The sequence below is a fragment of the Phyllobates terribilis genome, unplaced genomic scaffold (genome assembly GCF_046119375.1).
Source record: "Phyllobates terribilis strain yellow unplaced genomic scaffold, ASM4611937v1 Scaffold_4__5_contigs__length_816908805, whole genome shotgun sequence".
Classification (NCBI taxonomy): domain Eukaryota; kingdom Metazoa; phylum Chordata; class Amphibia; order Anura; family Dendrobatidae; genus Phyllobates; species Phyllobates terribilis.
The window spans coordinates 547,502,592-547,574,680 of NW_027362764.1; positions in this window are offsets into that span (position 1 = coordinate 547,502,592).

Sequence of the window (72,089 nt, forward strand, 5' to 3'; positions counted from 1 at the left end):
AGTTGAAAACTGTTTGATTTCAGTTTCTAATAACCTGCTAATGCTTATAATTTCAAAAATTACCATTTTTTTGTTCTTTATTAAAATGAAAAGGTTGAGTGAAGAGTGTGGGGGATCTAAGAGTGTGGCAACCCAGTAGTCAGGATTATTTCGAATTCTGACAATCTGAGGGTCATGTTGCAGGTAGTGCAGCAAGAAGGCACTCATGTGTCTTGCGCATCTAGGAGCCCCAAAATTATTTTCCGGGCTAGATGCAGCTAAAAATAATTATTAATTTGAAAGCAGGTGGAGCTTAGTATAGACGGCCTAATAGAATCAGTACTGCAAACTGCTACAAGGCCCAAATTATTTTCCAGCCAAGATACAGATAAACATGATTAGTAATTTTAAATCTGGTGGAGTTTAGTATAGATAGCCTAATAGAATCAGTACTGCACACTGCTACAAGGCCTAAATTATTTTCCAGCCAAGATACAGATAAACATGATTAGTAATTTGAAAGATTAAAACAGTTGGTGAGGTGATTTTAACAAATCATCAAGCTTTTACTCTCCCCAGGATGACACAGGGGTAGAAAAGTCGTTTCAGATCCATGATTTGTTCATCTTTATGAAAGTGAGTCTGTCTACATAATCAGTGGAGAGCCGCGTGCGCTTATCTGTCAGCACACCACGAGCAGAGCTGAACACACGTTCAGACAGAACGCTGGCTGCGGGGCATGACAAGATCTCCAAGGCGTAAGTGGCGAGCTCCGGCCATTTATCCTGATTGGAAGCCCAAAAAGAGCAAGGGTCCAGTGACACAGTCATGGCTTCAATGTTTACTTGGAGACACTCCTGTACCATCGTCTCTAGGCGTTGACTATGTGTCAGACTTCTTGTCTCCTGTGGCCTTGCAAAGGATGGGCTAAAAAAGTGGTGAAATGATTCCACAAAATTGATGTTACAAGCAGATACTGTGTTTCTGTTACGTTTTGATTGCTGAACACTCGACGTTCCCACGGTTGGCAAGTTGGAACTGTGAGATTCACTACGTGCACCACAAGAGTTTTGTGGAAAAGCACATGTAAGATTCTGCAACAGTCTCTGCTGATACTCCTGCATGCATGCATCTCTTTCTATGGCAGGAATAATTTCTGCAAATTTACTTTTGTACCGGGGATCTAAGAGTGTGGCAACCCAGTAGTCAGGATTATTTCTAATTCTCACAATTCGAGGGTCATGTTGCAGGTAGTGCAGCAAGAAGGCACTCATGTGTCTTGCGCATCCAGGAGCACCAAGTCCCTGTTGTGTTGGTGGCGAGGTAACAATCATGCTTCCTTCCTCTGCCCTCTCCCCCCAACCTGTAAAACAGAAATGTGATCAAGGTCTCCCTCATCTGATGAGTCTTCCATCAGTTCGTCCTCCACTTCTTCCTGGGCTCCTGCACCTTCCTCACTAGTTTGGCTGCTACCATGCGCCCTGGTAAAACCATCTCCCCCACCCTCACATGCCTGCCGCCTTGGTGCTGCCAACCGTCTGGACCTTGCAGATGTTAGCCCTTCCGCATACAGCTCCTCCTCCTCCTCTACTTCCTCCACCTCCACTTGTGCCACCACCTGACTCCGAATTTTGTTTAACATGTGCTCCAGCATGTAAATCACCGGAATAGTCATGCTGATAATGGCATCATCAGCACTAAATATCTTCGTCGCCATTTCAAAACTGTGCAGAAGGGTGCATAGGTCCCTGATCTGAGACCACTCCTCCAGCGTGATTTGCCCCACCTCTGGATCTTGTTGGCCCAGGCTATACGTCAGAACGTATTGCACCAGGGCTTGTCGGTGCTGTCACAGTCGCTGCAACATGTGCAGAGTTGAATTCCACTGGGTAGGCACATCGCATTTTAGCCGGTGAAGTGGCAGGCCCAACGACTTCTGTAGAGATGTAAGTCGCTGAGCTGCGGGATGCGAACGTCGGAAGTGAGCACACAGCGACCGGTCCCTCTGCAGAAGGCCATCTAGTCCGGGATAGTGGGCTAAAAATTGCTGGACAACCAGGTTCAACACGTGAGCCATAAAAGGCACGTATGTGACATTGCCCCGGTGAAGGGCCGCACCCAGGTTTGCAGCATTGTCGCACACGGCCTTCCCTGGTTTCAGGTCCAGTGGAGACAACCATTCATGAAACTGGTTCTCCAGAGCTGACCACAACTCCTCAGCTGTGTGACTCACATTTCTCAGACATTTATAAGTAAAAACCGCCTGATGACGTTGAGCCCTGCTGCCTGCATAGTAAGGAGGTGTGCAGGATGCCTTCTGCGCAGTTAGAAAGCTTGTGGCATGACCAGACAGGCTTTGGGTGCAGGTGGAGGACCGACAGGAGGTGGAGGAGGCAGAAGCAGTGGAGGAACTGACCGGCTTGTGATTGCTTTACGGCAGGAAGCTGCAAGCGGAGGGACCGGTGCGAACGCTGGCTTGTCATCGCTTCACTGAAGATGCTGGCAGCGGTGGGACCGGACGCCTCTCCCATCCATTCGATCGGTGAGTATCCATAGTTTTTTCTTTTAAAGCAGTGTATGTACTGCAGCCAAAAGCTGTCAGTACATACACTGCTAGGGGGACACACACACACACGACACATAGACACAGACAGTACACACAGACACAGACATTACTTTACATTACATACATACACATACATTACATTACATACAGGTGTCCATCCTCACACTTCATTTCTCCTGCACCTCCGTTAAAAAAACGCAGGAAAAAATGCAGTGTGTGAATGGAGGTGCTTTTTTTACCTGCGTAAAAAAACGCAGGTAAAAAAAGCAGGAAATACGCATGCGTAAAAATACACAGGATAAAAAGCAATGTGTGATGGCAGTGTAAGAGCAGCAAAAGCAGTAGAGGAATGGCGAAAATGGGCGCTAATACAGTGCACCTTCTCAAGTAGGTACGGCAAGTCATGGTAAGTTTTCAGAAATTTCTGAATAACTAGGTTCAGCACGTGAACCATGCATGGCACGTGTACCAGCTTGCTGACCTTTAAAGCCGCCACCAGGTTACGCCCATTATCGCAGACGACCAGACCGGGTTGAAGGTGCAGCGGGGATAGCCACTGATTGGTCTGTTGTTTTAAAGCTTGCCACAGCTCTACTGCATTGTGTTTTTTTACATAAACAGAACAGCTTTAGCAGAGCATGTTGCCGCTTTGCCGATGCGCTGCTGCACAGGTCCCAGCTTAGCAGTGATGAGGAGCAGGAGGAGGGGAGAGAGGAAGTGAAATATGAAGAGGCGGAAACCCTGACAGAAGTTGGGCCCGCTATTCTTAGCGGGTAGGATGTGTGATGTTACAGTTTGCGCCTTTGTCCCACCCTCCACCAGGTTCACCCAGTGTGCCATGACAGAAATGTATCGTCCCTGACCACATCAACTTGTCCAGGTGTTTGTTGTTAGGTGGGCCTTCCCGGTTACAGCGTTGGTGAGAGCACGGTTCAGATTGTTTAACACGTGCTTGTGTAACGCAGGGATGGCACACCGGGCAAAATAGTGGCGGCTGGGAACACTGTATCGTGGGGCAGCCACAGCGAAGAGATCATGGATGACGGTGTTCCCACAAGCCTAAACGGACACATCTCCACAGCTATAAATTTGGCAATGTACGAGTTTAGCATTTCTGCCTGTGGGTTTGTGGCTGGGTAATTACGCTTTCTTTCCAAGCTCTCGGACATGGACAACTAGACACTTTGCTGGGACAAAGAAGTGGATGTGGTTGATGTTTGTTGTGTGTAAGCAACCGCAGTTTGTGTGCAGGAGGTATGAGCGCCTGCTTCCTGAACAGCAGATTCTGAAGGACATAGCCCAGGTGACATGGCATTGGTTTGACCCTCAGACGCAGATTTGGTACCTTGGTGTTCCGCCCACCTACTGGGGTGCTTGGCTGCCATGTGGTTTCGCATACTGGTGGTGCTCAGGTTGCCTTTGCGATGGCCTCTGTTCAACTTGGTATGGCAGATGCCACAGACTACAATGTTTTTCTCTGAAGGACTTTCAGAAAAAAAATTCCACACAGCAGCTGAATGCCCCCTTGCCCTGACTTGGACCATAGCGGGGGTGCTCTTGGGTACAGTTAACCCAGTTCTCACTCTGGGCAAACCACGACCCCTTGGTGCCTGTGTTGGTGCTACACATTCATCTTCCTCTGTGTTGCTGTCATGGCTATGCATGCCAATGGTCCAGGTCAGATCAGTGGACTCATCATCGACCACCTCGTCTTCCATCTCATCCTCCTTCCCAGTTGACATTGTAGACTGACCTGATTGCAACTGTGTCTCATCATCATCAGCTTTCACCTCTGGAGACAGTAAATGACATTCCTCCAAGTGGCTTCCACACACGTTTACGTTCCAGACCGGAAATTTTTCCAGGAACATAGTGGATGCCTCAAGCTTCTTCTGACCTGACACAGAATGAGTGCCTTCTCGTGCTCAACTGATAACACCACATCCACGTCAACGTCCCTTAACAACAGGTTTTAATGGCATTTAGGGTTTTGTTGACAGATTTTCAGTTGTTAATGGCACAAGCCAAGCTAGCTGTCACAGCCAAAATAGTGGGGAAAATGGGCTGGTGCGTGCTTGGTAGCAGGCAGTAGGAAATGTTTGGTTTACTGCTTTGTGTAGGGCACTAAACGCTTTTTTAAGTGGACTAATGTGGACAGAAGGCAGGCTGTCACCCCAAAAACAGCGGGGAAAATGGGCTGGTGCGTGCTTTGTAGCAGGCAGTAGGAAATGTTTGGACTACTGCTTTGTGTAGCGCACTAAAGGTTTTTTTAAGTAGACTATTGTGGACAGAAGGCAGGCTGTCACCCCGAAAACAGCGGGAAAAGTGGCCTTGTGTGTGCTTTGTAGCAGGCAGTAGGAAATGTTTGGACTACTGCTTTGTGTAGCGCACTAAACGCTTTTTTAAGTGGACTAATGTGGACAGAAGGCAGGCTTTCACCCCAAAAACAGCAGGGAAAACGGCCTGGTGTGTGCTTTGTAGCAGGCAGTAGGAAATGTTTGGACTACTGCTTTGTGTAGCGCACTAAACACTTTTTAAGTGGACTAATGTGCACAGTAGGCAGGCTGTCATCCCAAAAACAGCAGGGAAAATGGTCTGGTGCGTGCTTGGTAGCAGGCAGTAGGAAATGTTTGGACTACTGTTTTGTTTAGGGCACTAAACGCTTTTTTAAGTGGACTAATGTGGACAGAAGGCAGGCTGTCACCCCAAAAACAGTTGGGAAAATGGCCTGGTGCGTGCTTGGTAGCAGGCAGTAGGAAATGTTAGGACTACTGCTTTGTGTAGCGTGCTAAATGCTTTTTTAAATGGACTAATTTGGACAGAGAGCAGGCTGTCACCTCAAAAACAGCGGGTAAAATGGCCTGGTGCGTGCTTGGTAGCAGGCAGTAGGAAATGTTTGGACTACTGCTTTATGAAGGGCACTAAACGCCTTTTCAAGTGGACTAATGTGGGCAGAAGGAAAGCTGTCACCCCAAAAACAGCAGAAAAAATGGCCTGGTGCGTGCTTGGTAGCAGGCAGTAGGAAATGTTTGGACTACTGCTTTGCGTTGGGCACTAGCGTCTTTTTATGTGGTCTAATGTGGACAGCAGAAACCAGGCTCTGACCCCTAAAACAGCGGTGAAAATAGACCAGTGCTTTTAAAAAAAAGGCATCACAAAATGCTACTACTCTGTGTGCTGGAAAAATATTGCTTTGCATCTGACAAGAGCTGTTTTAAGATGAACACTGGAAGAATGCTTTAACCTCTCCCTACCTAATACACAATCTCTCCCTCCCTGTACTCTGACTTTATTGTGTTTCTTCAGCTCTGAAAAGAGCTATTTTTTTTGTCCCTGTCCTGGTATACATGGTACCCCATCCCTCACTTATCAAGCTGCACATAAAAAAAAAAATAAACACTTATACACACCTTTCTTCCCTGTGCTCCAGCACTGTGTCCCTTTCAGCCGGAGGCCGGGGGAGGAGTGTGGTGCCGGAGTACTCGCGTACCAACAATGCGTTGTCCGGCGCCATTTTGCTGAAGACACACTGCAAATGTGTCTTCAGTAAAATGGTGCCAGATAGCGCTATGTGCATGTGCCGATTCCGATGCCGCACTCCTCCCCCGGCCTCGAGACCAAACAGAGGCGGCAGCACTCCTTCCGGTCATGTAAGTTTGTAAGTATGGCACCGGAGATCGCGGTATGCGCTCAGTGTCTATGCATACCGCGATCTCCGGCGCTATACACTCCTCTTACCTGTAACAGCTCGATGCGTTCTTCTGTCTGGAGCCAGACTGCGCAGACTGCGCAGGCGTGTCGCGCTTGCGCAGTTTATAGAGGCTTCAGACAGAGGGATGCATCTCTGGTTATATTATACTAGATATTGAGTTCGTTCTATGCCTGGGTGGTGAGCATTTTTATTGGTATATGGTCTCCCATCCTGGTATTTGTGCTGCCCCCATCCTGGTATTTGTGCTGCCCCAATCCTGGTATTTGTGCTGCCCCCATCCTGGTATGTGTGCTGCCACCATCCTGGTATTTGTGCTCCTCAATCCTGTTCCCCCATCCTTATGTGCTGCCCTCATCTCTATCCTGGTAAGCATGACACGCCTCACCCTCAATCCTGGTACGCATGGCACCCCTCACCCTCAATCCTGGTACGCATGACACCCCTCACCCTCAATCCTGGTACGTATGGCACCACTCACCCTCAATCCTGGTACGCATGGCACCCCTCACCCCCAATCCTGGTACGCATGGCACCCCTCACCCTCAATCCTGGTATACATGGTACCCCTCATCCCTATCCTGGTATGCATAGCCCCCTCAGATCCCTATCCTGGTATGCATGGTACCCCTCATCCCCCAATCCTGGTATGCATGGTACCCCTCATCCTCAAATCCTGATATGCATGGTACCCCTCACCCCTGGTATTCATGGTACCCCTCACCCCTCAATCCTGGTATGCATGGCACCCCTCACCCCCAATTCTGGTAGGCATGGCACCCCACCAACCCCAATCCTGGTATTCATGGCACCCCCCCATCCCCAATCCTGGTATGCATAGCACCCCCCATCCCCAATCCTGGCATGAATGGCACCTCTCATTTCAAATCTGCATGGTCTTCTCACCCCCCAATCCTGGTATGCATGGTCCCCTCACCCCCCCCATCTTTGTACGTTTGGCACCCCTAATCCCCCAATCCTGGTATGTGTGGCCCCCTCATTCCCCAATCCTGGTATGTGTAGCCCCTCATCCCCCAATCCTTGTATGCATGGACCCCTCATTCCTCAATCCTGGTATGTATGGTACCCCTCATCCCCCAATTCTGGTGTGTGTGGCCCCCTCATCCCCCAATCCTGGTATGTATGGCACCCCTCATCCCTTTCACGCTGCACACATATAAAAAAAATAAACACTTATACTCACCGTTCTTCCCTGTGCTCCAGCGCTAATGTTTCCTGTTCTGCCGGAGGCCGGGAAAGGAGTGCGGCACCAGAGCACCACGCTGTCTGACGCCATTTTGCTGAAGACACACTGTAAATGTGTCTCCAGTAAAACGGCGCCGGATAGCGCTATGCGCATGCACCGATTCCGACACCTTTAATTCCCCCCCTGTCTCTGGGAAGAAGAGAGGTGCCACAGCAACGCTCCTCCCAGTCAGGTACGTATGTAAGCATGACGCCAGAGATCGCGGTATGCGTTCAATGTCTACGCATACCGCGATCTCCGTCTCCAAACAATCCTTTTCCCTGAGGCTTCAGACAGAGGGATGCTTGGCCGGTTATATTATTTATATATATATTGTAATGCAGCGGCTTGTGGCATTACGGTAATGGTCCAGGATGTGTTTTGGCTGACCATGTACCTCCCCCTCAGGTGACTGGTCACATGACTGTGACATAGCACAGGTCCTGTGCACACAGAATGTCTGTCTGATCACATGACTGTAACATCAGCACAGGTCCTGTGTGCGTTGGAAGATATATAAACCCTGGTAGTTTTGAGACGGGGTGTGTTAGGCGTGAGGCCTGTTCCCGTGTGGGATACTGCTAGAGTGTAAGGCGTGAGGCCTGTTCCTGTGTGGGATACCATTAGCCTGGAGAGGCTTAGTGAGGCCAAGAGAGGCCTGGTGAAGCCTGAAAGGCAGAGGCTGGATGTTGGCTGTGTAAACATACCAGTAGCCTTGGATGGTACGAGGGCTGGAGACCCCCATCTGGGAAGCCGTAAAGGCCACTGCGGTGGCAGAGTAAACCTGAAGCAGCCAAAACCCGGCAAAGGTAAAAGACTGCTTGATGTGGACATTTTTATAAGTGACTTTGCTGGGGGCTGCTACTGGAGCCAAATGGGCCTGTCTGCCACTTGAAAGGTTCCTGGACATTATATGTAATATGTCGGTGAGCCACTGTGTTGGACTCGGTTATAGCAGTTTTGTTGTATAATAAACTGCTGGAGTGTGAAAACTGGAAAAATGTGGCTGGTGTGCTTTAATTGACCTGGTGCAGGGAGTATCCCCCAGTATGATGACTAGCGCTGCCTTACAATATATATATATATATATATATATATGTATATATATATATATATATATATATATATATATATATATATATATATATATATATATATATATATATATATATATACAGTAGAGACCAAAAGTTTGGACACACCGTCTCATTTAAAGATTTTTCTGTATTTTCATGACTTTGAAAATTGTACACTCACACTGAAGGCATCAAAACTATGTATTAACAAATGTGGAATTGTATACTTAACAAAAAAGTGTGAAATAACTGAAAATATGTCTTATATTCTAGGTTCTTCAAAGTAGCCACCTTTTGCTTGGATGACTGCTTTGCACACTCTTGGCATTCTCTTGATGAGCTTCAAGAGGTAGTCACCGGAAATGGTTTTCACTTCACAGGTGTGCCCTGTCAGGGTTAATAAGTGGGATTTCTTGCCTTATAAATGGGGTTGGGACTATCAGTTGTGTCGTGCAGAAGTCTAGTGGATACACAGCTAATACTCCTACTGAATAGACTGTTAGAATTTGTATTATGACAAGAAAAAAGCAGCTAAGTAAAGAAAAACGAGTGGTCATCATTACTTTAAGAAATGATGGTCAGTCAGTCCGAAAAATTGGGCAACCTTTGAAAGTGTCCCCAAGTGCAGTAGCAAAAATCATCAAGCGCTGCAAAGAAACTTGCTCACATGAGGACCGCCCCAGGAAAGGAAGACCAAGAGTCACCTCTGCTTCTGAAGATAAGTTTATCCGAGTCACCAGCCTCAGAAAGAGCAGCTCAGATTTGAGACCAGGTCAATGCCACACAGAGTTCTAGCAGCAAACACATCTCTACAACAACTGTTAAGAGGAGACTTTGTGCAGCAGGCCATCATGGTAAAATAGCTTCTAGGAAATCACTGCTAAGAACAGGCAACAAGCAGAAGAGACTTGTTTGGGCTAAAGAACACAAGGAATGGACATTAGACCAGTGGAAATCTGTGATTTGGACTGATGAGTCCAAATTTGAGAACTTTGGTTCCAACCACCATCTCTTTGTGCGACGCAGAAAAGGTGAACAGATGGACTCTACATGCCTGGTTCCCACCGTGAAGCATGGAGGAGGAAGTGTGATGGTGTGGGGGTGCTTTGCTGGTGACACTGTAGGGGATTTATTCAAAATTGAAGGCATACTGAACCAGCATGGCTACCACAGCATCTTGCAGTGGCATGCTATTCCATCCGGCTTGGGTTTAGTTGGACCATCAATTATTTTTCAACAGGACAATGACCCTAGACACACCTCCAGGCTGTGTAAGGGCTATTTGACCAAGAAGGAGAGTGATGGGATGCTACGCCAGATGACTTGGCCTCCACAGTCACCAGACCTGAACCCAATCGAGATGGTCTGGGGTGAGCTGGACCGCAGAGTGAAGGCAAAAGGGCCAACAAGTGCGAAGCATCTCTGGGAACTCATTCAAGATTGTTGGAAGACCATCAAGAGAATGCCAAGAGTGTGCAAAGCAGTCATCAAAGCAAAAGGTGGCTACTTTGAAGAAGCTAGAATATGACATATTTTCAGTTATTTCACACTTTTTTGTTAACTATACATAATTCCACATGCGTTAATTCATAGTTTTGATGCCTTCAGTGTGAATATACAATTTTCATAGTCATGAAAATACAGAAAAATCTTTAAATGAGAAGGTGTGTCCAAACTTTTGGTCTGTACTGTACACAAAACCAATGTATTATCCTTGAAGGGGTTTGTGGACCAGGGCAAATATACATCAGGCACTGTATCTTACTGTATTGCTATCAGATACACCATATTGGGATTCAGCTCTTTTTGCTGGTTTGAACCGTCATCACGTGATCTCTCATGTGCAATTTGCATTCTGTTCGTCACGTGCTGAGGAGCTAATCTTCCTGATTCTGTGAATGCTAATGTTAAAGCTTTGAGAGAAGCAGGGAGAGAAGTTAGTCTGCACATCACCAAAAGAATGCAAATCCCATATGAACGATCACGTGATGAGTGATCAAGCCGACAAGCAGAGCTAAATCCCATCAGTAAGTATGCTACACACTGCTAGGAATTGGCATGTTACAGTGCCTTGCTTAAACCCTTTTAATGACAATGCAAAATGACAAATTGGAGAGGGTGTGAGAAGGTGTGTCCAAACTTTTGGTCTGTACTGTATATAGAGAGAGAGAGAGAGAGAGAGAGAGAGAGAGAGAGAGAGAGAGAGAGAAATTTCTTTCAATGTTTGATTACTTCATTATGACTATGCACAGAATTATATAGAAAAGAAAGAAAACATAATATCTGCTTCAACCTCTTTGGGAATCATATACTAAAAAAACCTTTATGTTCAATGCATGTTGTAAAGTAATAGATAACTTGTGAAACATATCAGAAGCACAATGAAATATTCTGATAAAATATTACATAGAAACTGTATTAACTGGAAAATCAAGAGCCTGTCAGTGTAGTGCATATACATGACATTGAGATAATGCAAAAAAATTATCCTCAAACAGTAACAGAGATGACTGATTGTTCATTGTTATGCCTCTAGCTGAATTTAAAAAGCAATTATCTGCAGAGGTCTTCTGGGATTTGTAGGTAAAGGCCAGATAGCTAACATTTATTGGATAAAATGTAATTGGTAAAGTTTCTGTAACCAGTTTGTATAAGAGAAACATATTGTAATTAAGTGTATTCCCCCTAGAACTGAGACATACTTCTGAGTAAATTTGGGAAAAAAAGTTCCTTTTTTTCATTTAAAGAAATAAAAGAATGCATATAAAAACAAACATAACCTTATGTAATTTTTATTGCATTACCAGAAATTAAAATCCAGATTATTATTGTTATTTTGATTATTATTCTAAGGCATGCTATTCAAATGAACAAAATATTCCTAGTTGCATTCAACTTTATAGCGTCTACAGAAGTCAAAGGAAGCCTGTCAGATCCTATCTTATCCTTTTTCGGCCCATTAAACTAATAAAGAAATGGATCATTGATTTTAAATAAATGTGAAAATATATTTTGTGGGCATTGAGAGAAGTCAACTTGGTAAAAAGAAAATAAAATTGCATGAAAAATTGTTGCAAGTTCTCAGTGGGAGGTCCTTAGTCCGACAAGTGCTCAGGTCTCTGTTTCCACATTCACCTTGATTGATGGCTTTCATTGGTGCAGAAAAGAATGACAGGAGTGATGGCAGACAAAACCTAAGCCATTAATGGAGTTAAGGGAGATATTAAGGGGCAGGACTTACTGAGGAGAGTCTGAGCACTCACCATTGGGCACTTGCAACCTCATTTGCATATGTGATAAAAGTTCATTTTGTCTCATTGAAATCTTTCTTAATAGCCATGAAAATATAAGAAAGGAAATCTGTCCCCAGGTTTTGGTATCATGCATGATGTAGGAGCAGAGAGCCTGATTCCTGTGATTTATCACGGGTCTACTTGGTGCAGTTTTGATAAAATCACAGTTTTCTCTGCTGCAGATATAGCAGTGCACTGAATGTTGAGCCCTGTTTAACCCCGTCCACACCTTTGATTGGCAGCTTTCTGTGCATGCTGTACATTGACAGAAAAGCTGCTAATCAGTGGTGGGGACGGGGTACATAAAGCAGTTGACTAGGTGGCATGAGACACCTAGTCCGGTAGTGAAAATGTCCTGCTGATAAAACACTGATTTTATTGAAACAACAACACAGCCCAGTAAGCTATAAATCACTTGAAACAGGGCAAAACTCCCTTCAGTATGCTGCTTTCAAATTACATAGCAGATATCAGCGCACATATTCCCTTTAAAATATATTTTTCAGTTTACAACCTGATGCTGTTGTTGATTTAATGGGCACAAAAAATTTACAGACTTCCTTATGTTAAAAACTAAGTGGATCTTAGATCTTAAAAAGAAAACTATTGAATCGAAAACCAAATATTTTATTTTTCCAGTATATTATTCAACACAAGAATTTACAGTTATTAGGCCACACTGAGCTAGAGAAGAGAAAACTGTGATCTTTATCGATATTAGCCAACATTCAATCAGTTCAGACAATCTCTAATGTGTAGGGACAAACTCCGTAGACAAAGATGATGGTAATGCCTAGTATTTATGTTTTCCTGTAATTTGTATTCCCAGGAAGAATAACAGAGGAATTATATTCTACTTTCTGGAGATAAATATGCAATAAAAAGAAAACAAGATATATTCAGTGTTTACTCATGAGTACTGTATAGACAGCAAGATATGAAAAACATCGGCCAAGTCATCGTCTCATTTTGTACTTTAATGTGAATTTAATAAAATAAACATTTTATGAGCTGATCTAAGGCTCAGCTGTTTTTCGGCAACAAATATATAATGAGCTTTTTGAGCTGTAAAAGAAAGAAATGGCATATACAGTTTTTCTATTGTACAGCTAGACAGTACAGGGAAGGAGAGGGATATTCTACTATGTAATCTCACTTTTTATGTCAGATAAGGTGTGAAATGAAATAGTAACTATGAATTCATTTATTTATTTATTTTTGTTATAAATTAACCGTACCAGTTATAATGAAAATCTTTGCAATGTATATCATTAGACAAATGCCTCTTCCCACTTATCAATAATTTTTTGTTTCCTGCACTGAGCAATCCCTCAATAACTGCTCAAATCTGTCTGCAAATCCATCTGCAAAGTTCTTCCATCTGCTTATAACAGAGGAGGCGATAGGGAGGAAAGAGCTGGAGGGAAACGAAAGCAGAAAAGCACAAGGAGAAACTTCTGAGGCTTCTAGTGCAAAGGGAATAACTACAAAATTTTCATAATGTAAATCTTTTAATGACCAGTGCTATATTTCATGTATAGATGGAAGTAGGGATTAGTGTTGAGCCACCCCCGTAGTGTTCGAGTTCGGTTCGGTTCGTCGAACACCCGTGTGTTCGCCGAACTGTTCGTCGAACTGTTCGTCGAACACCTTCGAACACCGTTAAAACCAATGGCAGGCAAACAAAAACACATAGAAACACATAGAAAACACCTTCAAAGGTGTCCAAAAGCTGACAAACTGCTCAGAAGACATAACTAACACATGGAAAAGTGACAAGTACATATAGTCATGTGAAAATAAAAGAGGTGAAGGAGTAAAAGGAGGGGGAGACACAGATATAGGCATGTCATGCCCTTCTAAAATCCAAAAAGTGAGAAGCCGACACGGCCAGTCCGCTCCTGCCCGTGCCACCTCCGTGTCGCCGGGTTTGTGCCAGAGCCGCGGTGAACCCTGACGGCCAGCCCCCCTCTCCCAATACTGATGCCTGTCCGCTGGTGGGTCGAGCGAGCCCCCCTGTGGTGGAAGCAGCTCTAAGCTTTTTAATTTAAATTGTCTCTCTAATTTGAATGAATACACTTTAAAACCATTTACAAGGATCTATTGGAGGGCAAGTCTCATGCCAGCAGCCGCGGTAATTCCAGCTCCAGTAGCGTCCACTAAAGCTGCTGCAGTTAAAAAGCTTTTATAAGGATCGAGCTCGGCTGTCCACCGCAAGGCATCCTACTGCCAGTCCCAGCCAATATGCCTTGGGGTGCCTCCTGATGCTCTTCACTAAGTATCCCATGGTCCCGAAGCATTTCCTTTGAAAAAATTAAGTGTCTAAACTACAGGTGGTGTAGCTTGCTTAACAGCCGGGATAATCCGCTGACTAGCAGACACTGCTACTAGGCACAAAGTATTTCCTGGGCTAGATGCAGTTAAAAATTTGTAATTAGATACTCTCGTTGGATGCTGAGAAAGCATTCCATAGAGTCTCCTGGCACGCCATATATGATTCTCTTAAAAAGCTTGGGGTAGGGGTCTAGGGGACCCTTTTATAGCCAAAATCACGGCCCTGTATCGCAATACGTCACCTAGGCTGAAGATAAATGGAACTGTAGCACCCTGAGGGCTCGGTTGCTACAGACGTATTGCACCTCACCCAGAGGTGTGATATCTCACTCTCAGGTAAGGATGGAGTGTGGATCAGGACCCGACACCTGCATGCATTACACCACATTGCCGTGGGGCAGGGCGACCAATATGCCCCTGAGATGGGCACGACAGTCACTGTCCCTGGCTGGAGTGGGGGGAGGGAACACTGAGGAAGGGGAACCCTGTAGTGCAGGAGCAGGGAGGAAGCAGTTCCTGGGTGCATTGAGAAGGGAGTATAAAAGGTGGGCACCATCTTAGTTCAGTGCAGAGAAGTCTGAGCAGAAGTGGCAGGGAGCAGGGGCTCTGCATGAGCTCTGCTCTGGAGGCGGGCCTAGTAACAGAGGCCCAGGCCTGGAAGAGGGAGAAGGAAGGAAGAGGAGCGGAGAAGGCTCCAGGAACGAGGAATGAAGGGATCCCAGGGGTGCGGACGGGCGAGTCGCCACCGCACGCCCGAATCCACCTGCGTGGAGGGGTCAGGCCAAAGGGGGAGACCGGTCCCCGAACTAGTGGAGGCAGGAAACGAACCTCAGCTAGAAACCGGAGGCTCTGACATTTTATGTGGCGCAGCCCCTCGCTACACCCGCTAGGAAGGCACCACATAGGGTCAGGGAAACTGGCGCCAAGTTTACCAAGAGGAGGCCCGAGGCAGCCGGACAGAAGTGTTGGTAAGAAAGGCCAGACAAAGGACACACAAAGGGGGTCCTGTGAAGTGCTCCAAAGTTATCTGGGAGTTGTCTGAGCCCCTCACCTGGTGAGCACAGTAAGACGTGGGCAGCCGTTACCTGCAGACGTGGTCTGGATAATAAGAACTGTGAGTAAAGGCCCTGGACTGCATCACTGACTCCGTGTCGTTACTGCTGCTGCCCTGCACCATCACCCCCATCCTCCGCATACACTGCCCTGAGGCTATACTCCTCCCGTGGGGAGTTATGCTACGCTCTGCTGCACCCACAACACCAGCCTCAGCGGTCTGCCCTGTAGGGGCGGTTCACTCTGACTGCAATCCACGGGTGGCGTAGTCGGACATTTAAACATCAAAACCACATAAATAGTTCCGCCACTGGTTTGACCGCCCTGAGCCACGGAACCGGGTCGCCGCCACGAAGACTACAACCACCAGCATCCACCAAAAAGGGTCCGGCTCCGGGTGTCCCAAGGCCCAGGGGGTGCGTCAGAACATTTTCATCACCTTTCACAATCACCAATGGGACAAGGCAGGGATGTCCTCTGTCCCCTCTCTTATACATCCTAGTGACGGAGCACCTGCTCTCATCAATTCGCCATAACCCCAATATTAGGTGGATTGAGGTGGGAGGCACCGAGTACAAGTGCTCTCTATTTGCTGATGATGTCCTAGTATATATCACTCAATCACATATATCCGTCCCTGCTGTTATGGCTGAAATAGATCACTTTGTTACATGGTAAAATTATAAAATCAATGCAGCGAAGTCTGAGGCCCTCGATGTCTCCCTCCCCAAATCCATATAGGATTCCATCCAGTCCAACTTTCCCTTTGCCTGGCCCTCACAGGGTATCAAATACTTAGGAATAGTGTTGAGCCACCCCCGTAGTGTTCGAGTTCGGTTCGGTTCGTCGAACACCCGTGTGTTCGCCGAACTGTTCGTCGAACACCTTCGAACACCGTTAAAACCAATGGCAGGCAAACAAAAACACATAGAAACACATAGAAAACACCTTCAAAGGTGTCCAAAAGCTGACAAACTGCTCAGAAGACATAACTAACACATGGAAAAGTGACAAGTACATATAGTCATGCGAAAATAAAAGAGGTGGAGGAGTAAAAGGAGGGGGAGACACAGATATAGGCATGTCATGCCCTTCTAAAATCCAAAAAGTGAGAAGCCGACACGGCCAGTCCGCTCCTGCCCGTGCCACCTCCGTGTCGCCGGATTTGTGCCAGAGCCGCGGTGAACCCTGACGGCCAGCCCCCCTCTCCCAATACTGGTGCCTGTCCGCTGGTGGGTCGAGCGAGCCCCCCTGTGGTGGAGGCAGCTCTAAGCTTTTTAATTTAAATTGTCTCTCTAATTTGAATGAATACACTTTAAATCCATTTACAAGGATCTATTGGAGGGCAAGTCTCATGCCAGCAGCCGCGGTAATTCCAGCTCCAGTAGCGTCCACTAAAGCTGCTGCAGTTAAAAAGCATTTATAAGGATCGAGCTCGGCTGTCCACCGCAAGACATCCTACTGCCAGTCCCAGCCCCTATGCCTTGGGGTGCCTCCTGATGCTCTTCACTAAGTATCCCATGGTCCCGAAGCATTTCCTTTGAAAAAATTAAGTGTCTAAACTACAGGTGGTGTAGCTTGCTTAACAGCCGGGATAATCCGTTGACTAGCAGACACTGCTACTAGGCACAAAGTATTTCCTCTGCTAGATGCAGTTAAAAATTTGTAATTAGATACTCTCGTTGGATGCTGAGAAAGCATTCCATAGAGTCTCCTGGCACGCCATATATGATTCTCTTAAAGAGCTTGGGGTAGGGGTCTAGGGGACCCTTTTATAGCCAAAATCACGGCCCTGTATCGCAATACGTCACCTAGGCTGAAGATAAATGGAACTGTAGCACCCTGAGGGCTCGGTTGCTACAGACGTATTGCACCTCACCCAGAGGTGTGATATCTCACTCTCAGGTAAGGATGGAGTGTGGATCAGGACCCGACACCTGCATGCATTACACCACATTGCCGTGGGGCAGGGCGACCAATATGCCCCTGAGATGGGCACGACAGTCCCTGTCCCTGGCTGGAGTGGGGGGAGGGAACACTGAGGAAGGGGAACCCTGTAGTGCAGGAGCAGGGAGGAAGCAGTTCCTGGGTGCATTGAGAAGGGAGTATAAAAGGTGGGCACCATCTTAGTTCAGTGCAGAGAAGTCTGAGCAGAAGTGGCAGGGAGCAGGGGCTCTGCATGAGCTCTGCTCCGGAGGCGGGCCTAGTAACAGAGGCCCAGGCCTGCAAGAGGGAGAAGGAAGGAAGAGGAGCGGAGAAGGCTCCAGGAACGAGGAATGAAGGGATCCCAGGGGTGCGGACGGGCGAGTCGCCACCGCACGCCCGAATCCACCTGCGTGGAGGGGTCAGGCCAAAGGGGGAGACCGGTCCCCGAACTAGTGGAGGCAGGAAACGACCCTCAGCTAGAAACCGGAGGCTCTGACATTTTATGTGGCGCAGCCCCTTGCTCCACCCGCTAGGAAGGCACCACATAGGGTCAGGGAAACTGGCGCCAAGTTTACCAAGAGGAGGCCCGAGGCAGCCGGACAGAAGTGTTGGTAAGAAAGGCCAGACAAAGGACACACAAAGGGGGTCCTGTGAAGCGCTCCAAAGTTATCTGGGAGTTGTCTGAGCCCCTCACCTGGTGAGCACAGTACGACGTGGGCAGCCGTTACCTGCAGACGTGGTCTGGATAATAAGAACTGTGAGTAAAGGCCCTGAACTGCATCACTGACTCCGTGTCGTTACTGCTGCTGCCCTGCACCATCACCCCCATCCTCCGCATACACTGCCCTGAGGCTATACTCCTCCCGTGGGGAGTTATTCTACGCTCTGCTGCACCCACAACACCAGCCTTAGCGGTCTGCCCTGTAGCGGCGGTTCACTCTGACCGCAATCCACGGGTGGCGTAGTCGGACATTTAAACATCAAAACCACATAAATAGTTCCGCCACTGGTTTGACCGCCCTGAGCCACGGAACCGGATCGCCGCCACGAAGACTACAACCACCAGCATCCACCAAAAATTGTCCGGCTCCGGGTGTCCCAAGGCCCAGGGGGTGCGTCAGAACATTTTCATCACCTTTCACAATCACCAATGGGACAAGGCAGGGATGTCCTCTGTCCCCTCTCTTATACATCCTAGTGACGGAGCACCTGCTCTCATCAATTCGCCATAACCCCAATATTAGGTGGATTGAGGTGGGAGGCACCGAGTACAAGTGCTCTCTATTTGCTGATGATGTCCTAGTATATATCACTCAATCACATATATCCATCCCTGCTGTTATGGCTGAAATAGATCACTTTGTTACATGGTAAAATTTTAAAATCAATGCAGCGAAGTCTGAGGCCCTCGATGTCTCCCTCCCTAAATCCATATAGGATTCCATCCAGTCCAACTTTCCCTTTGCCTGGCCCTCACAGGGTATCAAATACTTAGGAATTCCTATTCATAGAGACCTCTCCCATCTATGTTATCTTAATTTTGGGCCCTTTATTGAACAATTCCATACAGACCACGGTTGGCAAGTTAGAACTGTAAGATTCACTACGTGAACCACTGGTGTTTTGTGGAAAAGCACATGTACACCGCGTTCAAAATTATTATGCAAAAAGTGTTTAGGAGTGATAAGGGAAGAATTTGTTTGTTTGTCAGTTAAACTCATTGATGGTGATGTGTGTCAGGGCTCTTTATATCACTGTAAGCAATTGCAGACACCTGTGCTAATTAGTTTGGCAGGTGTGTCCAATGAAAGGCAAGACTACTTAAGAAGGCTCTCTCACATTATTAAGCAGCCTACATTTTCTGCCAAAATGGGAAAGAAAAAGGATGTGTCGGCTGCTGAGAAGCAACAAATTGTGGAGTGTTTAGGTCAAGGCATGACTACAATCAACATTGTGCGATGATCAGGATGAAGTGTCTTGGCAATCAAGAAGTATGTAGCTGATTCACAGTACACACGTGTGCGTGCTGATAAGGGCAAATTGAGGACTCTTTCCTACAGGCATTTACGTCAGGTTGAAAGAGCAGCGGCAAAAAAGCCTTGTCATAGCAGCAGACAAGTTTTTGAAGCTGCTTGTGCCTCCAACGTCCCCCGAACAACAAGATGCAGGGTCCTTCAGAGGTTTGCAGCTGTGCATACGCCATCCTGTCGACCTCCTCTATCCACTTCACACAAGCAGAAACGGCTCCAGTGGGCCAAACATTACATGAAGACTGATTTCAAAACTGTTTTGTTCACGGATGAGTGCCGTGCAGCGCTCGATGGTCCAGATGAATGGAGTGGAGGATGGCTGGTTGATGGACACCCCACGCAAACACGGCTACAGCGCCAACAAGGAGGAGGTGGAGTAATGTTTTGGGCTGGAATCATGGGGAGAGAGATTGTCGGCCCCTTTAGGATCCCTGAAGGCGCTAAAGATGAACTCCATAATGTATGTGGATTTTCTCAAACAGCACTTCCTGCCATGGTTCAAGAAGAAGAACCGTGTATTTCACAGCAAGATCATTTTTCTGCATGATAATGCACCATCTCATGCTGCACATAAAACATCTGCATCTCTGGCTGATATGGGCATAAAAGGGGACAAACTTATGGTGTGACCCCCATGCTCCCCTGACCTCTACCCCATTCAGAACCTTTGGAGCATCATTAAAAGGAGTGTCTATGATGGCGGGAGGCAGTTCACATCTAAGCAACAGCTCTGGGAGGGTATTCTGTCCTCATGCAAAACAATTGAAGCAGAAACCATCCAAAACCTGACAAATTCAATGGACGAGAGAGTTCAGAAGCTCCTTTCGAACAAGGGGTCCTATGTGAAAATGTAACATCACCTAGAATAAAGTTTGGAGTTGAAAACTGTTTGATTTCAGTTTCTAACAACCTGCTAATGCTTATAATTTCAAAAATGACCATTTTTTTGGTCTTTATTAAAATGAAAAGGTTGATCGAAAAGTTTGGGGGATCTAAGAGTGTGGCAACCCAGTAGTCATGATTACTTCGAATTCTGACAATATGAGGGTCATGCTGCAGGTAGTGCAGCAAGAAGGCACTTATGTGTCTTGCGCATCTCGGAGCCCCAAAATTATTTTCCGGGCTAGATGCAGCTAAAAATTATTTTTAATTTTAAATCTGGTGAAGCTTATTATAGATGGCCTAATAGGATCAGTGCTGCACACTGCTACAAAGCCCAAATTATTTTCCAGTCAAGATACAGATAAACATGATTAGTAATTTGAAAGCTTAAAACTGTTGGTAGGGTGATTTTAACCAATCATCAAGCTTTTACTCTCCCCAGGATGACACAGGGGTAGAAAAGTCGTTTCAGATCCATGATTTGTTCATCTTTATGAACGTGAGTCTGTCTACATTATCAGTGGAGAGCCGCGTGCGCTTATCTGTCAGCACACCACCAGCAGCGCTGAACACACGTTCAGACAGAACGCTGGTTGCGGGGCATGACAAGATCTCCAAGGCGTAAGTGGCTAGCTCCGGCCATTTATCCAGATTGGAAGCCCAAAAAGAGCAAGGGTCCAGTGACACAGTCGTGGCTTCAATGTTTACTTGGAGATACTCCTGTACCATCGTCTCTAGGCGTTGACTATGTGTCAGACTTCTTGTCTCCTGTGGCCTTGCAAAGGATGGGCTAAAAAAGTGGTGAAATGATTCCGCAAAATTGATGTTACCAGCAGATACTGTGGTTCTGTTACGGTTTGAGTGCTGAACACTTGACGGTCCCACGGTTGGCAAGTTGGAACTGTGAGATTCACTACGTGCACCACTGGTATTTTGTGGAAAAGCACATGTAAGATTCTGCAACAGTCTCTGCTGATACTCCTGCATGCGTGCATCCCTTTCTATGGCAGGAATAATTTCTGCAAATTTACTTTTGTACCGGGGATCTAACAGTGTGGCAACCCAGTAGTCAGGATTATTTCTAATTCTCACAATTCGAGGGTCATGTTGCAGGTAGTGCAGCAAGAAGGCACTCATGTGTGTTGCGCATCCAGGAGCACCAAGTCCCTGTTGTGTTGGTGGCGAGGTAACAATCATGCTTCCTTCCTCTGTACTCTCCCCCCAACCTCGCACAACAGAAATGTGATCAAGGTCTCCCTCATCTGATGAGTCTTCCATCAGTTCGTCCTCCACTTCTTCCTGGGCTCCTGCACCTTCCTCACTAGTTTGGCTGCTACCATGCGCCCTGGTAAAATCATCTCCCCCACCCTCACATGCCTGCCGCCTTGGTGCTGCCGACCGTCTGGACCTTGCAGATGTTAGCCCTTCCGCATACAACTCCTCCTCCTCTACTTCCTCCACCTCCTCTTGTGCCACCACCTGACTCCGAATTCTGTTTAACATGTGCTCCAGCATGTAAATCACCGGAATAGTCATGCTGATAATGGCATCGTCAGCACTAAACATCTTCGTCGCCATTTCAAAACTGTGCAGAAGGGTGCATAGGTCCCTGATCTGAGACCACTCCTCCAGCGTGATTTGCCCCACCTCTGAATCTCGTTGGCCCAGGCTATACGTCAGAACGTATTGCACCAGGGCTTGTCGGTGCTGCCACAGTCGCTGCAACATGTGCAGAGTTGAATTCCACCGGGTAGGCACATCGCATTTTAGCCGGTGAAGTGGCAGGCCCAACGACTTCTGTAGAGATGTAAGTCGCTGAGCTGCGGGATGCGAACGGCGGAAGTGAGCACACAGCGACCGTGCCCTCTGCAGAAGGCCATCTAGTCTGGGATAGTGGGCTAAAAATTGCTGGACAACCAGGTTCAACACGTGAGCCATACAAGGCACGTGTGTGACATTGCCCCGGCGAAGGGCCGCACTCAGGTTTGCAGCATTGTCGCACACGGCCTTCCCTGGTTTCAGGTCCAGTGGAGACAACCATTCATGAAATTGGTTCTCCAGAGCTGACCACAACTCCTCAGCTGTGTGACTCACATTTCCCAGACATTTCAAAGTAAAAACCGCCTGATGACGTTGAGCCCTACTGCCAGCATAGTAAGGAGGTGTTCAGGATCCCTTCTGCGCAGTTAGAAAGCTTGTGGCATGACCAGACAGGCTTTGGGTGCAGGTGGAAGACCGAGAGGAGGTTGAGGAGGCAGAAGCAGTGGAGGAACTTTGACATAAAGAGGATTGACGCACAACTCGTGGGGACGGCAAGACTTGGACAGCAGCCCCTTGTCCTGCTGTCACCATAGTTACCCAGTGCCCAGTCAGCGACATGTAACGCCCCTGTCCATGCCTACTCGTCCAAGTGTCTGTGGTGAAATGCACCCTGTCACACACAGAGTTTCTCAAAGAATCGGTGATGTTGTGTGCGACATGCTGGTGGAGCGCAGGCACACCTTTCTTTGAGAAGTAGTGCCGACTAGGCATCTGGTACTGGGGCACTGCGACGGACATAAGGTCTCGAAAATCCTCTGTGTCCACCAGGCGGAAAGGCAGCATTTCTGTAGCCAAGAGCTTGCAGATGGTGAAATTCAACCTCTTAGCTTTCTCATGGCTAGGAGGAAATGGTCTTTTACTTGTCCACATCTGAGGGACCGAGGGCTGGCTATTGTGCTTAGACGGGGTTGATAAGGGTGTCCCCGGCAAACTGCCGGTCTGTGAGGAAGATGCAGGCGGACATGTTAGGTTGCCTTGATCCAAAGGTGGTGCTATCGATGTTGGACAGCGCTCAACACCAGCTGGTGTTACCACCTCCAAAGAAAATGATGACCTGCCAATCACGCTGGCTGTTGCGGGTAAAGAGGTGGCAGGTCTGCGCCCCAAAACAGGTGTGACTGCTGTCCCCCCAGTCACAGAGGATGAAGAGGCCACGGATGCACAAGATATGGCAGACGGTGGTTGGCCCGGCCGGCTAGGCCGCATTGTAGCACACTGAGCTTCCCACTGCAACTTATGCTTCATGTCCATGTGCCGGTTCATGCATGAAGTACTCAAACTATGTATTTTTTGGCCTCTACTTAGCTTTTGCTGACAAATGTTACAGATAACACGAGTTGGGTCATCTTTATCGATCTGAAAAAATGCCCAGGCTATGCAAGGCTTAGCACCCATGCGACCTGAAGAGCCACCACGACTTGTGGTGAGAGGCAGAGTTGTGTTTGAGGATGCAGTTGTTGACGTGCTTCCAGTACTACGTCTCTGTCCAGGAAGGCGCAACCTGACCTCGTCGTCACTAGCATCTTCCTCCACCTCCTCTGCTGACCTCATCTCTTGGCTGACTGTGGGTTGACAGTAAGTGGGATCTCCAACCTCATCATCATCACCCTGTGTGTTATCACACCCGTCGTCCTCAGAGCCAACCTGTTCCTGCCCTGACAAAAAACTAAAGTTGTCGCTCCAATCAGGTATTTGAGTCTTATCATCGTCTTCCTCATTGTCTCCACCAACAGGAGTTACAGTTTGGGAATGAGGGTCTACATTATGGTCAGAACCTTCTGTGTCTGGTCCTGGATCCGACTCATAAAGATTCTGGGCATCAGTGCAGATCATTTCCTCGTCTGGATTCACAGAAGTGCTGGAGTCGACCTCTGATTCCCAGGCTATAGTATGAGTAAACAGCTCTGCAGACTCAACCATCTGTTCTACCTCATACTCAGACGGGCAGCTGGAGATTTGGGAGCTGTGAGGAAGCAAGTGCGATTTGGGTGACACCTTTGAGGACTGGAGTATTTGTGATGTTGAAGTTGATGTGGAGGAGAGCCCACATAAAGGAGCACTTGATATCCGTTGAAGCACCTGCTGTTTTTGTGCCTCATCTGGAATTTGTAGCGATTGGCATGGCCGTAAGAAAGGGATCTCATCACATTGTCCGCTAAAAGAAGTAGACATTTTAGTTTGGCTGGAAGATGGTCTTTCTTCTGCAGATGTTACTGTTGCTTTAACACCTACCCCACGGACACAACCTTTTTTCCCCTTCCCAACACACACGCCTATTCCCCTTTCCACCAGCAGCAGGCCTTTTTCCACTCATTTTGGTGGTTAACTAATTCACAACTCTGGAGTTGTTTGCACAAAAAAACAATGGATGGTAACCGAGCAGAGCTGAGTGGCCAAACTGTGGTATTAGGCCAAAACTATTGGCTGGGTTAGATGCAGAAAAAAATTATATTCAATTTGCAACCTGATGGAGGTCAGTATAGATGGACTAATACAACAAGTCCCACACACAGCTAGAAGCCCAATATTTTTTCAGAGGTAGATGCAGAAAAAAATATATTCAGTTTGCAACCTGATGGAGGTCAGTATAGATGGACTAATACAACAAGTCCCACACACAGCTAGAAGCCCAATATTTTTTCAGAGGTAGATGCAGAAAAAAATATATTCAGTTTGCAACCTGATGGAGGTCAGTATAGATGGACTAATACAACAAGTCCCACACACAGCTAGAAGCCCAATATTTTTTCAGAGGTAGATGCAGAAAAAAATATATTCAGTTTGCAACCTGATGGAGGTCAGTGTAGATGGACTAATACAACAAGTCCCACACACAGCTAGAAGCCCAAATATTTTTTCAGAGGTACTGTAGATGCAGATAAAAATTATTTTGAATTTGCAACCTGATGGAGGTCAGTATAGATGGACTAATAGAGAAAGTCCGACACACTGCTAGAAGGCCAAATATTTTTCAGAGCTAGATGCAGAAAAAAATTATATTCAGTTTGCAACCTGATGGAGGTCAGTATAGATGGACTAATACAACAAGTCCCACACACAGCTAGAAGCCCAATATTTTTTCAGAGGTAGATGCAGAAAAAAATATATTCAGTTTGCAACCTGATGGAGGTCAGTATAGATGGACTAATACAACAAGTCCCACACACAGCTAGAAGCCCAATATTTCTTCAGAGGTAGATGCAGAAAAAAATATATTCAGTTTGCAACCTGATGGAGGTCAGTATAGATGGACTAATACAACAAGTCCCACACACAGCTAGAAGCCCAAATATTTTTTCAGAGGTACTGTAGATGCAGATAAAAATTATTTTGAATTTGCAACCTGATGGAGGTCAGTATAGATGGACTAATAGAGAAAGTCCGACACACTGCTAGAAGGCCAAATATTTTTTCAGAGGTACTGTAGATGCAGATAAAAATTATTTTTAATTTGCAACCTGATGGAGGTCAGTATAGATGGACTAATAGAGAAAGTCCGACACACTACTAGAAGGCCAAATATTTTTTCAGAGCTAGATGCAGAAAAAAATTATATTCAGTTTGCAACCTGATGGAGGTCAGTATAGATGGACTAATACAACAAGTCCCACACACAGCTAGAAGCCCAATATTTTTTCAGAGGTAGATGCAGAAAAAAATATATTCAGTTTGCAACCTGATGGAGGTCAGTATAGATGGACTAATACAACAAGTCCCACACACAGCTAGAAGCCCAAATATTTTTTCAGAGGTACTGTAGATGCAGATAAAAATTATTTTGAATTTGCAACCTGATGGAGGTCAGTATAGATGGACTAATAGAGAAAGTCCGACACACTGCTAGAAGGCCAAATATTTTTTCAGAGGTACTGTAGTTGCAGATAAAAATTATTTTTAAATTGCAACCTGATGGAGGTCAGTATAGATGGACTAATAGAGAAAGTCCGACACACTACTAGAAGGCCAAATATTTTTTCAGAGCTAGATGCAGAAAAAAATTATATTCAGTTTGCAACCTGATGGAGGTCAGTATAGATGGACTAATACAACAAGTCCCACACACAGCTAGAAGCCCAATATTTTTTCAGAGGTAGATGCAGAAAAAAATGTATTCAGTTTGCAACCTGATGGAGGTCAGTATAGATGGACTAATACAACAAGTCCCACACACAGCTAGAAGCCCAATATTTTTTCAGAGGTATATGCAGAAAAAAATATATTCAGTTTGCAACCTGATGGAGGTCAGGATAGATGGACTAATACAACAAGTCCCACACACAGCTAGAAGCCCAAATATTTTTTCAGAGGTACTGTAGATGCAGATAAAAAATATTTTGATTTTGCAACCTGATGGAGGTCAGTATAGATGGACTAATAGAGAAAGTCCGACACACTGCTAGAAGGCCAAATATTTTTTCAGAGCTAGATGCAGAAAAAAATTAAATTCAGTTTGCAACCTGATGGAGGTCTGTATAGATGGATTAATAGAACAAGACCCACACACAGCTAGAAGCCCAATATTTTTTCAGAGGTAGATGCAGAAAAAAATATATTCAGTTTGCAACCTGATGGAGGTCAGTATAGATGGACTAATACAACAAGTCCCACACACAGCTAGAAGCCCAAATATTTTTTCAGAGGTACTGTAGATGCAGATAAAAATTATTTTGAATCTGCAACCTGATGGAGGTCAGTATAGATGGACTAATAGAGAAAGTCCGACACACTGCTAGAAGGCCAAATATTTTTTCAGAGGTACTGTAGATGCAGATAAAAATTATTTTTAATTTGCAACCTGATGGAGGTCAGTATAGATGGACTAATAGAGAAAGTCCGACACACTACTAGAAGGCCAAATATTTTTTCAGAGCTAGATGCAGAAAAAAATTATATTCAGTTTGCAACCTGATGGAGGTCAGTATAGATGGACTAATACAACAAGTCCCACACACAGCTAGAAGCCCAATATTTTTTCAGAGGTAGATGAAGAAAAAAATATATTCAGTTTGCAACCTGATGGAGGTCAGTATAGATGGACTAATACAACAAGTCCCACACACAGCTAGAAGCCCAATATTTTTTCAGAGGTAGATGCAGAAAAAAATATATTCAGTTTGCAACCTGATGGAGGTCAGTATAGGTGGACTAATACAACAAGTCCCACACACAGCTAGAAGCCCAATATTTTTTCAGAGGTAGATAAAGAAAAAAATATATTCAGTTTGCAACCTGATGGAGGTCAGTATAGATGGACTAATACAACAAGTCCCACACACAGCTAGAAGCCCAATATTTTTTCAGAGGTAGATGCAGAAAAAAATATATTCAGTTTGCAACCTGATGGAGGTCAGTATAGGTGGACTAATAGAGAAAGTCCGACACACTGCTAGAAGGCCAAATATTTTTTCAGAGGTACTGTAGATGCAGATAAAAATTATTTTTAATTTGCAACCTGATGGAGGTCAGTATAGATGGATTAATAGAACAAGACCCACACACAGCTAGAAGCCCAATATTTTTTCAGAGCTAGATGCAGAAAAAAATTAAATTCAGTTTGCAACCTGATGGAGGTCTGTATAGATGGATTAATAGAACAAGACCCACACACAGCTAGAAGCCCAATATTTTTTCAGAGGTAGATGCAGAAAAAAATATATTCAGTTTGCAACCTGATGGAGGTCAGTATAGATGGACTAATACAACAAGTCCCACACACAGCTAGAAGCCCAAATATTTTTTCAGAGGTACTGTAGATGCAGATAAAAATTATTTTGAATCTGCAACCTGATGGAGGTCAGTATAGATGGACTAATAGAGAAAGTCCGACACACTGCTAGAAGGCCAAATATTTTTTCAGAGGTACTGTAGATGCAGATAAAAATTATTTTTAATTTGCAACCTGATGGAGGTCAGTATAGATGGACTAATAGAGAAAGTCCGACACACTACTAGAAGGCCAAATATTTTTTCAGAGCTAGATGCAGAAAAAAATTATATTCAGTTTGCAACCTGATGGAGGTCAGTATAGATGGACTAATACAACAAGTCCCACACACAGCTAGAAGCCCAATATTTTTTCAGAGGTAGATGAAGAAAAAAATATATTCAGTTTGCAACCTGATGGAGGTCAGTATAGATGGACTAATACAACAAGTCCCACACACAGCTAGAAGCCCAATATTTTTTCAGAGGTAGATGCAGAAAAAAATATATTCAGTTTGCAACCTGATGGAGGTCAGTATAGGTGGACTAATACAACAAGTCCCACACACAGCTAGAAGCCCAATATTTTTTCAGAGGTAGATGAAGAAAAAAATATATTCAGTTTGCAACCTGATGGAGGTCAGTATAGATGGACTAATACAACAAGTCCCACACACAGCTAGAAGCCCAATATTTTTTCAGAGGTAGATGCAGAAAAAAATATATTCAGTTTGCAACCTGATGGAGGTCAGTATAGGTGGACTAATACAACAAGTCCCACACACAGCTAGAAGCCCAATATTTTTTCAGAGGTAGATGCAGAAAAAAATATATTCAGTTTGCAACCTGATGGAGGTCAGTATAGATGGACTAATACAACAAGTCCCACACACAGCTAGAAGCCCAAATATTTTTTCAGAGGTACTGTAGATGCAGATAAAAATTATTTTGAATCTGCAACCTGATGGAGGTCAGTATAGATGGACTAATAGAGAAAGTCCGACACACTGCTAGAAGGCCAAATATTTTTTCAGAGGTACTGTAGATGCAGATAAAAATTATTTTTAATTTGCAACCTGATGGAGGTCAGTATAGATGGACTAATAGAGAAAGTCCGACACACTACTAGAAGGCCAAATATTTTTTCAGAGCTAGATGCAGAAAAAAATTATATTCAGTTTGCAACCTGATGGAGGTCAGTATAGATGGACTAATACAACAAGTCCCACACACAGCTAGAAGCCCAATATTTTTTCAGAGGTAGATGAAGAAAAAAATATATTCAGTTTGCAACCTGATGGAGGTCAGTATAGATGGACTAATACAACAAGTCCCACACACAGCTAGAAGCCCAATATTTTTTCAGAGGTAGATGCAGAAAAAAATATATTCAGTTTGCAACCTGATGGAGGTCAGTATAGGTGGACTAATACAACAAGTCCCACACACAGCTAGAAGCCCAATATTTTTTCAGAGGTAGATGAAGAAAAAAATATATTCAGTTTGCAACCTGATGGAGGTCAGTATAGATGGACTAATACAACAAGTCCCACACACAGCTAGAAGCCCAATATTTTTTCAGAGGTAGATGCAGAAAAAAATATATTCAGTTTGCAACCTGATGGAGGTCAGTATAGGTGGACTAATACAACAAGTCCCACACACAGCTAGAAGCCCAATATTTTTTCAGAGGTAGATGCAGAAAAAAATATATTCAGTTTGCAACCTGATGGAGGTCAGTATAGATGGACTAATACAACAAGTCCCACACACAGCTAGAAGCCCAAATATTTTTTCAGAGGTACTGTAGATGTGTAGCACCCTGAGGATTCGGCTGCTACAGGGGTATTGCACCTCACTCCAGAGGTGTGGTATTCCACTCCCGGGTAAGGATGGAGTGTGGAACTGAGCTAGTAGGCTGCATGCACTACATACATCCCATTTCCGGGGGACAGAACGACGGTACTCCCACCAGTATATGTGCAGGTACGACTGCGTCTGTCCCTGGCTGGAGTGGGAGGGTGGTGGAACATCCCAGTAGTGTAGGGGCAGATAGGGGGAGTAGTCTGGGTAAAGATAGGAGCTCATTGGGTGCTGGTCACCTGAGCTCACACATAGAGGGAGTATATAAGGTGGGCACCATCTTAGAACAGGGTCAGTCAGTCAGTGAGAGTTTAGCCTGAGGAGCAGAGCAGAGGAGCTCAGCCAGGAGGGCTGACAGGGAGCTGTGGCTCCGGCTGGGCCCAGCTCCAGAGCAAGGCCTGCTGAGAGAGAGAGAGAGAGGAGTCAGAAGTACCCAGAGAGGAGACAAGAAGAGAACCCCAAGACCCTAGAATACAGACAAAAGGGTGAAGGGTTGGCGGACCAGGGTACCGGAACCCAAGCTGGCAGAGGCCAAAGCACACCTTAGCCAGGAACCGGAGGTCGTGGTCAGGATCTGCCACGACCCTCACCAAGTCCACTAGAAAGGCACACCAAGCATAGGGTCAGGGAACCCAGAAAAGGTGCAACCAACAAGAGACCCGAGGGAGCCGGACATAAGTGGATCCCTGGTAGGAACGGCCAGTAGAAAGGGAAAGTCAGAAAGGAGCTCAGGACCACGCTCCAGAATTGCCCGGGGGTTGGCCGAGTCCAGGACCTGGTGAACGCAGCACGGCTCGGGTGGTCACTCAAGGCCAGAGTGACCAAAAGAACATCAGTAAGTAAAAACCCTGAAACTGCATTTCATGCCTCTGAGTCTCCTTGCTGCACCTTCACAACCACCATCCTCCACGTCTGACCCCCTGAGGCTATACCCCTCCCGTTGGGGGTTATACTACCACAGCTGCACACACACCACCAGCCTCAGCGGACCATCCTGCAGCGGCGGCCCTTTGACCGCAAATCAACGGGTGGCGTAGTCGACACTAAGAACATCTGCAAGGACTGCCGCACACTGAGTTTGACACCCTGGGCACGGACCGGGTCACAACCACTCGGAGACTACAACCCCCATCTGATCCGGCTCCGGGTATCCCTAACAACATGGCCCAGGGGCCGCGTCAACTTTTGGCGTAGTCGGCAGGATAACGTGCCCGCAACCACCGGGTACTGCGTGCCTGAAGAAAAGTTCATATTTACCGTAAAAAGAAGTCTCCCGCCAATTCCGGAGGGTCCCCGCCATCGGACGCCATCTAGGATCGTTTCCCGCCATTTGCCCGCCATCTGCAGTCTTTTCCCGCCATCCACAGAGTTTCCCGCCACTGGGAAGCGGTTCCCGCCATTTCAGAAGATTTCCCGCCCTGGCAGAGCAGACGCCATTATGGGCGTGCCAGAGGGTGGTAAGAGACGACCTCCCATCGTGGGCCAGGACCAAGAGTGGCGCCAAAAACGAAGACCGCCCCCACCAGCAGAGACTGCAATGATTGAGATGTCCATCAGCGTGGGGGGTCTGCCCCTGGAACTGACAATCACCAAGTTGCCCCAGGACCGCCCTCAGTATGGGCGTAGACAGAACAAAACAGAGAAGATGGGTGCAGCCTGGAGGAGTCTGGAGGAGCCGTACCCGGAGATGGAGGGAGAGGCAGGCAGCACCGACCCAGTGGTCAGGAGCCTGTTGCAAGCGACAACCCCAGAAGGCCTGGTGGAGATCCTGGCGCAGCTCCCCAGAGATCGGGAGCATGCACGGACCGCACTGGAGGGCTTGGCTCAGAGGATGGCCCGAGTGCAGCGGGACGTACTGGCCGCATGGAGCAGAGAGATGGCCCAGCAGGCTGGAACCCGCCAGCGAAGCACGCCACCCGAGACGAGGAGATAGACCGCCTCTGAGGATGGTGCAGGAGGAGTGAAGGCCGGAGACGACGCCGAGGAGGGAGCTGGAGAGACGGAGGCAGGTAAAGGGGACGTCACTACCCCGTGCCGAGAAGCCGTGAGCCTGCCCCAGCTCCCCGTCGCAGAGCCCGAAAATTCCCCTGCCGTGCCCGTCGTTGCACCGTCACCGCTCCCGACTAGGCCTCAAACAGAAGCCGCGGCCGCGCTCCCCGTGACGTCACGCGCCTCAAATCAGAGTGCGACCAAACAGGAAGCGCCATCGGCCTGGTCACAAGGCCGAGTACCCCCGGGCGCCGCAGTGCCAACAGCGCCCTCTACCTCTGCTGAGTCACCGGCCTGGTCGCAAGGTCAAGTAACCCCGGGCGCCGCCGTCTTCACGGTGCCCTTTACGTTCAGGGTGCCCCAAGCCTGGTCGCAAGGCCTGGTAAACCTGGGCGCCGCTACCACCACCGCGCCCTCAACTTCCTCTGTGCCGCACCTGGGTGAGGACTTGTTTGCCCAGCACACATGCCCGGATGGGCAGCCCTTTGTGTGGCCACCGGAGTTCCACCATCCCCGACTCCGGAAAGAAAGACCTCTGGATGAGCCCCTGATCCCGGCTCCGGCGCCCGTCAAGATGACCCCACTCTCATTGGAGGAGACACAGTTTGAGTGGGACCCCACTGGAGGAGATCTCATGGGGTTCACCCAAGAAACTCGGGCGGCCGCAGCTGAGCGTGCGGAGTGCTGCCGGCAGCAATTAGAGGTCTTCGACCGGGAACGGAGAGAGAGGCGGGTCCGTGAGCAGCGGCTGCAGATACAGAGCGCAGAGCAGAAGAGCCGGACCCGGAGGAACCCCCGTGCAGCTCATGGTCCCCGTGCCACCGGGACTGTGATTAAATTCCAAATGCAGCACGGGTGGGGCTTCATAAGAGATCACCACACCCCCGGCGACGTCTTCGTGACCAGAAGAGACGTCGAGTCCCACCTACCGGAGGGACACAGAGGTCGTGACCTATACGTAGGGGATGAGGTCACCTTCACCCGGCACCAATGTGCCAAAGGACCCTACGCCCTCCATGTACACCGGCTGACGGAGGAGGAGCTGCGGTGTGAGGAGGAGCAAGAGGAACCGGACGGGTCTGAAGCCTACTTGCGAGAAGGAGCAGGAGGACGCCGTCATTAGAGTACGGTATAGTGAAACTGTAAAATAGTTACCCGTCGGGGTACAAGAACTGCTGCCATTTAAAATATGTTCCCCGTTGGGACAAGTGTAAACTGTTACCCGTATATCCCTTATTCCCACTGACCGAGGACTGAGAGCGGTCATTCTTTCCTAATATCTGGCCGAGGACTGAGAGCGGCCATACCTCCCCTTGTATATAGTTGCGCTTTCTAAGGCGCCCCCTACCGGTTTTATAGGAAACTGTTGTTTTTACTACAAGAGACTGTTGCACTTTACCCGGTCACAAGTTGCACCGTGGCCGGAGGAACAAGAATGTTTACTATAGAAAAGTTTTATGCTGATAATATATATATTGTTTTATATGTTTATGATGTTTTTGAAAAAAAAATTGTATGTTTGTGGATGTTTTTATTCTTTTACAGCCCGAGGACGTGCTGTGATTTACCATGGGGGAATGTAGCACCCTGAGGATTCGGCTGCTATAGGGGTATTGCACCTCACTCCAGAGGTGTGGTATTCCACTCCCGGGTAAGGATGGAGTGTGGAACTGAGCTAGTAGGCTGCATGCACTACATACATCCCATTTCCGGGGGACAGAACGACGGTACTCCCACCAGTATATGTGCAGGTACGACTGCGTCTGTCCCTGGCTGGAGTGGGAGGGGGGTGGAACATCCCAGTAGTGTAGGGGCAGATAGGGGGAGTAGTCTGGGTAAAGATAGGAGCTCATTGGGTGCTGGTCACCTGAGCTCACACATAGAGGGAGTATATAAGGTGGGCACCATCTTAGAACAGGGTCAGTCAGTCAGTGAGAGTTTAGCCTGAGGAGCAGAGCAGAGGAGCTCAGCCAGGAGGGCTGACAGGGAGCTGTGGCTCCGGCTGGGCCCAGCTCCAGAGCAAGGCCTGCTGAGAGAGAGAGAGAGGAGTCAGAAGGACCCAGAGAGGAGACAAGAAGGGAACCCCAAGACCCCAGAATACAGACAAAAGGGTGAAGGGTTGGCGGACCAGGGTACCGGAACCCAAGCTGGCAGAGGCCAAAGCACACCTTAGCCAGGAACCGGAGGTCGTGGTCAGGATCTGCCACGACCCTCACCAAGTCCACTAGAAAGGCACACCAAGCATAGGGTCAGGGAACCCAGAAAAGGTGCAACCAACAAGAGACCCGAGGGAGCCGGACATAAGTGGATCCCTGGTGGGAACGGCCAGTAGAAAGGGAAAGTCAGAAAGGAGCTCAGGACCACGCTCCAGAATTGCCCGGGGGTTGGCCGAGTCCAGGACCTGGTGAACGCAGCACGGCTCGGGTGGTCACTCAAGGCCAGAGTGACCAAAAGAACATCAGTAAGTAAAAACCCTGAAACTGCATTTCATGACTCTGAGTCTCCTTGCTGCACCTTCACAACCACCATCCTCCACGTCTGACCCCCTGAGGCTATACCCCTCCCGTTGGGGGTTATACTACCACAGCTGCACACACACCACCAGCCTCAGCGGACCATCCTGCAGCGGCGGCCCTTTGACCGCAAATCAACGGGTGGCGTAGTCGACACTAAGAACATCTGCAAGGACTGCCGCACACTGAGTTTGACACCCTGGGCACGGACCGGGTCACAGCCACTTGGAGACTACAACCCCCATCTGATCCGGCTCCGGGTATCCCTAACAACATGGCCCAGGGGGCGCGTCAGATGCAGATAAAAATTATTTTGAATTTGCAACCTGATGGAGGTCAGTATAGATGGACTAATAGAGAAAGTCCGACACACTGCTAGAAGGCCAAATATTTTTACAGAGCTAGATGCAGAAAAAAATTAGATTCAGTTTGCAACCTGATGGAGGTCAGTATAGATGGACTAATAGAATGATGCTATGCCCAAAAGATTTTACTTCACTAGGTGCAGTAAAAAAATTGGTATTCTATACACAGGTGGTATATCTTGCAACACAGATAGGCTACTCCACTGACTAACACACTCTGCAATAGGCCAAAAAGGATTAGCTTTGCTAGATTCAGCCAAATGCTGTGAAAAAAACTTGCACAGCACTGGCACAGACCTGCCTGGCAAAAGCTGATAGGAACTGATGTAACCTAGTCCTGAAAAGGACTCCAATTACAATTAGTCTTTACTCCCACAACCTATCTATTTAAGACCACAGACCTGCCTGATAAAAGTCGTAGGAAATGCTGTAACCTAGTCCTTAAAAGGACTGCAATCACAACTATTCCCTACTCCCAAGCTATCTGTATATTTGTGCGAAAATTGGCTTGAAATTAACAAGGTATAGCGCACACAGCAACAGCGGTGCCGTCTAACACGCAGCTGCAGCAGTGAGAAAATGGTGGCGACGGGGAAAATGGCTTGGTCTTATAGGGCAAGGACATGTGACATACACTGCCAATGACACATGCCCTTGCTTGTGTGAAAAAAAGCACTTCGCTCCGTGTGTGCGCTGCTGATAGGCTGACAGATTGCACCTCCCCACTGTAAATGCGGGAAAGAGAAAAAAAAATGGAGATCTTCATTGTTCCTGCAGAGATCCATCCCCTGCCCCTCCCCCCACCCCGCTGTACACTCAAACTGCGTATTAACATTAATTTTCATCATTACTGAGAAAAAATCCAGTTATGATTTTGGTGCACGAACAGTTATCGAACATAACCTCGAACAGCCGAATTTTTCTCAAATTGTTCGTGTTCGCCGAACGGCTCGAACACCGCCCAAAACAGCTCGAATTTGAGATTGGCGAACAGTTCGAGTAGAACAACGCTCATCTCTAGTAGGGACCTGAAAAGAAAATGAGACTGTAGGTTTTGCTGCAGTTTTAATTTATTCTGATCCGGCAAGGAGTCAAAACAGATATGGGCCAACGTTTCGACCAGCACCAGTCTTTGCCAAGGACATCTGAGTGTGGTAAGAGCCGGGACCCTGGAAATGCATCAGGTTCACACCCTCCAACGTCTCCATTAGTAAAATGTTTACAAGTAATCACAGCAGATAGCTACCCCATGCAACATCTGTCATTGGTTACTGGCCTCAGTGGTAATTGCCTAATACTGCTGAGGACAATGATTAACTGCAAACTAGAGAAAAGGAGATTGATCTATGGAGGAGCAATTTTGAGTCAAATTTTCTGAAATTCGCAGGTCCCCACAAACTCAAACATTCTGCAATTCAATTCACAAGGAAAAGCCAAAATAAAGACCCAGTGCAATTTCACAAACTGAGGAATACTCAGAGAGTTGGCTAAAGGTGTCAGGCGTGGTCGCGTGGGCTAACCTATAATTCCCTGCAGCTATCATATCATATGGTCTACTGCGGCCAATCATGGGGCTATCACAGTCAGTATACAAAATGGAGGCCTGCCAATGAACTACATTTTATGATTCAATTTGATAGAAAGTCAGAGCACACAGCTCATTTCATGTAGGGTTAGACAAAAGCCTAATCTGATTGTAGTGTACTAATTTCAGTGCTCAACCAGACTGAAAATAAGAGTGGTAGTCTCAGTCTGTAAACACTAATCCAAAGATTCAAGGGAATTTCTGTATTGCAGGGCAATCTCTCTCTATTTTTGCCCATGCAATTAAAGGTTTCTCAATATTGTGATTTGAGACTAATTTATTCAATGCTAATTAATTGTTGGGTAGAAATTTGGCAAACCCAGCTAATTTGAAATTCAAAACATCCCCTCATCTTTACTGCAGATGTCACAAGTATATTGACTGTGATGTCTACAGGCAATGTAAACAGTGTACCAGAAGGAAGAAGCAGAGATACAGGACTGGAACGCAATGTAACATTTACTTCACTGTTTTTGCACTATTGCTGCCTGTGTGCAACATTTGGTATATCCCGGAGAACCCCTTTAACACTTATGTATTTTTACATATAGGTGTGAGGGTATGTGCCCACGTAGCGTTTTACAAGCATATACGCTTGTGAAACGCTAGGTAATCCGCCCCCCATGGTCACCAAGGGGAATCTGCAAGTTCTATGCCCATGCTGCGGATTTTTCCGCAGCGTTTTTGATGCGCACAAAAATCCGCAGCATGTCATTTAATTTTGCGTTTCTGCAAGCGGAATTGCCTTTGCAATGCAATAAAAAATGCAAGGCAATTCCGCATGTCGAAAAAGCGCGATAAACGCACGATAAACGCGTGCGGAATTCCGCATGCGTTTTTCCGGGAGAGGACATGCGGCAATAACGCAGAAATTTTCTGCTTCATTTCCGCAACGTGGGCACATAGCCTGAATCAATAAATCAAATCCATTAATTGATCACTTCAGAGAGATGATAGCTTCTACACACAAATGTATATTGAGACAAATGTTTTCAATGGGTTTTCATAAAACATTAACTAATTTATGGTCTTCATTGTCAAGAAGAGGAGCAATAAGAAATCCTCCAAAGTAGAGAATAAATACTTATATTTTAAAATATGTATTAATATTTTTATAAATGATCTAGATAATGGAATGGAAGGTAAAATAATCAAATTTGCAGATGATGCAAAGCTAGAAGGGATATCTAATACTAGAGAAGACAGAGTAAGGATTCAGAAGGATCTAGATAAGCTTGAAATATCGGCAGCAACTAATAGAATGGTATTTAACAGGGAGAAACACAAGATTCTACATCTGGGCACGAAAAACTAAATTAAAGATGTATAGAATGTGAGGATTTGAGGAATAGAACTAAGCAACAGCACATGTGAAAAATACTTGGGTATGCTAATAGATCACAGACTGCACATGAGTCAACAGTGTGATGATGTATTAAGAGAAGCATAGAGTCTAGATCACATGAGATAATTATCCCCCTCTACTCCTCCTTGGTCAGACTTCATCTGGACTACTGTGTCCAGTTCTGGTCACCACCTTTTAAAAAAGACATAAAAAAACTGGAGCAAGTTCAGCGAAGAGCTACCAGGATGGTGAGCTGACTGCAAAGTATGTCCTACGAGGAATGGTTAATGGATCTGGGAACATTTAGCTTGCAAAAAAGAAGGCTAAGAGGAGACTTAATAGCTGTCTACAAATATCTGAAGGGATGTCACAGTGTAGAGGGATCATCCTTATTCTCATTTGCACATGGAAACACGAGAAGCAATGGGATGAAACTGAAAGGGAGAAGATACAGATTAGATATTAGAAAAAATGTTTTGACAGTGAGGGTGATCAATGAGTGGAATAGGCTGCCACGAGTGGTGGCGAGTTCTTCTTCAATGGAAGTCTTCACACAGAGGTTGGACAGATATCTGTCTGACATGGCATAGAGAATCCTGCATTGAGTAGGGAGTTCAAAACGATAACCATATGATTCTATGAAATTCATGTGTAATTGAATTCTACTTGAATTTTACAAAAAATGTACAGTATTTTAAAGATGAGCAGACCACAGAAAATAAACATTTTTATCTTTTGTGTTTGAAGCAGAACTATAAATATGGTAGGTGGAGAAAGAGTTGTGGCTGTAAATAGTGGAGCAGTTCATAGATAATGATTGTGGAAGTTTTATTGTCCTGTGATTGAAGTCTGGTCCATGGTTGTGTTGCCCCCACGGGTCTGAGGAGCACATTCCTTAGTTGATGTAGATTGATATAAATCTATACGACACATTCATTACTGCACTGAGTGTGTCAACGGTTGTCATGAGTTTGTGTTCCTACATTTTTCAATAGTGTGGAGGTTATGCAAGTAAAAACTGAGAAAGTGCTAAACCAGAACTGGGGTCTCTCTTTTCTCAAGAATAGTTGGATTCCTACCAACCAGAATACGATGGCATAAACTAGTGACATGTCATCACTTTATGAGATGGAAAAACTCCTTTAAAAGATATCAAAATGGTCATACATCTCCAGCCAATGTATTTCTTTGATTTTACATTAATTGTGCTTTACAACATTTTAATATTTCTATTCAACCTTGTTCCTACAAATTCTTTGAGTCATGGATAATAATAAAGGGGAAAAGACAATAAATACAATATATATGGAGGATAGTCTGTACAGTAAATGCACCTATCGGGTAGGTTACAACAGATTTACAAACAGTCCTACCAGTTATTCCGTAAACGTACTGTGTATGGAAATCACACTATTGATATATGACCACTTAAGGTTTTAAATCACGCACCGATGAAAGTATAATGAAACATTTAAAAGTATAATGTAATCTTTTGTTAAAGAATGTTTTGGCTATTTTATTTAGCCTTTTTTTGTAATTAATTTTTGTTCCGTACATCGCAAGAAATGTCTGATATTTAAGATGAGCTAACAGCTTCATTTCATGTACAGTATAAATGAGACATCTCTGCTGGGGTTAGTCCTGCCACCCAGACTTATAATTATTCAACCGTATGTGACATCAGCTGTCTAGAATTCAATTATTTTTTTCTCTGATGTCAGGAAACATTAAATAATTGCTGACTGCTAGTACTTTGACATGAATATTAGTTAAAATGCATAGAGATGACTCACTGGAAGTCAGATGTTCTGACTACTGGGAAACTCTAAAGTGCAGCATGAAATGTAATCATAAACAATGTGAACAGTTCAGCATTTACATGGTAAACAATGTACAAATATTCACATTTAAGTACACCTATAAAAGATATAAAGAAAAAACAAATAGGTTATGAAAAATCAGTACATGCTGAATTAGATTGAGCAAATGTATGTTTTAATGGCCCTCCATTATTAGATCTTTACCTATAAATTCCTATAGATAAAATACTGTAATGCAGATCTAGATATATCTGATGGCCAGGGAAAATGTATTTGCTGAAGAGATAATTTTTACTGAACCGTGTGTGAACAGATTATCACAGCGATGTGGGAACACTTAAGATGTTACCAAACAAGGGACTAGGCTGTAGGTACTAGTTGTTGTGTCTTTTTAAAAGGGATTTTGTCAGTAGGCTTTTGGTTCCTCATCTGAGAGCAGCATGATGTAGGTAAAGAGAACCTTAATCCAACGATGTATCACTTAGCTTACTGAGTGCCGCAGTTGTGACAAAATCAGAGTTCTTAGATGTAAAATGCAGCAGAGCTGGGAAAGCTAATCGCGCCCACACCAGGCTCTATGGACATTGTTTATTGACAGTCAGCTGCTTATTGCAAGAGGAGGCGCAGTCAGATTAGCAAGAGCATGCTATGTAGTCCAAGCAATGATAATCACCTGGTGATAAAACCTTCTCTGTTAGTAAACAACAGCACACTGCCTGATAAGTGACAAATCATTGAATTCAGTGTTTTAACCCCTGCCTCATGCTGTCCTCAGATTACATACCAAAAACCTGCTGACAGATACACTTTTAGTTTACAAGAGCACAACATTTTTTAAATCTATACATAACTTACAATGCGACTAACTTGGTTGACTTTGGCAACAGAAAACTTGTGCCTAGAGTACCCAGATACAAATGCGCTTCTTAATACATGTAATTAACCCTTTACATATTTACATTTTTTATCCAAAAAAATGAAAGGATTGACAAACAAAATTCTGCATGAAATCTGCCAGATTCCTAGTTGAACATGATTATCCATTATTAGAGACATAAGCCATTTTATCAAGTACAAATGATTCAATATTACTTAATGTGTGTAGTACTGTACAAGTTTTAGGCAGGTGTATGGTGCTTTTCAACATAGAAGTGTTAATAGTTTATTTTTATTAACAAAGTGCAAAGTGAATGAACAAAAGAGAAATCAAAATCAAATTTTTCTGACTATTTAATTCCACACAGGCTCGATGATGTTGAGGTCAGGAATCTGTGGGGTCATGTTATCCCTTTCAGGATTCTTTGCTCTTCTTTACACTGAAGATAGTTGTTAATTAGTGATGGGCGAGTATTAAAATGCTCGGGTGCTCGATGCTCGGTTCGAGCACATTGGAATACTCGGGTGTTTGACCCGAGTGACAAGCCCAATGTAAGTCTATGGGAAACTCGAGCATTTTTCAAACGACTCCACCCGGCGGTCTGCAGAAGGCCTAAAAATTGCCCAAATCAATGGGAACAGTGCTCAAATGACATGGGAACAGCACGGGGAAGACCCCTGGAATCATTCTTGACTCACTGCTGTGAACAATGTTGTTAGAGGTATTATGCCACTTTTACTGAGTCACAATAAAACATACAAAAAGGAAAGAAAAATGGATTTTCCTGGGAAATATGTTAAGGAATATGATTTCCAGGATAATGACATATATAAGGCAAAATAAAAAGCCAAAAATAAAATACTCCTCCACACCTTGGGCTATGTTCACAAGTAGCATTTTTGATCCGTTTTTGCATTTTTGCATAGCTTTCAACCGTGACAAATGTATTTACTGGGAAATGTCATTTTAACATTTTACAACCTTATCTGGCCATGTGTTGTGTGACATATGATCAGACACATCCTGTTTCATTTATGAAGGAGGGACTCTGAAAGTCAAAAAGCCTACTTTTATAGGACCATCCGGCAGCCTTTACTATTCTTAAAGGGCCAGCAGTCGGCCCTCACTATTCTTAGAGAGCCATCAGCTGGCTATGCTTTGATGTTCCCATTACTAAAGAGTGGGTGTCCTATACTGTTATTGCATATGCAGTGAGTGGCAGGACTGCCCAAAATTTGGATGCACCCATTACCCCTTTGAAAATTTGGAAGCACCCCAATACCCCTATGAAGAGACTTAGAGGAGGACCTCCTGAAAACAATGTTCCCATTATTAGGAAGTGGGTCTCCCATATTGTTTGCCTATGCAGTGAATGCAAGGGTTGCCAAAAATTTGGAGGCACTCCAATGCCCCTTGAGAGAGACATGGAGGTAAGAGGGCCTCCTGAAAACAATGTTCCCATTATTAGGAAGTGGGTCTCCCATTGTGTTTGCCTATGCAGTGAATGCAAGGGTTGCCAAAAATTTGGAGGCACTCCAAAGCCCCTTGGAAGGGTGTGGAGGTCAGAGGGCCTCCTGAAAACAATGTTCCCATTATTAGGAAGTGGGTCTCCCATTGTGTTTGCCTATGCAGTGAATGTAAGGGTTGCCAAAAAATTGGAGGCACTCCAATGCCCCTTGGAAGAGACGTGGAGGTAAGAGGGCCTCCTGAAAACAATGTTCCCATTATTAGGAAGTGGGTCTCCCTTTGTGTTTGCCTATGCAGTGAATGCAAGGGTTGCCAAAAATTTGGAGGCACTCCAATGCCCCTTTGAAGAAACGTGGAGGTCAGAGGGCCTCCTGAAAACAATGCTCTCATTATTAGGAAGTGAGTTTCCCATAGTGTTGGCCTATGCAGTGAATGCAAGGGCTGCCAAAAATTGGGAGGCACTCCAATGCTCCTTGGAAAAAACGTGGAAGGGGGCCTCATAAAAAAATGTTCCCTTTAGAAAGGAGCGGGTCTCCTATGCTTGTAATGCCCATGCACTATGTGTATGGACTGACAAATATTTACCTCTTAGGGGGTATACATGAACATAATGTATAAAAAAATTTTTTAAGGGCATCAAAAAATCCCTTTTAAAAAATGATGTGGGTGTTCCATCATGGACTACCGTCACCCTGGTGATATGTTGGTGGAGGATGAGGATGAGGAGAAGGAGAATGCAAGGGTTGCCAAAAATTTGGAGGCACTCCAATGCCCCTTGGAAGAGACGTGGAGGTCAGAGGGCCTCCTGAAAACAATGCTCTCATTATTAGGAAGTGAGTTTCCCATAGTGTTGGCCTATGCAGTGAATGCAAGGGCTGCCAAAAATTGGGAGGCACTCCAATGCTCCTTGGAAAAAACGTGGAAGGGGGCCTCATAAAAAAATGTTCCCTTTAGAAAGGAGCGGGTCTCCTATGCTTGTAATGCCCATACACTAAGTGTATGGACTGACAAATATTTACCTCTTAGGGGGTATACATGAACATAATGTATAAAAAAAAATTTTTAAGGGCATCAAAAAATCCCTTTTAAAAAATGATGTGGGTGTTCCATCATGGACTACCGTCACCCTGGTGATATGTTGGTGGAGGATGAGGATGAGGTGAAGGAGGAGGACAAGAGCAAATAGATAAAATCAGGAAGCGTATACCCATGCGTGAGTGGGAAAAGGTGCATGGGAATACACCTTCCAAAAAAAGACACTGGATTTGAGTTTATGTTACACTGTGGGGTAAAGAAGTCTGGCCAAATCCAGCCCTTGTTCATTTTTATAAGAGTCAGCCTGTCAGCATTTTCAGTTGACAAGCGAATGCGCTTATCAGTTATAATTCCAGCAGCGGCACTAAAAACCCGCTCTGATAAAATGCTAGCGGCAGGACAAGCCATGACCTCCAAGGCGTAGAGGGCCAGTTCATTCCACGTGCCCAGCTTGGATACCCAATAATTATAAGGCACAGAGAAATCATGGAGGGCATTGGCACGGTCGGCAAGGTACTCCCTCAGCGTCTTCCCAAACTTTGCACTCCTTGTGAGAGTACCCCACACCTCAGGGCCAGTGCGATGGGAGGGGCTGAGAAAACTCTCCGAGAACTTTGACAGTGTTACCCTGCCTCTGCTGGATTGGAGTTGTGTCTCTCTCACCTGTACTCCTTGGTTATCCAACGAACTTTGACCTCTGCCGCCAGAGTTTTCAGATGGAAATTTTTTTAATAGTTTCGCAACAAGGGCCTTCTGGTACTGCCCCTTTTTTGCAGATCTGTTTGACTCAGGAACAAGAGATAGAAAGTTCTCCTTGTAGCGTGGGTCTAGAAGTGTCACCAACCAGTAATGATTGTCACCCAAAATTTTGAGAACGCGAGGGTCATGGGAAAGGCATCGTAACATAAACTCAGCCATGCGTGCCAGACTACTAACAGGCAAGACTTCTGTGTCCTAACCAAGAGGATGACTGACCATGTTCTCCTCATCTTCCTCATTCTCCTCCTCCCTCTCCTCAGGACATCCACGCTGAACAGACGGTAAAACAGATGTGCAGGTAGTACCGTCTATAGCACATGAAACTAGCTCCTGTTCTTCCTCCTCCTCCTCTTCCTCATTGTCGCCCAATCCACGTTGAGATGAGGCTGGACTGTGTGTAATCACCCTGTATGGTTCCTTGCTTCATCTCATCGTGCTCCGCCTGCAGTGCATGCTCTTTGATTGTGAACAGAGAGCGTTTCAGAAGACAGAGAAGCGGGATGGTGATGCTAATTATGGCGTCATCAACGCAAGCCATCTTGGTGGTTGGTACATATGTCAGACCTACATGTCCACTCCTGTGGTCTCATGTGTGGAGTCTGAACTGAATACCGATGGCCTTGTTGATGCTGGTACTCAACAACTGCCCTCTTCTGCTCTCAAATCCTTCCCAATATCTGCAGTGTAGAGTTCCAACACGTGGGGACATCACACACAAGTCGGTGAGCCGGAAGCTGCAGATGCTGCTGAAGCATGGCAAGGGCAGCAGAAGCTGTAGCTGACTTTCTAAAATGGGCACACAGGCGGTGTACTTTGACAAGCAGATCCGGCAGCTCTGGGTAGGTTTAGAGAAATCACTGAACCACGAGGTTAAGCACATGGGCCAGGCATGGTAGATGTGTGAACTTGCCTCACATCAGAGCCGCCACCAGGTTCTGGCCATTGTCACACACAACCGTGCCAGGCTGTAGGTTTAGCGGTGTCAGCCACAGATCTGTCTGCTCTTTCAGAGCTGTCCACAACTCTTTATCATTGTGCGGTTTGTCACCTAAGCATATTAGCTTCAGAACAACCTGTTGCCGCTTGGCTCAGACAGTGCTTCCAGCTTGTGACTGATGTGGTCATTTCGGAGATGAAGGCTGAAGAGGAGGAGTAGGTTGAGGAGGATGAGGTGTAGGAGCTGTAGACTGTGGGGGCAACCCTGATTGACCTAGGGCCCGCAATCCTCGGCGTCGGGAGGATGTGTTCCGTCCCAAGGTCCGACTGGGTCCCGGCTTCCACTATTTTAACCCATTGGGCTGTCAGCGAGATGTACCGTCCCTGTCCACAAGCACTTGTCCACGTGTCCGTGGTTAGGTGGACTTTCCTGGTAACTGCATTGTTGAGGGCATGGCTAATGTTGTGGGACACGTGCTTGTGTAATGCAGGGACGGAAGACCGGAAGAAATAGTGGCGACTGGAGACCGAGTACCGAAGGACAGCCGCCATCAGGCTGTGGAAAGTTTCCATCTCCACGAGCCTAAAAGGCAACATTTTGAGTGCAAGAAGTTGCGAAATGTGGGATTTTAGTAGTGTGGCCTGTGCGGCGTTGGCTGCATATTTGCAATTGCATTCCAAGGACTGGGGTATGGACAACAAGGGCCTTCTGGTACTGCCCCTTTTTTGCAGATCTGTTTGACTCAGGAACAAGAGATAGAAAGTTCTCCTTGTAGCGTGGGTCTAGAAGTGTCACCAACCAGTAATGATTGTCACCCAAAATTTTGAGAACGCGAGGGTCATGGGAAAGGCATCGTAACATAAACTCAGCCAAGCGTGCCAGACTACTAACAGGCAAGACTTCTGTGTCCTAACCAAGAGGATGACTGACCATGTTCTCCTCATCTTCCTTATCCTCCTCCTCCCTCTCCTCAGGACATCCACGCTGAACAGACGGTAAAACAGATGTGCAGGTAGTACCGTCTATAGCACATGAAACTAGCTCCTGTTCTTCCTCCTCCTCCTCTTCCTCATTGTCGCCCAATCCACGTTGAGATGAGGCTGGGCTGTGTGTAATCACCCTGTATGGTTCCTTGCTTCATCTCATCGTGCTCCGCCTGCAGTGCATGCTCTTTGATTGTGAACAGAGAGCGTTTCAGAAGACAGAGAAGCGGGATGGTGATGCTAATTATGGCGTCATCAACGCAAGCCATCTTGGTGGTTGGTACATATGTCAGACCTACATGTCCACTCCTGTGGTCTCATGTGTGGAGTCTGAACTGAATACCGATGGCCTTGTTGATGCTGGTACTCAACAACTGCCCTCTTCTGCTCTCAAATCCTTCCCAATATCTGCAGTGTAGAGTTCCAACACGTGGGGACATCACACACAAGTCGGTGAGCCGGAAGCTGCAAATGCTGCTGAAGCATGGCAAGGGCAGCAGAAGCTGTAGCTGACTTTCTAAAATGGGCACACAGGCGGTGTACTTTGACAAGCAGATCCGGCAGCTCTGGGTAGGTTTAGAGAAATCACTGAACCACGAGGTTAAGCACATGGGCCAGGCATGGTAGATGTGTGAACTTGCCTCACATCAGAGCCGCCACCAGGTTCTGGCCATTGTCACACACAACCGTGCCAGGCTGTAGGTTTAGCGGTGTCAGCCACAGATCTGTCTGCTCTTTCAGAGCTGTCCACAACTCTTTATCATTGTGCGGTTTGTCACCTAAGCATATTAGCTTCAGAACAACCTGTTGCCGCTTGGCTCAGACAGTGCTTCCAGCTTGTGACTGATGTGGTCATTTCGGAGATGAAGGCTGAAGAGGAGGAGTAGGTTGAGGAGGATGAGGTGTAGGAGCTGTAGACTGTGGGGGCAACCCTGATTGACCTAGGGCCCGCAATCCTCGGCGTCGGGAGGATGTGTTCCGTCCCAAGGTCCGACTGGGTCCCGGCTTCCACTATTTTAACCCATTGGGCTGTCAGCGAGATGTACCGTCCCTGCCCACAAGCACTTGTCCACGTGTCCGTGGATAGGTGGACTTTCCTGGTAACTGCATTGTTGAGGGCATGGCTAATGTTGTGGGACACGTGCTTGTGTAATGCAGGGACGGCACACCGGAAGAAATAGTGGCGACTGGGGACCGAGTACCGAGGGACAGCCGCCATCAGGCTGTGGAAAGTTTCCGTCTCCACGAGCCTAAAAGGCAACATTTTGAGTGCAAGAAGTCGCGAAATGTGGGATTTTAGTAGTGGGGCCTGTGCGGCGTTGGCTGCATATTTGCAATTGCATTCCAAATACTGGGGTATGGACAACTGAATGCTGCTGATGGTGCTAGTTGAGAGTGTGCAACGACAGGAGCAGGGCAGGAGGTATCTTCGCATGCACTATGGACAGGGGATTGGCTTGAAAGCACAACAGCAGAAGAAACAGTGGTGTCACCCGCAGACACTGTCCCTGGACCCTGGGGTTCGGCCCAAAAAGTCACGTGCTTTGCTGCCATGTGCCTGATCATGCTGGTGGTGGTCAGGCGGGTAGCTTTGCTACCCCTGCTGATGCTGGCCTGGCAGGTGGTGCAAATGGGCTTTTTGGGGTTATCAGCAGAGTCTTTAAAAAACAACCAGACTCGGGAAGACCTAACAGTTGTACTGGCAACTTCCTTCATGTTGGTGTTACGGGTAACAGTTGCCCGCCTTCTGTCTGCGGCCACCACACTGCTTCTTCCTGCCTGTTGGGGTGCTCTGCATCACTCCCCTGTGTGCTGCTGTCCTCGCTCTGCATGTCCTCCTTCCAGGTTGGGTCAGTAAGTATAGCATCCACCACCTTGTCTTCCACTTCTGCACCCTGGTCCTCCTCCTGACTTTCTGGCAATAGTGTCTCATCATCGTCCACCTCTTGTGACCCTTACCCACCATCATCTTCGCATGACCGTGGCTGCTCAAATATTTTGGCATCGCTACATGCGATTTCCTCTTGACCCTCTTTAAGTGGACCAGGCGAAAGGCCTGAATCTAGAAAAGGAAAAGTGAACAACTCTTTGGAGTGTCCAAGTGTAGGATCAGTTGTCTCCAGGCATTCGGCATGGTGGGAGGAAGGAAGATCAGGGTGAGGAATATGCTGTCCCGACTCACGGCTACTGAGACTTGACCTTGTGGAAGACAGGGTGGTGGTGGTGGCAAAGTGACTAGAAGTATTATCCACTATCCAACCAACAACCTTTTGACACTGCTCTGGGTTCAGTAGTGGTGTGCTGCATTCCCCTAGTAATTGGGACAGGAAGGTCGGGTGAGAAGATGTGGGCATTTGTTGTGGCACAATTTCAGCTTGCCCACAGCCTCGGCCTCTGCATGCACCATCACCATCACCATCACATCCAGTTCCATGTCCCTTGCCATGCGCCTTGCTCATTTTAAATGGAGGACAATATTTTCCACGCTCACTACAAATCGCTTAATTTGGTGCAAACTTATATGTGATCCGTGTGACATACAAACCACAATTTTAAATAGCTGACCTGTAGGTAACTATTTTTAACAACAAACTGGTGTCAATAACTTCACTGACACACTGAAACAAAATTTTAATGGAGGCCAGAAATTGCAGAATTTTCAGTGAATTTATGTGATCCGTGTGACGGACAAACCACAGTTTTAAATAGCTGGCCTGTAGGTAACTATTTAAAACAGCAAACTGGTGTCAATAACTTCACTGACATACTGAAACAAAATTTTAATGGAGGCCAGACATGGCAGAATTTTCAGCGAACTTATATGTGATCCGTGTGGCCCCTGATAACTGGTTCTATTTCTACAAATATAATATCTGTAAAATCACAAGCAAACAGAACTGGAATGGACCCTCTTGCTATATGCACTGCAGTCTGCTATATACCCCGCCTGCCTTCCTGCCTAGCACTGATATCTCTGCAGCTGGATTAGTCCTCAGAAGGACAGTTAGTTGAGATGGATATGTGTAGAGAATCTTGTGTAATACCTACACTAACTAATAAACAACCAAATCTCTCCCTAGCTCAGCAGCACCTCTCCCTACGCTGCCTGATTGCGGAGTAGACTGTTACGAGCACGGCGGCGCCAGGTCTCATATAGACCTGATGACGCTGTGCGGCCACTCAATCACTGTAATGCCATAACCAACTTGACTACGGCATTACAGTGTGTGGCAGACAATCCCTGCATGTTGATTGGCACACTAAAGAGCGCCAAACATGCAGGTAGAGGACTCGAATATCCACCCGAGCATCTCGGAAGCACTCGGCGAGCTCCGAGCATCTCGAGTACTGAGATGCTTGGGTGAGTACTGAGTACTTGTGAGTATGCTCGCTCATCACTGTTGTTAATGACAATGTCTTGATGGTATCCTCAATGCTGAGAAATATAGGAAGATACTTATTCATGATGCAACACCATCAGGGAGGCATCTGATTGGCTCCAAATTTATTCTGCAGCAGAACAACGACCCCAAACATACAGCCAATGTCATTAACAACAGTTCTCAGCGTATAGAAGATCACGTCCTGGAAGTGATGATATGGCTCCCACAGAGTCCTGATCTTAACATCATCAAGTCTGTATGAAATTAAATAGTCTGAATGATTTGATTTAGATTTTTCCTTTTTTCATTAACTTTGCATTTTGTTAATTAATAAAATTAAACTACTTTATTTTTTAAAGCATTTTTGCTTTGTAGCATTTTTTCCACAGCTGCCTAACACTTTTGCACACTACTGTATATTAAGTAATATTGAATCACTCGTGGTAATAAATTGGCTTGCTTTTCTAATAATGCATCATGTTCAACTCTGAACTTTGCACAGTACTGTAGTTGTAAAACAGTTGCAAAGAGAAGTCGTTTTGCAGTAATAATAATTTTTCATTAACAATAACGTAATCCATGGTTCATGGTGTATGAACCTTTTGAATAAATTTACATTCAGTTTATTTTCATGCTATAAATAGTATTGATGTCCACTGTCCAGTATAGTTTTGCAATATGATGATCAAATTAAACTATATTTATAGATAACAGACTGCAATAGGGAAAGTTTGGTAGAATTCAACACCTTGGGATGAATTGGAATACTATTAGGAACCCAGACTAGGTGTTCATTAGAGTTGTTCAAATTTTTTCAATTGGAAGCTAATTCTACTAAAATTTTGCAAAAATCTGGATTCTCCAGAATGTAGATCTTTTTGCAATTCTCTTCGCATGTATTCAAAAAGATGATGTCCAGCTGAGCCACAGAGACTCAGCAAAAGGTTAAAACATAAAAATAAAAAAAAAGCATACTCATCTCATCACCTCCTGGCCACCTTTGCTGAATGATCTCCTACATACAGTCCTCTCTGTCTCTTCTTACCAGCATCGTGCACTAAAACCCAGGGCCTGTTCATGCTAGGCCGAGACTTACAGCTACATCTTGGCCCAGTACATGTCTATGTATGTACATGGTAAGGTTTGTTTATACCAAGGATGGTGACAAAGACGAGGGGGCACACTATGCGTCAGGAGGAAAGGAGGTTCCTGCACCAGAATAGAAGGGGATTCTTTACGGTCAGAGCCGTGAGACTCTGGAACTCTCTGGGAGAGGAAGTGGTGATGTCCAACTCACTTAATGAGTTCAAGAGAGGCCTGGACGCCTTTCTTGAGAACAATAAAATTACATTTTATGCTTAGTGATAGTTAATTAATCCAGGGATTTAATCTGACTGCCAGATTGGTGTCGGGAAGTGAATTTTTCCTCAATGATGTAAATTGGCCTACACCGCATGTTTTTTTTTTTTTTTGCCTTCCCCTGGATCAACGCTGCGGGATAGCTGCAGTGCACAAGAAATAGGCTGAACTGGATGGACGCTTGTCTTTTTTCGGCCTTATAAACTATGTAACTATGTAACTATGTCATGACATCAAGATGTTCAACGCAACCTTACGATAGGAACTCTATACCAGGATAGATTCTGACGAAAATGTATTGTACAAAGCAGGCCATTTATTTATAACTTGTTAAATCCCTTGTTCACATCCATGTTAGAGGCTCCATTATGATCTGCTACTGCATTGTGCTTCCATTAAAAAACACAATATGCTAATTGTTATGATTTGCTGTGGGGACCCCAAAGATTACCTATACTATATCTGTATTAATTTGTCCCACAGTGCTATCAAAGGAAATTAAAGTGGATCTATTAACAGATTTTATAATGCAATCTGCATACAATATTAAATAGGTCTCTTAAACCTGATGAGACTGGTGTACTTTGAAAAAGCATATCAGAATGATTGTGTTATCCAGTTTTGAAAATAAAAACTTAATCTTTGCCCACCTAGACTGGTTGCCAACTAAAGAGTGCCCTTACTCCTTGTTGTTGCGGAATCTCAACCCACTTACCCTGATATACAGCTCCTTAGTGTTCCTCCTCCCTTCTGTTGCTCACACTACTCAATACAAATTGTCTGTCAGGCTAGGTGGGCGAACAGAGCTGAAAGGGGTTTTGCTGCAACATACTTTTCTGGCAAAAGCTTTAAAAGCAGTGTAAATGTTCACAGAAAACATTTATATACAGTATAGTCCACTCACATACAACATCCTGATCACTATTCACTCTTCCAAAGCCCTGAAATGTTAAAAACAGTCCATTCACCTTTCATCCTCAATGTGATATATTACTGTTTAGCTTACGAGACATATTGACATTTCCATTGTATGTTACACACACACACAGACATATATATACACTATACTATAAACTACAAGTGATTCAACCAGTATGCACCAACTTTGGGAAGAGACCTGGGATCAGATTTCATTCTAGACATGCTTCATTCTGAATGAGAGCATGCCCAGAAGTATTCAAACAGTGTCACACTGTCATCAGCTTTATTCTCATTTGCACAAAGAAAGACTAGAAGCAATGGGATGAAACTGAATGGGAGAAGATACAAATTAGATATTAGAAAAAAACAGATAGTTAGAGCAGGGAGATTTGCTGGGAAGGAGACAACAAGGCTGAGATTTGTTTGCGCATAGGCTGGGAAGTACCCTTCTAAACCAAAGAGCTTCATCTCTTCAAAGAAAAACTGGACAATTTCAGTTAGACACTGAGTCTCCAGTGTCCAAATATGAATATTAGGGTTAGCATTCATCCGATATTTATGGTAGATATATTTTTGGCATTATAGTGAAGGAATGAAAAGAATACATTCACTTACATCACCATAGGGCCATTAAAACCCTTGCAACTTAATATCGGTACAATAGATAATGCAATACATGCCATATTTTATCTTAACCAATAGGGAAAAACGAAATAGGAAACATGATGACGATATCTACCGCCTGGGACCTTCAAGAGTGAAGATATCCTGTAAGTTGTGAATATCATAAAATTCTAAAGAGCCAAGCATATCCCACAAACAGCCCCCACGTGAACTCATCAAGGGGAGGTATGTGGGCATAACTTTGGTCCTGGAAGGTACAGCTTGCTGTAGTTCTGTTTGATTTCTTAAAGAGTATCTTCCTCCTCTAAGCTCTGAGCCATTTCCGTGACATCAGCTTTAGTAATCCTCTTTCGTTATTCCTTTTTATTATATGTAATTGTAAATAACATAAGGTTTTGTTCCCATTTTGTATCATTTTGTATACTTTTTTTTATAAACACTTCATATCTTTCTGGATTAAATATATAAAATGTAATAAGTCTGTTCCTCTTGCTCTGTAAAACACACCCCTGAAGCCATACGCTACCTGTAATGGGTGTATAATCAGGCTGTATAAACTAATGGTAGTGGCAGCTAGTAGTGGTTCCTTTTTGTGTTATTGTGGAGCTGGCAGTGATCATAAAGGGGTATATATACAGTACAGACCAAAAGTTTGGACACACCTTCTCATTTAAAGATTTTTCTGTATTTTCATGACTATGAAAATTGTACATCCACACTGAAGGCATCAAAAATATGAATTATCACATGTGGAATTATATGCTTAACAAAAAAGTGTGAAACAACTGAAAATATGTCTTATATTCTAGGTTCTTCAAAGTAGCCACCTTATGCTTTGATGACTGCTTTGCACATTTTTGGCATTCTCTTGATGAGCTTCAAGAGGTAGCCACCGGAAATGGTCTTCCAACAATCTTGAAGGAGTTCCCAGAGATGCTTAGCACTTGCTGGCCCTTTTGCCTTCACTCTGAGGTCCAGCTCACCCAAAACCATTTTGATTAGGTTCAGGTCTGGTGACTGTGGAGGCCAGGTCATCTGGCGTAGCACCCCATCACGCTCCTCCTTGGTCAAATAGCCCTTACACAGCCTGGAGGTGTGTTTAGGGTCATTGTCCTGTTGAAAAATAAATGATGGTTCAACTAAATGCAAACCGGATGAAATAGCATGCCGCTGCAACATGCTGTGGTAGCCATGCTGGTTCAGTATGCCTTCAATTTTGAATAAATCCCCAACAGTGTCACAAGCAAAGCAGCCCCACACCATCACACCTCCTCCTCCATGCTTCACGGTGGGAACCCGGCATGTAGAGTCCATCCGTTCACCTTTTCTGCGTCGCACAAAGACATGGTGGTTGGAACCAAAGATCTGAAATTTGGACTCATCAGACCAAAGCACAGATTTCCAATGGTCTAATATCCATTCCTTGTGTTCTTTAGCCCAAACAAGTATCTTCTGCTTGTTTCCTGTCCATAGCAGTGGTTTCCTAGCAGCTATTTTACCATGAAGGCCTGCTGCACAAAGTCTCCTCTTAACAGTTGTTGAAGAGATGTGTCTGCTGCTAGAACTCTGTGTGGCATTGACCTGGTCTCTAATCTGAGCTGCTGTTAACCTGCAATTTCTGAGGCTGGTGACTCGGATAAACTTATCCTCAGAAGCAGAGGTGACTCTTGGTCTTCCATTCCTGGGGCCGTCCTCATGTGAGTCAGTTTCTTTGTAGCGATTGATGGTTTTTGCAACTGCACTTGGGGACACTTTCAAAGTTTGCCCAATTTTTCAGACTGACTGACCTTCATTTCTTAAAGTAATGATGGCCACTCGTTTTTCTTTACTTAGCTGCTTTTTTTTGCCATAATACAAATTCTAACAGTCTATTCAGTAGGACTATCAGCTGTGTATCCACACGACTTCTGCACAACACAACTGATGGTCCCAACCCCATTTATAAGGCAAGAAATCCCACTTATTAAACCTGACAGGGCACACCTGTGAAGTGAAAACCATTTCTGGTGACTACCTCTTGAAGCTCATCAAGATAATGCCAAGAGTGTGCAAAGCAGTCATCAAAGCAAAAGGTGGCTACTTTGAAGAACCTAGAATATAAGACATATTTTCAGTTGTTTCACACCTTTTTGTTAAGTATATAATTCCACATGTGCTAATTCATAGTTTTGATGCCTTCAGTGTGAATGTACAATTTTCAAAGTCATGAAAATACCGAAAAATCTTTAAATGAGAAGGTGTGTCCAAACCTTTGGTCTGTACCGTACATATATATATACACTACTGTTCAAAAGTTTGGGGTCACCCAGACAATTTTGTGTTTTCCATGAAAACTCATACTTTTATTTATCAAATGAGTTGCAAAATGATTAGAAAATATAGTCCAGACATTGTCAAGGTTAGAAATAAGGATTTTCATTAGAAAGAATAATTTTCTCCTTCAAACTGCTTTCGTCAAAGAATGCTCCCTTTGCAGCAATTACAGCATTGCAGACCTTTGGCATTCTAGCTGTTAATTTGCTGAGGTAATCTTGAGAAATTTCACCCCATGCCTCCAGAAGCCCCTCCCACAAGTTGGATTGGCTTGATGGGCACTTTTTGCTTACCATACGGTCAAGCTGCTCTCACAACAGCTCAATGGGGTTGAGATCTGGTGACTGCGCTGGCCACTCCATTACAGATAGAATACCAGCTGGCTGCTTCTTCCCTAAATACATGCATAATTTGGAGGTGTGCTTTGGGTCATTGTCCTGTTGTAGGATGAAATTGGCTCAAATCAAGCGCTATGCACAGGGTATGGCATGGCGTTGCAAAATGGAGTGATAGCCTTCCTTATTCAAAATTCCATTTACCTTGTACAAATCTCCCACTTTACCAGCACCAAAGCAACCCCAGACCATCACATTACCTCTACCATGCTTGACAGATGGTGTCAGGCACTATTTCAGCATCTTTTCAGTGGTTCTGCATCTCACAAATGTTCTTCTGTGTGATCCAAACACCTCAAACTTTGATTCGTCTGTCCATAAAACTTTTTTCCTCTGTCCAATGTCTGTGTTCTTTTGCCCATATTAATTCTTTTCCTTTTATTAGCCTGACTAAAATATGGCTTTTTCTTTGCCACTTTGCCCTAAAGGCCAGAATCCCGGAGTCACCTCTTTACTGTAGATATTGACACTGGTGTTTTGCGTGTACTATTTAATGAAGCTGCCAGTTGAGGAGCTGTGAGGCGTCGATTTCTCAAACTAGAGACTCTAATGCACTTGTCTTGTTGCTCAGTTGTGTAGCGGGGCCTCCCACTTCTCTTTCTACTCTGGTTAGAGCTTGTTTGTGCACTCCACTGAAGGGAGTAGTACACACTGTTGTAGGAAATCTTCAGTTTCTTGGCAACTTCTCGCATGGAATAGCCTTCATTTCTAAGAACAAGAATAGACTGTCGAGTTTCACATGAAAGTTCTCTTTTTCTGGCCATTTTGTCAGTTTCATAGAACAAACAAATGTAATGCTCCAGACTCTCAACTAGCTCAAAGGAAGGTCAATTTTATAGCTTCTCAAATCAGCCAAACCGTTTTCAGCTGGGCTAACATACTTGTGCAAGGGTTTTCTTAGGTTTTCTAAATATCCATTAGCCTTCTTACACAGTTAGCAAACACAATGTACCATTAAAACACTGAAGTGGTGGTTATTGGAAATGGGCCCCTATACACCTATTTTGATATTGCAATAAAAGCAAGACATTTGCTGCTAGAACAGTCATTTACCACATTAACAATGTATGGAGTGTATTTCTGATTCATTTAATGTTAGATTAATTGAAAAAAAATGTGCTTTTCTTTCAAAAACAATGAAATTTCTAAATGACCACAAACTTTTGAACGGTTGTGTATATATTCCATGCATTGGAATCGGAGGTGTAGGTACCATACGCTCACTATGAGTTTCCCAATAACTGGCCTAATAGTGCAAGCAGCCGCAGTCTCGTACATCACTCATCAGCCAATTGCATAATTGTCCTTATGTCTGGAGGTAGTATGGTTGCGTTCCCCCTGACAAAAAGGTGACAGCTGTGAGATCTGCATGACCTCACTGGTGTCATCTCTGACAAACTGGTAACAGAAGTGGCACCTGTGTGACCCCCCTGGCTGTTATCCTTAACAAAGTCGTAACAGCTGTGGGATCTGCGTGACCCCCCCCTGTTGTTATCTGTGACAACTGGTGGTAGTGATGGCATCTGTGTGACCACCGGGTGCGTATCCTTCACATACATGTACTGTGATGTGTGATGTATGTGATTTTCAGGGTCCCATAGACTTGTATTTGGACTTTTTATCCTTCCTGCCAGAAAAAAATAGACAGGATTATACAACCATTCTGAAAACAATTTTCAAAATAAGGACAGTAATCTCATCTGGTCTAAAAGATCTATTTGAAAAATTCACAAGTTGTTTTTTTAAATCTGAAAACCAATCCACTTTAAGCATTACAATAGTTTCATTGAAATAAATAGGCAGTACTTTTCACCCCTTCATGACACATGACATATATGTGACGCTAGTCACTACTCACGGACAAGCCATGAGGCTGAAGTCTGAGGTCAAAAGCCTGGAGGGTTCGTCATAGACAAAGGTGTAGTCAGGTAACAGTCCGGGGTCAGAATACCAAGAAGGTAGCGAAACACAACAAAAGGGCTAGGCAAACACAAAGTTAAGGACAAATCCATGATCTAGAAACAAAGATCAGACTAAAAGACTAGGAGCACAGAGCCGACACACACCACACACCTATTGAGCAAAGCTACAATTTGCAGCAATCTAAGGCAGAGAGCTGGCTAAATAGACAACCAATTACTCAGAACAGGAAAAACATGGATGAAGCCCCGGCACACCCCGGTACTGATTGGATGGCTAAACTGTCACTCAAGGCACTGACAGCTCAGTACTCCCCAGCATCTGATTGCACGGCTGAGCTATTCATCATCATACCGACAGATCAGCATGCCCTTGTCCTAGATTGGATGGCAGAACTGTCAATCACTGCATCCAGGCACATTGCTAGGAGGAATCGTGCACACTACAGTTACATCAAATGTCGTGTCCCTGACTGTGATGTGGCTTGCCAACCCCACATCTTTCCTGGCTGATGATGGCTAAATTATTCAGCCATCATTTGCTTCTAACAGCCACAGATCAATCTATGACATTTAAGATGCACCGACAGGGGGTGCATCATTCCACAAACCCATCGGCGTTCCTGTGATGTGATCGCAGGGCGACAATGCGTTTCCATCACAGCTGGGGGGCTGTGGAAGAACTCCATCCTTGTCTTGAAAATTCTCCTGTGAAAGCCAGTATTTAGCTGGTGTTCATAGGAGATTGTAATTTTCGCTCTACATAGCAGTGCTGATATATAGCACTTTTTTTGCAATTTCAATGCACTTGGAATTTATTTCCTGCTTTCCATTGCATCACATGATAAAATGGTGTCATTCAAAATTACAAATTATCCTGCAAAAAACAAGCCGTCATACGATTAAGTGGACAGAAGAATAAAAAAGTTTTGGCTGTTGCAAGAAGCAGAGAAATTAACCGAAACGGAAAAAAACAGAAAATAGCCTAATCATAAAAGGGCTAAAGCACAAGCATTCTGGATTCCCCAAAGTGAGACACACTGTAGATGTTCTCCACTATGTTAATTGGTATGGGTCGTCAACTACCGTATTATTATCTTAGATTCCCCTAAACAAGAGATTTTTTTTTTTTGCAAAATCGTAGTTGATTTTACTGTCAACAAAGTGCTGGGATTTATCTGTGACTTTGTTATAAGGCTCTATGAATTCTTGCTTCTCCCAGGGTATATATTTACATATTGTGATATCATTAAAAGAAATCACAGAATAGAATAAATCCGACAGCACTAGTAAGCGCCAACAACAAAAGATACTAAAAGGAATTAAACAAACTATAACATGAAATCTCTACTGTACTACATTATGTACCTCTTTCATTATCAATACAAATGGTTGTTTTATTGCTGAAGTAAAGAGCAAGACACAGGTTATGGCTTTTATAAATGAGTCAATTAAAGGGTCAATTAGCGTAAAATATGAAATGTAAATGAACTATTAATATAATTTGCATGAATGGTGACATTTAAACAGTTCATTAAAGGTATAGGTGTCAAAATGGGTACAGTTCTGTACAGTATTTTGACCTCCAGAAAACACTGAAAGTCAAAGATAAAAAATATGCCTTGTGCAGCGAGAGCTTACAGGATCCTATATACAGTAGACAGCTATTGACATGCATATGAATGAATTACACTACCTTGTTCCTTTGAATCAGTGAACACCTGCTCAACACAATCGAGTTTTTGTGTATGGTGTGATTTTGATGACTATAAATTAACTTTGTAACCAATTTTTACATTTATTGTTCATGCCCAAAAAAATAATGACTATTGCCTATTGCGTAGAAGCAAGTGATTAACAGCAATAGTTAGTCTGGGTAAAACGACAATTAAAATAGCTTAAAATAAAATTTACTTTTCTATATCAGATCTAATAATGTGCATAGGAAGATCTTGATATTCTCACCTGGCCCAGTGCCATTAGCTGACATCCACCAATGTACAGCTAGGACTACACTGCCGGCTGTCCTGTCCAAGAATTGTGCATACAGTGCATCCTATTCTAATAAATAGGTCAGGTGCACAATACCTGCCGGTCAAGGAAGGCATCTATTCATGCAACATCTGTCCATGCAACATCATCATCACCTCTCACCACCCAATCAGGAAGTAGGAAGCATTGGAGAACCCCTTTAAGATTACAAGATCACAATGCTAAATAGCAACTAAAGATAGTGAATGTGGTCATTTTGAAGTTCAGCAAGATAGTATTTTTGTGACTGTCGTATCCTTCATAATGGCGCCACATTCCCATGATGTAGTTCCAATATAGCAATGCAATATCTAATGTTGTGTGGCTAAAGTCGCTGTGTAGCACATGCCTTGCAGTCATGGCCGAAAGTGTTGACACCCATGGAATTGTTCCAGAAAATTAAGTATTTCTCCCAAATTATTGCAATTACGCATATTTTGTTATGCACATGTTAATTTCCTTTGTGTGTTGGAACAACACAAAAAAACAGAGAAAGAAAGTCAAATTGGACATAATCTCACACCAAACCATAAAAATGGGCAGATCAAAGTTATTGGCACCCTCAACTTAATATCTGGTTGCACACCTTTGGAATAAATAACTGGGAATCAATCGCTTCTGTAACCATTAACAAGCTTCTTACACCTCTCAACTGGAATTTTGGTTCTTTTTTGCAAACTGCTCCAAGTCTCTCATATTATAAGGGTGCTTTCTTCCAACAGCAATTTTAAAATCTCTCCACAGGTGTTCAATGTTATTTAGATCCGAACTCATCGCTGGCCACTTCAGAACTCTCCAGCGCTTTATTTCAAACCATTTCTGGGTACTTCTTGAAGTATATTTGGAGTCATTGTTGTGCTGGAAGACCCATGGCCTGCTTTCTGATACTGGGCACTACATTGCGACCCAAAATCCTTTGATAATCTTCAGATTTCATGATGTCTTGCACACAATCAAGGCACCCAATGCCAGAGGCAGCAAAACAACCCCAAAACATCTTTGAACCTCAACCATATTTGACTGTAGGTACAGCGTTCTTTTCTTTGTAGGCCTCATTCTGTTTTTGGCAAACAGTAGAATAATGTGCTTTACCAAAAAGCTCTATCTTGGTCTCATCTGTCCACAAGACACAGAAAGATTTTGGCTTACTCATGTACATTTTGGCAAACTGAAGTCTAGCTTTGTTATGTATCTGTGTCAGCAGTGGGGTCCTCCTTGATTTCCTGCCATAGCGTTTCATTTCATTCAAATGTCGATGGATAGTTTGCGCTGACACTAATGCACCCTGAGCCTTCAGCACAGCTTGAATTACTTTGGAACTTGATTGGGGCTACTTATCCACCATCTGGACTATCCTGTGTTGCAACCTTTCATCAATTTTTCTCTGCCATCCATGTCCAGGGAGACTAGCTACAGTGCCATTGGTTGTAAACGTATTAATTATGTTGTGCACCATGGACAAAGGAACATCAAGATCTCTGGAGATGGACTTATAACTAGAGATGAGCGGTGTTCGACTAGAACTGTTCGCCAATCTCAAATTCGAGCTGTTTTGGGCGGTGTTCGAGTTGTTCGACGAACCCGAACGATTTGCAAAAAATTCGGCTGTTCGAGGTTATGTTCGATAACTGTTCGTGCACCAAAAGCGTGTACTGCATGTCTGGCGCTATTTAGAGCACCAATCATGCAGGGATTGTCTGCCACTCACTGTAATGCCACAGCCATGGTGGTTGTGGCATTACAGTGATTGCCCAAATCGATGGGAACAGTGCCAACAGTGAAACATGAAAAGCCGGCAATTCAGCAGCGGCATACACCTGTACCCGACAATTTAGAACCGAAAGAATAGAGAATCACACATAGATTAGATAGATATAAACATGTCAGCCACATATATACGAAGTACAGTGAAAGTGCTGCTTACTGTACTTGTCATTTAGCATAAAGGATTTATCAAAAAAAATAATAGTGTTTTCGTGCACCGTCTCTTTAAAAAAGCCGGCCGGCAATTCAGCAGCGGTACCCGACAATTTATAACAGACAGAATAGAGCTTCACACATAGATTAGATAGATAGAAACATGTCAGTCACATATATATGAAGTACAGTGACAGTGCTGCTTACTGTACTTGTCATTTAGCGTAAAGGATTTATCAAAAAAAATAATAGTGTTTTCATGCACCGTCTCTTTAAAAAAGCCGGCCGGCAATTCAGCATCTGTACCCGACAATTTATAACAGACAGAATAGAGCTTCACACATAGATTAGATAGAGAGAAACATGTCAGTCACATATATATGAAGTACAGTGATAGTGTTGGTTACTGTACTTGTCATTTAGTATTAAAATAAAGGATTTATTATTAAAAAAATTGGCGTGGGGTTCCCCTTAATTTTAGGCTCTAGCGGAGGTTAAGCAGACGGCTGGGGCAGATGTTTGAAGCCTGGGAAGGGGGTAATACCCACGGAGCTTCCCAGGCTACTAATATCAGCTCCCAGCTGAATACATAGCCTTTACTAGCTATTAAAATGGGGGACCGCCCAAAAAAAATGACGTGGGGTCCCCCCTAATTTAATAGCTAGCAAAGGCTAGGCAGACAGCTGGGGGCTGATATTAATAGCCCAGGAAGGGAGCCATGAATATTGGCCCCCTCCCAGGGTAGAAACACCAGCCGTCAGCCGCCCCAGAAATGGCGCATTCATAGGATGCGCCAATTCTGGCACTTAGCCTCGCTCTTCCACGCTGCCCTGGTGCGGTGGCAGGGGGTAATAGGGTTGGGGTTGATGTCAGCTTATAATGCCAGCTGACATCAAGCCCAGGTTAGTAATGGAGAGGCGTCTATAAGACACCCCCATTACTAACCCCATAGTCAAAGTTAAAAAAAACACAAACACCCAGAATAAAGTCCTTTAATTGAAATAAAGACACAATCCTTTATTGTTCTAAATTAAACCATACTTACCGTCACGCCCATTCCAGCTGAAGCCAACGATCTCCTGCAATAAAAGAAAAATAATAAAGCAACCTCATCCTTACCTTTCCATGGTTCCCACGACAGCTTCAGCTCTGCTACATCGAGATGACAGGCTGGACCGCAGCAGAACGCTGCCATCCAGCCTCTCATCCCGCAGACACTGAGAAGTGCAGGCTTGCTTGCGCTGCTCAGCGTCTCTCTGTGACGACATCCAGATGAGCCGAGTTCATGTCCAATGAACTCGGCTCACCTCATGCACGTCACTGACAGCGTGGGAAAATTCTCACGCTGAAGCGGTGAGTGCAGGAGAATTCTCCCACGCTGTCAGTGACGTGCATAAGGTGAGCTCATGTCCAATGAACTCAGCTCACCTCCTGCACGTCACTGACAGCGTGGGAGAATTCTCCTGCACTCAGCGCTTCAGCGTGAGAATTCTCCCACGCTGAAGCGCTGAGTGCAGGAGAATTTTCCCACGCTGTCAGTGACGTGCATAAGGTGAACTCATGTCCAATGAACTCAGCTCACCTCCTGCACGTCACTGACAGCGTGGGAGAATTCTCCTGCACTCAGCGCTTCAGTGTGAGAATTCTCCCACGCTGAAGCGCTGAGTGCAGGAGAATTTTCCCACGCTGTCAGTGACGTGCATGAGGTGAGCCGAGTTCATTGGACATTAACTCGGCTCATCTGGATGCCCTCACAGAGAGACACTGTGGAGCGCAAGCAAGCCTGCGCTTCTCAGTGTCTGCGGGATGACAGGCTGGATGGCAGCGTTCTGCTGCGGTCCAGCCTGTCATCTCGATGTAGCAGAGCTGAAGCTGTCATGGGAACCATGGAAAGGTAAGGATGATGTTGCTTTATTATTTTTCTTTTATTTCAGGAGATCGTTGGCTTCAGCTGGAATGGGCGTGATGGTAAGTATGGTTTAATTTAGAACAATAAAGAATTGTGTGTTTATTTCAATTAAAGGACTTTTTTCTGGGTATTGTGTTTTTTTTAAATACTTTATTAGAAATTCATGGTGGTCATGTCTAATATTGGCGTGACCCCATGAATTTCGGGCTTAGGGCCAGCTGATAATTCCAAGCTGGCCCTAACCCTTTTATTACCCAGTGAGCCACCGCATCAGGGCCCTGGATGAGTTGGGTACAGCGCCAGAAGATGGCGCTTCTATGAACGCGCCATTTTCCGGGGTGGCTGCGGACTGCAATTTGCAGCGGGGGTGGCCCAGAAAGCTTGGGCCTCCCTGCGCTGCGGATTCCAGCCCCCAGCTGCCTAGTTGTACCTGGCTGGACACAAAAACAGGGCGAAGCCCCACGTCAATTTTCTTTAAATTATTTCATGAAATAATTAAGAAAAAAAGGGCTTCATTATATTGTTGTGTCCGGCCAGGTACAAATAGGCAGCTGGTGGTTGGGGGCAGCCCGTTCCTGCCTGCTGTACCTGGCTGGACACAAATATAGTGCGAAGCCCCACGTCAATTTTTTTTAAATTATTTCATGAATTTCCTGAAATAATTTAAAAAAATTGAAGTGGGGCTTCGCACTATATTTGTGTCCAGCCAGGTACAGCAGGCAGGAACGGGCTGCCCCCATCCACCAGCTGCCTATTTGTACCTGGCCGGACACAACAATATAGGGAAGCCCTTTTTTTCTTAATTATTTCATGAATTTCATGAAATAATTATAAAAAATTGAAGTGGGGCTTCGCACTATATTTGTGTCCAGCCAGGTACAGCAGGCAGGAACGGGCTGCCCCCAACCACCAGCTGCCTATTTGTACCTGGCCGGACACAACAATATAGGGAAGGCCTTTTTTTCTTAATTATTTCATGAATTTCATGAAATAATTAAAAAAAAAGTATGTGGGGCTTCGCCCTATTTTTGTGTCCAGCCAGGTACAACTAGGCAGCTGGGGGCTGGAATCTGCAGCGCAGGGAGGCCCAAGCTTTCTGGGCCCCCCCCCGCTACAAATTGCAGTCCGCAGCCACCCCGGAAAATGGCGCGTTCATAGAAGCGCCATCTTCTGGCGCTGTACCCAACTCATCCAGGGTCCTGGTGCGGTGGCTCACTGGGTAATAAAGGGGTTAGGGCCAGCTTGGTATTATCAGCTGGCCCCAAGCCCAAAATTCATGGGGTCACGCCAGTATTAGACATGACCGCCATGAATTTCTAGTAAAGTATTTAAAAAAACACAACACCCAGAATAAAGTCCTTTAATTGAAATAAAGACACAATTCTTTATTGTTCTAAATTAAACCATACTTACCATCACACCCATTCCAGCTGAAGCCAACGATCTCCTGTAATAAAAGAAAAATAATAAACCAACCTCATCCTTACCTTTCCATGGTTCCCACGACAGCTTCAGCTCTGCTACATCGAGATGACTGGCTGGACCGCAGCAGAACGCTGCCATCCAGTCTGTCATCCCGCAGACACTGAGAAGCGCAGGCATGCTTGCGCTCCTCACTGTCTCGCTGTGACGGCATCCAGATGAGCCGAGGTCATGTCCAATGAACTCGGCTCACCTCATGCACGTCACTGACAGCGTGGGAAAATTCTCATGCTGAAGTGCTGAGTGCAGGAGAATTCTCCCACGCTGTCAGTGATGTGCATGAGGTGAGCTCATGTCCAATGAACTCAGCTCACCTCCTGCACGTCACTGACAGCGTGGGAAAATTCTCCTGCAATCAGCGCTTCAGCGTGAGAATTTTCCCACGCTGTCAGTGACGTGCATGAGGTGAGCCGAGTTCATTGGACATGAACTCGGCTCATCTGGATGTCGTCACAGAGAGACGCTGAGCAGCGCAAGCAAGCCTGCGCTTCTCAGTGTCTGCGGGATGACAGGCTGGATGGCAGCGTTCTGCTGCGGTCCAGCCTGTCATCTCGATGTAGCAGAGCTGAAGCTGTCGTGGGAACCATGGAAAGGTAAGGATGAGGTTGCTTTATTATTTTTCTTTTATTGCAGGAGATCGTTGGCTTCAGCTGGAATGGGCGTGATGGTAAGTATGGTTTAATTTAGAACAATAAAGGATTGTGTCTTTATTTCAATTAAAGGACTTTATTCTGGGTGTTTGTGTTTTTTTTAACTTTGACTATGGGGTTAGTAATGGGGGTGTCTTATAGACGCCTCTCCATTACTAACCTGGGCTTGATGTCAGCTGGCATTATAAGCTGACATCAACCCCAACCCTATTACCCCCTGCCACCGCACCAGGGCAGCGTGGAAGAGCGAGGCTAAGTGCCAGAATTGGCGCATCCTATGAATGCGCCATTTCTGGGGCGGCTGACGGCTGGTGTTTCTAGCCTGGGAGGGGGCCAATATTCATGGTTCCCTTCCTGGGCTATTAATATCAGCCCCCAGCTGTCTGCCTAGACTTTGCTAGCTATTAAATTAGGGGGGACCCCACGTCATTTTTTTTGGGGGTCCCCCATTTTAATAGCTAGTAAAGGCTATGTATTCAGCTGGGGGCTGATATTAGTAGCCTGGGAAGCTCCGTGGGTATTACCCCCTTCCCAGGCTTCAAACATCTGCCCCAGCCGTCTGCTTAACCTCCGCTAGAGCCTAAAATTAAGGGGAACCCCACGCCAATTTTTTTAATAATAAATCCTTTATTTTAATACTAAATGACAAGTACAGTAACCAACACTATCACTGTACTTCATATATATGTGACTGACATGTTTCTATCTATCTAATCTATGTGTGATGCTCTATCTTTCTGTTCTAAATTGTCGGGTACCGCTGCTGAATTGCCGGCCGGCTTTTTTAAAGAGACAGTGCATGAAAACACTATTATTTTTTTAAATAAATCCTTTACACTAAATGACAAGTACAGTAAGCAACACTATCACTGTACTTATTATATATGTGACTGACATGTTTCTATCTATCTAATCTATGTGTGAAGCTCTATTCTTTCTGTTCTAAATTGTCGGGTACAGATGCTGAATTGCCGGCCGGCTTTTTTAAAGAGACGGTGCATGAAAACACTAATATTTTTTTTAATAAATCCTTTACACTAAATGACAAGTGCAGTAACCAACACTGTCACTGTGCTTCTTATATGTGTGACTGACATGTTTCTATCTATCTAATCTATGTGTGATGCTCTATTCCTTCTTGTCTAAATTGTCGGGTACCGGTGTATGCCGCTGCTGAATTTGCCGGCCGGCTTTTTTAAAGAGAGTGTCTTCTGAGCAGTTTGTCAGCTTTTGGACACCTTTGCAGGTGTTTTCTATGTGTTTCTATGTGTTTTTGTTTGCCTGCCATTGGTTTTAACGGTGTTCGACGGTGTTCTAAGGTGTTCGACGAACAGTTCGACGAACAGTTCCTCGAACATCCCGGTGTTCGACGAACCGAACCGAACCCGAACACTACGGGGGTGGCTCAACACTACTTATAACCTTGAGATTGTTGATATTGTTCAACTATTTTGGTTCTCAAGTCCTCAGGCAGTTCTCTTCTCTTTCTGTTCTCCATGCTTAGTGTGGCTCACACAGACACACAATGCAGAGATTGAGTCAACTTCTCCCCTTTTTATCTGTTTTCAGGTGTGATTTTCATATTGCCCTCACATGCTACTTGCCACAGGTGAGTTTGAAAGAGCATCACATGCTTGAAACAAAGTTTTTAACCCACAATTTTAGAAAGTTGCCAACAATTTTGACCAAACCCATTTTTGCAGTTTTGCGTGACATTATGTCTAATTTTCCATTTTTTCTCAGTTTTTTTGCATTGTTCCAATGTTCACACAAGAAGTAATTATGTGTATAACAAAAGATGTGTAATTGCAACAATTCTCTGGGAGAAATACTTCATTTTCTGCAATAATTTCAAGGGAGTCAACACTTTTGACCATGACTCTATTGTAGGACACTAAATACTCAATGATGGCCAAATTTGTCATGGTAGACCACCTGCTGAGAGGTCAGGAGAGGTGATAGCATAGGCTATCAAAATATAGTTCTTTAGATTTTGTTTTTGTTTGCCTTTTCTTTGTACACTCCCTGCAGTTTGCTCGGACATCTCTTTAAGGGACTTTGATACCAAGTGTTTGCTACCCCATCTGAAAGCAGCATGACGTAGGGGTAGAGAAACTGATCCCACTTTTTTTTAACATTTCTGTTTTATCTACTGCAGATCTAATTGTTTTCTAAATGCTGAGCTCATGAATATGGAGGACTATCTGACAGCAGGTTTACTAGTCTTCGATTGATAATCTGCTGATAAAACAGTGATTTTAACAAAACTATAGCAAGCAGCATAGTAATACCTTCCTGGAATCATGGTCTCTGCTAGTGATGCATGTACGTGCTCGGATAAGGGGTTATCCAAGCACGCTCGGGTGCTAACTGAAAATCTTCAGTGTGCTCGCAAAATAGGTTTGTGTCACCGTGGCTGTTCGACAGCTGCAACACTTGTAGGGATTGCCTAACAAACAGGCACGAAATACGCAGCCGCGGCGACTCAAACCTATTTTTCGAGCATGCCGAAGATACTCGGTTAGCACCAAGCATGCTCGGATAACCCGTTATCCAAGCACGTTCGCGCATCAATAGTCTCTGCCACTACATTATTCTTCTCTCAGATCAGGTAGCCAAAGCCTGGTGATGGATTCCCTTTAAATGAATTCTGTCTCACAGTAGTTGTTACTATTTTGCATTCAGATAAGCAAGACTAAATTTAGAATGGATGCAATGGCACCATTCCTTTTTTTCAGGTTTTATGTTCTAAGGCCACAAATGAAAACATGTACTTTCTGAAAGAGGAATCACATGCACATAAAAATGATAAACCGGACTGTTTTTCAGATTTATATCAACACTTATAGTGTTTCAGATTAGACCTGCTTAGCATCTAATGCCAACTAATAAGTGTCTCCTCACGCACTGACAGTGCCCTATTCTTTTAGATGAATAGTGCAATAGAAATTTTATATAGTGTCAAGAAGATTGTTCTCTTCTTTGTCATGCATTATGCTCATAAAAAAAGCAATTGAAAATATTTTCTCTGGAAGCAAGCAAATGGTTAGATACATTAAAAATAACTTATCTTCCTAAGTGACCAATGTTTGTGGAGGTTGGTGTCAGGCTGAAACTTATGTTACTGTACTAAGACCAGATAATCATAATTTTGTGTGGGGAAAAAGGGAATATACAACTACTAATGATTGTTTTGTAAACTTTATCAAGACATCAAATTTATAAAAAGTCTCCTTGTTGTATGACAATATGAAACCTCTTCCTGACTTCTGACTTACATGCATGGCGCAAATCGGGAGCAGATGTATTGAGCGGGTTCACAGGCTAAGATAATGACTGGGTGTCATATGCAAGATCAGCCTTTTAAAAAATGAAAATAACCCCCACTTAACTCCATTCAAAATAAAGATATAAAAATAAGAAACAAATGTGGTATCACAGTGTCCATAAAGTCTGATTTATTAAAATATAAAATTTATCACGTATACCAGAAAAGCACCCATACAATTCACTATTTTAGATCATTTGGAGTACCCACATTTTATTATGTGTGGCCCTCTATTTTTTCTGTTTTTCTATACTTAAAGAAGCACTCCCATTAAAGTTTTTATCCTGTTAATATATTGCATTCACCATATTATATAGCACTGCATACTTACTCATTGCTCATTTTTCCTTTCTAACCAGTTAATTCTTCTCTTTTTTTCTGCTCTATGTACAAGCAAGAAGTCTCTTGTCCCTGCATTTATCACTTTTCAACTCCTTGCTCAGATGCTTCCTCCTCCCCCTGCTAGGGACTTTTGCAGTGACTTATGAATCTTATAGGGAAAATTGAACTCCTTTTTCTACATAAAGTTTAGAATGATTCAGCTAGTCAGTTTTGAATAATGTGATGCCATAAACCTAATGGAAAATAGAAGAATTAGCTGGGAGGAAAGGCAAAATCAGCAATTGTAAGTACACAGCGCTATATTACATGATGATTGCAATATATTAAGAGGATAAAAAATTTTGATGGGAGTGCTTCTTTAACAAAGATAAAAAAAATCAAAATGGCAAAATTGCGATTTTTGGGTGCTCCAGTGTTGAACAAAACAATGCAGTAAGAAGCAATCAAAATGTCATATCTATCCCAATATGGTACCAAAAAACTTAGGCTTGCCTTGCAAAAAAGGAACCCTCACACGGCTTCATCAACTGAAAAATGAATACCTTACTCTGCAGGGTAATCAATACAGAGGAGGACAATTTTATATTACAGGACGATCTATGTAAACTAGAAGCTTGGGCTGATAAATAGCAAATGAGCTTTAATGGGGATAAATGTAAGGTAATGCACTTGGGCAGAGGAAATAAAATGTATAATTATATGCTTAATTGTAAAACACTGGGCAAAACTGTCACTGAAAAAAGACCTGGGTGTATTGGTGGACGACAAGCTCACGTTTAGTGGCCAGTGTCAGGCAGCTGCTGCAAAGGCAAATAAAATAATGGGATGCATTAAAAGAGGCATAGATGCTCATGAGGAGAACATAATTTTACCTCTATACAAGTCACTAGTGCGACCACACTTAGAATACTGTGTACGGTTCTGGTCTCTGGTGTATAAGAAAGGCATAGCTGAACTAGAGAGGGTGCAGAGAAGAGCGACCAAGGTTATTAGATGACTGGGGGGTCTGCAATACCAAGACAGGTTATTACACTTGGGGTTATTTACTGTGGAAAAACGAAGGCTTAGGGGTGATCTTATTACTATGTACAAGTATATGAGGGGACAGTACAAAGACCTGTTTACTGATCTTTTTACTCTGAGGCCTGAGATGGGGACAAGGGGGCATCTTCTACGTCTGGAGGAAAGAAGGTTTAATCATAATCACAGACGTGGATTCTTTACCTTAAGAGCAGTGAGACTATGGAACTCTCTGCCGCATGATGTTGTAATGAGTAATTCACTATTAAAATTTAAGAAGGGCATGGATGCCTTTCTTGAAAAGTATAATATTAAAGGTTATATATATACTAGATTCCTTGATAGGGCATTGATCCAGGGAACTAGTCTGATTGTCGTATGGAGTCGGGAAGGATTTTTTTTTCCCCAATGTGGAGCTTAGTGTTTGCCGCATGAGTTTTTTTGCCTTTCTCTGGATCAACATGTTAGGCTATGGGTTGAACTAGATGGACTTAGTCTTCCTTCAACCTTAAAAACTATGCTACTATGTTACTATGCTATGGGTCTCGGAGAATGGCAACACAATAAAAAAAAAATTATTTACAAGTTTCCATTTTTTTCTCCACTAAAATTATAAAATACTGGACAAGTTTGGTATCATGGTAATCATACTAACGTGGACAATCATAATGCCAGATAGTGGTTAGCGAGTACAGTAATATTCTTAATCGCTATACTCGTAATGAGTACTTTGTAATAATCGTGTATTCGTTCTGAATAGCGAGTATAATGTAAGTCAATGGGAAATACTAGTAATTTTCCGCTGGACCCAACAAAGGGGTCTGGGGGCCTAAGGAAAAGACTGAAATAAATGGGAAAGTGATGAAACAGAATGTGAAGAGCCTGGAGAATATGCCTGCATGCATTTTTGACTCGCATATGGTTTATGGGAATAAGTTTGTCGCAGTATTACGACATTTTTACAGACTCACAAGAACAACTACCAAACCTAACCTAAATTGCATTTAACAGGCCAAAAAGGTGAAGAAGCAGTTTTTCCTGCATAATCACTTGTTTACAAGGCTAAATAAACCAGAGAAACCAAAAAATATCCCTTTTAGTGTTTGTTCACACATACTGTTGTGGATTTTTTTCGCCTTTTACAATTGGGAGGGCCCTGATGTATACATTTTGTAGGTCCCTCTGTCATGCAGCAATTTTAGTTCACTATTCCCCAGCACTTTACAAGCACAGCTAGAACGCACCAGTAGGTATGTTGATCTTTGACCTGAGAGGCCTCAGGTGACTCTGTAACATGCGTTCTGGAGGGACAGCTGTTACTTAGACATTTGGGCGTTCCCTCGATCATTGACACTCAGATAGTGGAATACATATTCCATAGCAGTTTACAATGTGCCCATTGTAGCGTTGGGCTTGACCCCCTCCTCCTCCTCCTCCACCACCATGTGATACTGCAGCCCTAAATTCAAATGTTCAGAGGCCCTGGAGCAGGCAGGAAAGCTGAGTTTTGTGAGAGCCCTCGTGTGGCCCTGTAACATACATTTTGAAGTGCCCTCCTCTAGAAATTTTAGAGGTTCCTCTTGTGTACAATACATTTGAGAGTGCCCTCAATTATTCATATTGTAGGGCCCTCACTATTATTTAACTACTTTAAGTGCAGAGACTACAGAGAAAATCGCCAAGAGAAAAGGAGTACTAGAAGGTAGCAGTGAGTGAGGCCTACGATCCTCAGGTATGGCTGAACTCTGTGAACCGCAAAAATAAAGCTGCTCTAGTCAACTGGATGACAAGCTCAAATATATCACTTGTGCAAGTCAATGGACAAAGGATATATGGTGCCCCCCCTCCAGGATGGGTTGGAGAAGCTTCTCCAAATGGCGTAGAGATTTTGATGATCAATATTCCCCAGATTATATAGCAAGAGAAGACTTCTTGATACTGTACTACTTGGTCCAGTGCAGAATGTGCAATCGTATTTCCAAAAATTACTCCTAGGGCTGGGGGCTGTGTCATAGGTGCAGGAAGATTCCATGACAAGGGCCTACCTTGACAAACATTATCTATGATGGAGTACTGTAGTAGTTGTGGCCCTCAATTCAAGTTTTCAGAGGGCCATCAGTCGGTCATCAACAGTCAGTGTAAATTTGTATTGAATATGTATCCCATATCTCAGTCACAATGTGGCACAACCTGTGACAAGGGCCTCCAATGACAAATATTAGTTTGGTAGGACTACTCTACATTCCAGACTTGTCCACTGCACAATGTGCATAGGGTTTGTGAAAATTAGCCCTATGGGCTGAGTCATGGTTGACGCAGGAAGCCCCCATCCCAAGGGCCTCCAATCACAAATAGTAGTTAGGCTGGAGTAGGAATACTGTCCTGGCATGTCCACTGCACAATGTGCATAGGGTTTGTAAAAATTAGCCGTATGGGCGGTGTCATGGTTGACTCTCTATTTTGGCTGTGCCTGTGACAGCTACCTTGGCTTGTGCCATCAACATCTGAAAATCTGTCAACAAAACCCAAAATGCCCAAAAAGCCTGTTGTTAAGAGACGTGGACGTGATGTTGTCAGTGGTGCGCGAGAAGGCACTCATTCTGTGTCAGGTCAGAAGAAGCTTGATGCATCCACTATGTTCCTGGAAAAAGTTCCCGATCTGGAACATAAACGTGTGTGGAAGCCAGAAGAGCGAGAGCAGATTCTGTCTTGGATGGCAGACAAAGCCTCTATGCATTTGTCAAGCAGCAACCTGAAGCTGGTTCTCCTTCCTCCTGCCATTATCAGTCACAGGAGACTTATGACCCCAAGCTTGGCCACTCCGAGGATCTGTTTGTTATGTATCCTTGGGTTGGCTCTGGCCTATCACCGTGCAGCATAGAAGAGGGACAAGAGGAGGTGGCGCGCATTGATGCTCAAGTATTTGAGGACCTACGGCCAGAAGAAAGCCACTTGGAGGAACATCATTTACTGTCTCCAGAGGTGGAGGTTGATGATGATGAGACACAGTTGCTATCAGGTCAGCCTACAATGTCAACTGGGAAGGAGGATGAGATAGAAGACAAGGTGGTCGATGATGAGTCTACTAATCCGACCTGGACCGTAGTCATGACAGCAACACAGAGGAAGATGGAAATGTAGCACCAACACAGGCGCCAAGGGATCGTGGTTTGCCCAGAGTGAGAACTGGGTCAACTGTTCCCAAGAGCATCCCCGCTGTGCGCCAAGTCAGGGCTAGGGGGAGTTCAGCTGCTGTGTGGAATTTTTTTTTCTGAAAGTCCTTCAGAGAAAAACATTGCTGTCTGTAGCATATGCCATACCAAGTTGAGCAGAGGCCAGG